General features: G+C 43.7%; 1 protein-coding gene across 1 annotated transcript; it reads right to left on the reverse strand.

The window, feature by feature from the left end:
• Positions 1-25,502: 25,502 nt before the first annotated feature.
• LOC147662718 (translocation protein SEC62-like) lies at positions 25,503-26,740 on the reverse strand. The gene has a single exon (XM_086950951.1). The coding sequence runs from the start codon at positions 26,727-26,729 to the stop codon at positions 25,503-25,505; it is 1,227 nt and encodes a 408-aa protein (XP_086807077.1). The 5' UTR covers positions 26,730-26,740.
• Positions 26,741-72,089: the final 45,349 nt, after the last annotated feature.

A 72,089-nucleotide genomic window follows, 5' to 3' on the forward strand; every position in this document is an offset into this window, starting at 1 on the left:
GACCTCTAGTGAGGTCCGATTCAGCTCACAGCGGCTCGCGGGGGCCAGGAGCAAACGGCCGGGAGAACTTTTGCCTTCCTGACGTGAGCCAGGCGGGAGGCAGGCAGGCAGGGATGGAGGGAGGCGGGAATGCTGCTAGAACCCCCGAGGGACCCCCGAGGGACTCCAGGAGGCTTCAGTGGGGCTCAATGACACTTGCCCCGCTGCTCGCTGTCTCGCTGTCCGCCGCTGTCTGCCGCGGGAGGAATGGCGACTGGTGTCTGGCGTTCTGACTCGCCGTGGTCCTCTGCTGCTCTCTGCTGGTCACTAGTGAGACGCCTCTTGCAATCGAAAAGCAAATGGAAAACTCGGTTATCGAACATTTCTTGTGGACAGCGGAGTTTGCCCATAATAATGCTCTAAACGTGTCCACAGGTTACTCTCCCTTCTTCCTGAATTATGGTAGGTACCCTGATTCCCTGATAGAATTTGGACAGATAGAGGTACTTGCAGTAAAAGAACTACCTCAGCACGTAGCTAAAATTCAACAGACAGCAACCCAGAATTTAACACTAGCTAAAAGTCGCTATAAGCACTTCGCTGATCGGAAGAGAAGAAAAATACCCAGTCTTCAAATAGGAGACAGAGTCTGGCTCAGTACCTAAAACCTAAAGTTAAAAGGTGACCAAAAGTTTCAACCACGCTTTGTAGGACCCTATCCTATAAGAAAGATTATTCACCCAGTGACTTACCTCTTAACACTCCCTGGGGCTACCAAAATCCATCCAGTTTTTCACATATCCATACTACAGAAGTTCCAACCAGTTTTAAGACACAAAACCCCTACGATGCCTCTAGTTGTTGATGGTGAGATGGAGAAGTGTGGCTCAATGATTAGAGCGGCAGACCCTGATGCAGAGGTCTAGGCCGGGACCAGGGTTCAATTCCCCGCCTCGGCAGGTCTTGGACTCAAAAATTCCACAGACCTGATAATTCTCGCCTCGGTGCCTATTCCAACCATGGAGTCCCACTCTGCAACTCTGGGCAATAGCTTGCTTAATCTCTACAACGGCCCCCACAACGCTAAGGGTGCCTGGCCTCCACCTTGGGGGTGCCCAGGAGTGGACACCTCACAGGGAAAGCCAGGATGGGTTCCACAGCGGTATCCGTACAAGCGCCTTGAGACCCTTGCGGGTGAGTAGTGCACAATACAAGTATCAATTTACATTTACATTTAATACGAAGGTAAAGGAATCTTAGATTCCAAATGGGGTAACAATGACTCATATTACTTAATTGACGGGAAAAGTTATGGACCTGATGAAAGATCATGGAAAAAATTTAATGACGTCCATGCTCCGCATTTGATCAGAGCCTGTCATAAAAATTTTCCTGCTAAACCACGATTGGAGGAAACCTCATTGAGAGGGGGTACTTCCAGGGTTCAAAGGAGTTTTCCTCCTTGCGAACCCTTGGTAGCCTGTACATTATCCACAAGACGCTTTAGGTTATGTTCTGCGTCCTGTTACACATTTAGCTGGAGTGCGAGTTGGCAGCCCTGGAACTCCAAGAGTGCCACCAACCTGTTTACTGATTAGTGTTTCATGCTCTTTGGAATTCTCCCGTCTGGTGAAGCAAGCGCCAATGTTCCACTGCGCACTTCACCGGAGAACTTCCAGAGAAAAGAGCTTACCAGATTATCTCTGTTGTGTCACCTTAGAGAGGGTGGAGATGCCGGGCGTCGTTTAATTTTTCCTATTCCCTAAGACGCTACATTCACCCCTTTCTTCTCCGAGGTCAGAATATTTAGATATGCGCATGCCTGCATTCTGAGCATTTTCGATACACGCATTTTCATCTTAGTTACGCACATGTTCACCGCAGAACAGCGTTCTGGGCTTGAGCATGGTGTTTAGGAGTTGAGGAAACTTACGGATGTTCTCTTTGGTTACGTCGCAACTCCTCAACTCGAAGTTAAGAAACATTTAACTAAGTTAAGAAACATTTAACTGAGTCAAGGCATTCAAATCCCAGGCAGTTATAGTGAAGCTATCCTCAGAATATCTAGTAGGGAAAAGCCTTCCTTGGAGTTAATAAAAATAATTAGCAGTAATTCAGCTCCTATACTCGTCTCTCAACTGGAGTTGCTCCATTCTCTAATTATATAGAAGGAGTACTTGCACTTACCTGAGTTCTCCTGGTTGAAGCTTATCGTAGAGGGGCTTCAGTTTCTAGCTCTTCCTGCAAAAGACAAAAGTTGTTAAATTCATTCTCTCTTGCGACTAGACATTCCAAATTCACAATAACACTACAAGAGAAGAATTCAGAAGAGAAGCAAAGGCCAAAGGTATTTCTGGTAGGACAATTATCTTGTATGCAACGTAAAATGTTTTCTGAGTGTTTAAGGTGTATTGAGAACTGTAAATTGTTTTTAGCTTTTCACTAGAAGAAAGAAGAAGGTGAAACAGAACAGGCAGAATACAGAATATTTGGCAGTCTCTTCTTACTCCCCATTCCCTTCCCCCCTTGGTACTTACCCATGATGGACAATAAAAACCTAACAGGAAAGTTCCGAAAGGGGCATTGGGAACTAGGCATCGTTCTGCTCCTGTGCAGTTGAGAACTTAGGAGACCTTGGTTCTGACAGATGTTCAGATGGGTGTTGTCGGAGTAGTAGATGATGTGGAGTCTGTGGCTTCTGACTATGGCTGCAAGAAGAGCCAAGTAGATATTGAAAAGGGTGGGGCTCAGGGAGGAGCCATGGGGCACTCCGCAGCTGATCTCTGCAGGTTCTGAGGGGAAAGGGGGTAGTCTAACTTGCTGTGCTCGCCCAGTCAGGAAGGAGTGGATCCAGTCCAGTGCCTTGCTGTGGATGGCAGCGTTGTTGGAGTCTAGTGATTAGAGTGCTGTGGGAGACAGGGTTGAAGGCAGTCAAGAGTTCCAGTAGGATGAGGGCTGCAGTGTCTCCCCGGTCAAGGAGGGAGCGGATATCATGGGTGGCAGCGAGGAGTGCGGTCTCTGTGGTGTAGTTGCTTCGAAATCCTGATTGGGAGGAGTCCAGGAGGTGGTTCTCTTCAATGAATTCAGAGAGTTGGGCCTGCTCATTGACCTTGGCTGGGAAGGGGAGGAGGGGAGGAGGGAGATGGGTCTGAAGATCTTGAGGTCTGTCGGGTCGGTGGGCAGTTTCTTTAGCAGGGGGGTTGATCTCGGCATGTTTATAGTTGGCTGGGTAGGTGGTGGCTTTGATGGAACAGTTGATGGCGTGGCGAAGCTGGGGGGCAATGGAGGCAGTTGCTCTGCTCAAGATGTGGTACTGATAAGGATCCTATGGTGCTCTGATTCGATGAACTTCATGGTCTTGAGTGTATCATCTGTGGTGAGCAGAGTCCAGTTGTGCATGATCTTTTGGGGTTGCAGCGTGGCTGCGAGCGGTGGTGGTGGGAAACGTGGTGGGGTCTTGGGTGTCTAAGCCATCGTAGATCTGCCTGATCTTCTGGTGGAAGAAGGTTCTGAGTTTGTTGCAGAGGTCTTGGGAGGGTGGGACATTGTGGTCTGACGATGGTGAAGAGTTCTTTGCTGTTGTGTGCATTGGGGTTTATCGTGTCTTGGAAGGGTATTTTCTTTATGATTCTGAGGAGAAGGTGGTGTGCGCTGATGGCGGATATGAAGGTTACGTGGGTTTCTGAGATTTTGTTGCTCCTCCATCTCTTCTCGAGTCATCAACAGGTGCATTTTGGCTCGTGAACAGAGGGAGTGAATCAGCTGGCTTTCTTGTAATGTTGCTTGGCTGGTGTCTTCTTGAGGGGTGCCAGACTGTCGGTGCAGTTGGAGATCCATCGGTGAAGGACGCGAGCTGTGGTTTTGGCGTCTGTTGGTGTTGGCAGGGGGTTGTGCCAAGGAGGTCGATGAGACATTCTTCAGTTGCCTTGTTCCAGCTGTAACAGGGAGGGCGAAGAGTGGTGTATAGTGAATGTGGCAAAGTCAAAATGTATGCAGTGGTGGTCAGTCCAGAGGAGCTCGGTGGTGTGTCTTTAGGTGATGTTCCCGCTGGTGGAGAAAACGGGGTCAAGCGTGTGCCCAGCCATGTGGGTTGGTGCGGTCACTAGCTGCTTGAGTCCAATGTTGGCGAGGTTCTTAAGTAGAGAGGCGGTGTTTTGGTCACTGAGGTTGTTTAGATGGAAGTTGAGGTCCCCGAGTAGGATGTTCTCGGTGAATGCAAGAGCCTGGGGTGCAATGAGATGTACAATGGTGTCAGTGAACTGCGGGCGGGGGGCCTGGAGGGAGGTTTTGGTGTTGGTATGGATCTCGAAGTGGAGGTGTTCCATGGTTGAGGTTGGATCGTTTGAGTGCTTGGTCAGGAGGAGAGTTTTCTTGTGGACAATGGTAATGCCTCCTCCTGGTCAGTGCTGTCCTTCTGGGTGATGTTGTAGCCATCGGGGATGGCGATTGCGATGTCCAGTCCAGAATTGAGGTTGATCCAGGTTTCCTTCAAGAAGATGATGTCGGGAGAGGCGTCGTCGAGGAGGTCCTAGATACATGATCACATGTTGAGAAGAATGCAGTTGAGGCGGTTGGGTGCGCTGTTGGTCAGCTGGGCAGGGAGAGGAGCTGGTGTGTTGTCATGGGTGAAGGCGTGGATGCAGTTCCGGCAGGCGAAGGGTCCATGGGTCTCCTTCAGTGACGCTAGGTGGCATGCCATTGCAACGCATACCTTTACACCGCAAGTCGGAACAACGACTTGCTGTAGGAGGCGCTGGATGTTGGAAGAGTATAATTTACTATTCTAACTCCAGTCTGTGCGCCAAGTTGCGTCATATTTACTAACCCTGGGCAAAGTACTACGCTACGCTCGAGTAGTTTGCAAAGTTTGCGATACTTCGCTCTACGCGAATTGCACGAAGCACAGTGCACACACGCGTAGTGTAGCGTAGCAGTCCTTTTTTGCTTGCTCGCGGCCCTCAACATCAAGTTGGCGAACGCGAGCGAACAAAATGACATGCCGGCGAGACTTTTTCCTCGTTCGCGATCAGCAACATCAAGTTGGCGATCGCGAGCATGGAAAATAAACCTCCCGGCGAGATTCTCAACGCAGGGAGGTCAGGTTTCTCATTGCGAGTGGTCGCAAATGCTCGCGATGAGAAACTACCAGTCCGCGTTGAGAAAGCTACCGCTCGAGTAGAAATCTACTTGAGTGGTAGAAAATGACTGCTTGCACTGTGCAAGATGAGGTTTTCACTGATTGCACAGTACGGACAAGCATCCGGCACTGTGCAATCAGTGCGAACAGCATTTTGCACAGTGCACTACGCAGTTTACATAGCTACGCGTAGCTCACTTAGTGCGAAGTGCACTTCGCGTAGCTATGCGTAGCGCAACTAGGTAGATGCATCACTTTGTAAACCCCTGCACCATATTATACCTGCGCCAGGTATAATGTATGCAGTGTGGGCGTTCTAACGCAAGTAAGCCTCGTAGAAGTGACGCAGTGAAATCTATGAGATTTCACTGCATCTCTTCTAGGATGCAAATGCGTCAATATCTTACGCCTGCATTACAGCAGGCATAAGACTGACGCAGACACATTTGAAATGGGACTTGCCATTGTGAAATGACCCATTGATGGAGTTGCGTCACTCCAGCAATGCGTCATTTTTGCGCCTACAGATACGTCAGAGAATCTGACGTATCTGTAACTCCTTACGGCATGATGTGTCATACTGTAAATGTGACGCATCCAGCATGTCGCAAGGAGAGCGCAATGAAAAGTGACGCATCACTGTTTTCAAGCAGCAATGCGTCACTTTTAATAAATGAGGCCATTTGACTTTATCACCCAAACATTCAGGCGAGAGGCTGCCCATACACCTGCAGCACTCCATATTTGCCCTCTTTGCACACTGGGAGCTGGCCAGCGAGTGTTTGCTGACTTTGCAGGACTGTACATTTAAATCTAGCCAGAAAAGGGAGCATCTTGATTGGCGGACCAGTTTCCAAGTTCTACTCAAAGCAACAAAGAAAATATAACTAATAAAATCAAATGCACCAATACATTTAGCTAAACAGCATGTCTTTAAGTAGCAGGACATTATGGCCTAAAAGGGGCAGCACAACAAAACAGTGCAATGTGATGTCTTTCAACAGGATGACAAAGTACACACCTTGACTCACAGAACACAAACTAATAAAGTTTAGTTTAAGGCATTCACAATTGTCACCCTTACTGATGAGGCAATGAATCAGGCTTGTTAGCTGATGAAAGTGGAAGCGGTACTCAGACTCCTGCACAATTTATTTTAAATACTATGATCGATGCCTCCCCTTCACAATCTTTCGAATTCATTGGGTTTCCAAAACCGAGTAATGCACTCAAACCATAAATCAGCCTAAACAATGAGAAAGCCTGGAGCTACTCATTTCCCTGAATTATTTAAGTTCCAAAGCCTTGAACAGCTATTGCTTTGTGCTGTTACAGCACACTACATTTTGTTATTAAGCTGGATTTGAAAACAAAAACTTGCCTGAATGTGTTCCTCTATTTAAGAAACTAAGGCGTATTACTCACGAAAGAAGTGCTGTGTTAGAAGTTGCTGCACTGAACTGAGCAGAAAATACAAAACTTTGCACTGCCAGATCTACAAATTTACATACATTGATGATGTCATTAATGGTGCTTCCATAGAAATATGTTTTTCTGAATGTTTAGCCTTGTGCTGTGGTACACAGGGCAGCCAGTGGTGTTGAGCATTTGAATTATACTCATGCTGTACCCGGTAGTACAATTTCTGGTTGATTCACAGATGCCCACATATGGGTAAGTCGTACACGAAGTGTGATTTCCCGTAAATCACAGATTATGTGCTAAATGTAACATGCGGTATACCATCTCCCTCTTGTTTGCTTCTAATTTCAGATGGTGTAAGTATTCGATGCAATGCCAGGTCAGGCCAATTATTTGATTTGGCCTTGCATCTGATCCAAGGGTAATTTGCTCTGCTGCACCCACACAATCCCTTTTGCATAAATTAACAGAATATATCAGTTCTTTTAGGCGAAAACTGATTTTTGATGCATGTAAGGGTCACATTTTGATGCTAAAAACTTTAGCAAAGGGACCTTGATAGAAACTTGAGTTTGCCCTGCTTTGCTTCATTCAAGTACCTGTGCAAACCTCTAGAAACCTGGGGCCTCATTTATGAAAAGTGACGCATCGCTGCGTGAAAACAGCGATGCGTCACTTTTCACTGCGCACTCCTTGCGACACCAATGATGCGTCATATTTAATGTATGACGCATCATGTCGCAAGGACTTACAGATACGTCAGTATTTCTGACGCATCTGTAAGCGCAAAAGTGACGCATTGCTGGAGTGTGTCACAAAAGTGACGCAACTCCAGCAATGCGTCCTTTCACATGGGGAAAGCCCCATGTGAAAGGGCTTGCGTCAGTCTTACGCCTGCTGTGAGGCAGGCGCAAGATTTTGACGCAACCGCATCCTAAAAGTGACGCAGTGAAATCTCATAGATTTCACTGCGTCACTATTACGAGGCTTTTTGCGGGGGAACGCCCCCTCTGCATACATTATACCTGACGCAGGTATAATGTGGCGCAGGGGTTTAAAAAGTGACGCATCTACCTAGATGCGTCACTTTTTAAATATGGCGCAACAAGGCGCATGTTTTACGCCGCCGATGCGTTACAAAAAGTGACGCATCCGCAGCGCAAAACTGACGCAAGGCCTCATAAATGAGGCCCCTGGACTTAAGGATCTTCAGTCAATGTGTAAATTTGAGATCATGGCTAATTCTGTGCTCAAGCAAGTACCTTGAATTTGATGCATGGCTTACACAGATGACTAGGCGGACATTTAACGAGCATGTTATCTACATTAGGTCTGAACACAACCTTTTCTGCTAATCTAAGCAGAGTGTAGGTGAATGAGGGAGCATTTCCGTATTCCCAAATCCAGCTACAGATTTGTGTATCTGCCTCACAGGAAGATTTTTGTTGTGCCCACCGTTCTGCTACATGGTACTCCGAGCACTGTGCTGAGAAAAATAAAACCAAATGGGCAAACATTTGCCCCATGTAATGGGGCCCCAAAGGGACCCCCTTGGAATGCAAATAAATATCACACACGTGCATATAATTATAAGATTCACTAATCCTGTGACTCTACATAGGTTCCTCTGACCAGCCTGGTGTCTCAGAATTAAGAAACACAACTCAGAATTTGTGATTTCTGAAGAAAACGATAAAAAATGAATTGAAGACACTACAGCTGCGTTTGAGCAACACCTCATGCATGGGTTGGCACAAATCCCTGCTTGGCATGACCTATGGCTGTGTGCAGCGATGGTTACCTGTGACCAATGTGGGCTGGTAGCAGGAACTCACCTTAGGCAAGGCCATGCAGCCAACTCTTTCTGTGAAGTCCTTAGGAGGTGCATAGCAGGGGTTTGCCATCTAGTGTGGGCTGGGCTTGCAATCCGGCCCTACAGCATGAGTAGTAGGGTTGGCTATCCAAAGCAGGTTGGCTACATGTGGCATGGTGGGTTGTGTGGAGGAGGGGTTGGCCACACACAGCAGACTGAGAGCAGTTAAATGTTGCTTGTGGTAGCAACACATTCAAAATATTTAAAGAAAAAAATGTTCAATTGAAGTTATCATTTGCGTTGGTTAAATGTCCGTAATATTTGTTTACAAAAAGCTTAAAAATTCACTTGGTAAACCACAATTAAATTAGAGTTATAGTTTCGAATTAAAACTGAAAAGACACTGAAATTCACTAGTTATGGTTAGGACTGCCATCCATAAGTCGCAAAATGGACATGCGAACCATAAATCACATACTTTATGCAATGCTCATGACATCACCCTTGATGTGATAGAAATGATTACAAATGTCCAAAGTAATTGTAATGAGAGGTTTACACAACGTATTATACTTCAACTATGAAGGAGATGAATACGAATATCCTATTATTAATTGATAGCAGAATGTGTTGTATTTAATTATGTTGTCCTAAAAAAGATATGTTCCATGTGTGGGGTCAGCAATCTCATCCCAGAGATTGTAGACCCGAACAGGCCCATATTCCTATTCTGTGGGACCTTTGATGTGGCTCGCAGACTATGTACAGGGTTCACAAAGTATGGAACTCATTTACCCATGTTGCCGTAGTTTGTGGGCTCTGTACTCAGTTCTATGAATCAAGAAAACTGCTGAACGATGTTGGGTCCCCTGCCTCCGTTTTTAACACTGTGAAGAGTTTGAGGAGTACACCCACCACCTGTGTGTGTCTTGATTTGGTGGACTTGATTTAAAGTCTGCAATCTATTGACATATGTGGTTGTCGCTTGCATCATAAAAACATTATTTTCTCACAAAAGTGTTGTTTTAGGATGGGCGTGTTTGAACCATCAGCCTTAGGATGGTCTTTTCCCAAACTTTTTGCCTTGACCCTCTTAATTTTCTGAATTTGTTTATGCTGGCCTTAGGACTCTTTACCACTGCTAATCAGTGCTAAAGTGCTTGTGCTCACTCGCTAAAACATTGTAAAATTGGCTTGAACCTGATTGACATTCTTACTTCACTTATAAGTCTCTGGTAAAGCAATAAACCATGCACTCGGGGCCTGTAAATGAAAGTCTACTAGTGGGCCTGCAGCACTAATTGTGCCACTCATTTAAGTAGTGCTTTACAACATGTCCCATGCCAGCCATTGCAGCCTGTATACCTTTTTAAACTCCCAATTCGACTTGGCAAAATAACACCCTTGCCAAGCCTGAAACTCCCTTTTTTACATACATGTCACCCCTAAGGTTGGCCCTGGGTAGCCCATAAGGCAGGATGCATTGTAATTGAAAGGTTAGATATGTACTGTTGAGTTTTACATGTCCTGGTAGCTAAAACCCCCTAAATTCCTTTTTCGCTACTGCAAGGCCTGCCTCTTCCCTAGGATAACATTGGGTTGCCTTGTTGCATTTAATAAATGCAAAATTTTGATTAGGAGCATGTAAGAAATTCATGTTTGGTCTCTGGTGAAATTGCAGTTTAAATTCTCTTAAATGGTAAAGCTATGTTGTGCCTCCAGTCTGTTCCTGAGTCACATGACTGGGCGTAGCTGGCAGCTGGACTTTGTATATTGCTCCCAGACAGCCGCACAATAGAAGGATTCTGTCTGTCTCTATCGTACATCCCTGGCAGGATGGGGGGAACGGGGTGCTGGGCACATCCCACCATACAAGTCAATAGGCTGGGCCCACTATCACACAAAGGACTTCAAACCAGCCCATTTTGGGTAGGGAGGGCAGGACATTCCAAGCATTTTAAAGGGAATCTCTAGAAACGTATCCTACTTGAAAGAAGGCACCAGCTATAAAAATAGAACCCTCAGACTGACTCTTCAGTTCACTTTCTGTACTTGCCGAAAGACTCTCAGATGACTGCCTGCTGCTGTGTACTTCAGAAGACAGATCTGCTGAACCTGGAAAGATTGCTCTGTTGCCTGAAACCTGCCTTGAGCCCTCAGAGGCCTGACCTGCTGCTTGATCCCTGCTCCACTACCTGAACCAGAGTGACTCCAAGGGCTAGTTGGCTGGCCTCCTGATCAGAGCCTCAGGGACAGAAAAGGCTCCAACCATCTTGAACTCACACCTGGATCCAGCCTGAGTGAATACTAACCCTCCAAGTAATGCCCTATCCACTTTCGTATCCGACCTATGCGCTATCGTGGTCAGCCATATTTGTCTACTTTGACCCGATCTTGCACGACTAAGTGTCCGCAGTTGCTGCTTTGATCTTTTAGGCGCTAGTTTTTACCTTAAATTTTAAAATTCATCATTTTGGTTTCTGCTGATTGGATTTTTGTTATTTTGGTGTCAAATTATTTGTTAAACTGTACAATAGTTTTCGAAATTGGTGTGGGATTTTTCTTGTGTTGTGTTTTTACTTTATTTCTGTTTGTGTGCTGCATAAATACTTTACAAATTGCCTCTAAGTTAAGCCTGGTTGCTTTTCTGGTCGACCCCGACAGAGATTTGGTTGTTGTGGCTGGTGTTTGAGCAGGGTTAACATCCCACTCAACCAACAAACCAATTTCTCAGATTGGTGGCAGCAATGGGATCCATTACTTGTGTTTGTGTAGTGACATACAGTGACTTGTGTAGCAAAAAGATCCCACTTAAATAATTTGACAGCAGAGTTGACCTCTTTTTAATTATGCTTTTATTGGCTATTCTATTTATTCATTTTTCTAAATGTAAGTACTCTACCACTTTCTTTTTCTTTTACAATGGAGATGGAGCTGTTCAATTTTGACAACCTCATCAGAGCTGAGCTGCATAGGCTCGGCAAGGACAGAAACCTGAGTGCAGTCAGGAAGGCCACACATTTGGATCTCCAGATAACCCTCAGAACCTGCCAAGAGGTCAGACCACACCAAAGGAGGACAACCCTGAGGAGGAGGAAATTAATTTGAATGATGAAGAGCAGAAGGGCCCAGGCATGAGTCCTCAGCTGCAGGAAGAGCGCACCTCCCCACCAGGAGGGGTGTCCTATGAGAGGGCGGAAAACAGTACGTCTGCCTGGGTTCTATCCCCAGAGGAGCTGGAGGACAGAAAGTCAGAGAGAGAGAGCTCAAACTACAGCTGGCCAAGATGAAACTGGAAGCATGGGAGAGGAAGGCAGAGAAAGACTTGGCAAGAGAAAAGCCGGAAGCAGAGGAGAAAACGGCTGATGCAGAAAGAGTCCTGGCCAAAGAAAAAGCTGGGGTGGAGAGAGCCCTTGCCTGTGATAGGGCCTTGGCTGAGAGAAAACCACAGCTGGGGCATGTATTGTTTGTTTGATTTGGTTTTTATTGTACAATTATTTAATGCATTACAATATTTTAAAGCAATTCCCTAATTCTGCATATGTACAGATGAAAGTAGTGCAGTTAAAATTACATTTGTTTAGAAATGGAGTACACTCCTCATTGTTGCTCTGGAGCATACGGTGTGCAGCGAAACTGGAATATTGGCCCCAGTAGTTCAATATAAAGCTTTAAAACAACCCCAGTAATGATTATAAAATGCTACGCATATTACAGCTGAGATGCTGTAGATGCTGTTTGATACTTAAATCGAGTCTGGAGCATTGTCTCAACAATTCCATGCCATTAGAAGACCCCCTCAATAAAATAAAATTAAATTAAAGTGCCTTATGTAGACGGTCCAAAGTGCTTTGGATGTCCGCTAGTTCATATGATTTGAGGGTCCTCCCAAAATGGGGCATTGTACAACACGCGATGAATCCATTTTAAAGTGCATGTGCAGAAAGTCTAAAATGCTTTAGTTCTTGCCAGTTAAAATCTTCCACAAAGAGGCCAATTTAAAGTGCAATGTGCAAAAAATGTAAAGGCACTGTGTACGTCCTAGGGTTCTTAATAGGCTACTTCCACAGTCGCCAAAAGTAACACATCTACCACAATCACCTTACTAGTTCTCTGTCTGGGCTATTGAATGTGGCTGGTCTGTCTCAGCCATTTGCAAAGATGAAATCATGGATTTAAGAAATTTCAAGAAGCATGCAGTTGTGTGGATTTAGGTAACATTGCACAGCTCATTTTCATGTCTTAAAATGTAATACTTGAAGTTTGGGGCACAGCCAGAATCTTCTGAGAGGCGATAGCGGTCTACAAATGCAGACCATGTGCACCCAGGATTCTACACTCCTGGTGCACAGTCTGCATTGCCTATTGACATCAAGCTCCTTCCACCCATATCAATATACTTTTAGGAGGATCATTCCAAATCTGAGTCTCATCAGCTAGTTTTTCATTTTCTTACCCAATAGTTGAGAGTGATAGCTTGGAGTGAGCCCTGGTCATATAGTTTTGTTGCCCAGCTAAAATGGGCTTTCCGCTCCATTGTCTGCATATCCTAATTCACAGATACTAAGTTTGTTTGCTTTAAGAGGAGTATTGATATCTGGTTTTCTGGGAGTTTACTTGCCTATATGTACTGTCCTTCTAAGTTGGTCAATGTACTATTCAAATACTGATACCAATTAGACTGTTCATAATTTATCACTAACCATAAAGTATGTATTAAGGTATCAGTCAGTGCTTGAACCTGCCATTCAAAAGTCGAAGTCCTAGATTGTTAGGAATGATGCTAGGCTCCCTGTCATGCTTGTATGACCTTTGAAAATTGTTTCTGCACCTCTGGAATGCTCCAGGTATGGTTGTGAAGCTCCTGCCACATTTTGCTTATCTCCTGTGCTCATTAGATTAAGCATTGGAATTACCCATCATTAGCCATATTGTCTCTGGGTGTGATGTTTTTAAACCTCTCAGCACATGGAGAAGAACAGCTTTTCCTGTTAGTCATTTGCTGGATGAAGACAAATACTCCCTATGACAAACGGTGGTATCTTGCCACAACTGGGCTGATTCACTTGCCTTACTGTGATGATGATAAAATTGCCCTTTCCCTTCGGAGCTATTGCTGTCACTACTGTTAGCTCATTTTTCATGCATATTGAGACTCTACGTGACGAGTGTCTGCATGCTTGTGATCAGTCAAGGGTGATTCAACAACTGAAATTGGGCCAGGGGGCTGAGTCAAGGACCTATGTTCCTTGCAATGGAAAAATGTCTGCTGTTCTTAGTTACACTAATTGCTTCTTTTTGACCTTCGAATTAGTGAACCCTCTGACACTCCATGAACTGTTAAGGTGACCTGCTGCATTATGTTCTGGTGGTTAGAGTCAAGCACTGAGCACCGCTAGTAAATAGCCCCAGTCCCTCATTTTTGATTGCTGGGTAGTACATGTGCACCCTTTCCCAGGATGATCAGTTTTCTTGAAAGTACTGTTGGGAGTATGACTTTATTTTTGGCACCAATAAATATTGATTCATGCACATTATCGGTTCTGTGCAGGCTTTCAAGCGCACTCCTGGTTGTCATGCTGACAGCAGGACCATTGATCGTAAATATTGTTGTATATTTTGACTTCATTTTGCTCATAATTTTTGTTCTCCCAGTGATCCAGGTGGGCTTGATTCTCCACCGAAACGTTGACAGGTTTGCAGCGGATGAAAGTAATTTCTGAGAGTTTATTTGTTTACCCCCTCGCAGGAAGAAGGAAGTTGACTGATTCAATGTCCTTTAAATGGATCACTTCCAATCCAGTTTTAAGATGTTCCCTCTATTTAATAGGACTCATTTACTCCTTGAGGTGTATTCGGGCGGAGTATGATCCTGTTGCTAACCCTTGGCACGTTATAGCTCTTAATGCTCTGGTTCTAGCTAGTGTTGGATTCTTACGTCTTTCTGCCTCTTGAACTGGCACCATTGGGGAATTGTTCATTCTCTCCTACATCCTATAGTTGCTCATTTTCGCAACTTCCCAGGGACTGATGCTGCACATGTCGATTGGTGTCCCTAGTGGTCACCAATCGACACCAATCCTATAGTTGCTCATTTTCGCAACTTCCCAGGGACTGATGCTGCACATGTCGATTGGTGTCCCTAGTGGTCACCATATTTTCACTCATATGTGCCTGATTGTCATCCTTGATTGGTAAATTTTTCAAGCCAGGAGCAACATGATCATGAAATAGTGGAGCTGTTTGAACTAATTGGTCATGGGGAGCATAGGTGCTTTTTTGGTCATGGAGGAGCAGAGGTTATGTCTGGATCCCCACTGCTAGCTTCTTTTGAGAGTTGTTTTTATCTGCATACACCATGTTTTGCAGGTTTGCTGGGAAGTGGCTTGGTTTTGAACATTTGTGGTGGCCTTTGGCGGCAGCGGCTAGCTAGCTTTATAGCTAGTTAACCAACTGGTGGGCAATTAAGCTCCTCGGGCAAGCACAACCTGCACCGGCTTAACGACCGTGCCATGTTACCGAGCGCATGATGCCTAGTACACTTACTGCTCTGCCACTCTGGTGCTTACCGCTCCCTACACAGTCCCTTTTCGGCTCTGCTTTCCTGTTTGTGGGAGATTTTTTCAAGTTACGGATGTCAAACAGCCAGGCTGAGGGTTGTCGTCCTCCTGGCTTTCCCTCGAGCAGCAGTGAGCCGCGAGTGAGAAGCTGCACCACTGTCCTCGTGATACACACACACCAGCTGTGGATCCCAGGGGTATATGCCACACCTCACACTGGGCTGCAGGAGTAAGGATAGCGTGCGAAAAGCATGAATGAGCTCAAACTTCAGAACCGAGCAGTGATGGTGGCAGCAAACTTTTAGTGTCCCCTCGAGAGATGAGGATCTTTATACTACCAGACCTGATGCTCAATTATGTGGTGGAAGATGATATAGCCAAGTAGTTTGCTGCCTGTGAAGTAGCTGCGAGAATGCCCAGGATCCAGGAGCAGTATTGAAAGGGTAGCTTATGGAAGCACATTCCCACGGTCTGGAGGGACACACTACTTATAATTGAGGTGGGTGACTTAAGTATATTAACATGAAAGCCACTTGTCTTCAAATTTGGGTTGACCCCTGACAAGAACAGTCAGTGGAAGCACTACTTTGTCTGGGAAAGACATCATGTAGGGAGGCGTACAAGATAGCACCTGCAACTCACTCACACTCCGGGCATATGCTATCACCACTATAAAGTCTCTCTTCATCGTAAGCAAATGGAGGTGACAACTGTGCAGAGGCTCAAAAGAAGAACACGTTAGAAAAGTGAGGACCAAATTAAGGTCCCATTGCGCATAACAAAGGGCATGGACGGACACCAGTGAGCCACCGCTTCCGAAATCTATTTACAATTGGAGACCTAACGATAGGGAGTTGGTCTGGCAGCCACAAAAAAAGCAGATAGAGCAGAGGGATAAGCCTTAAGAGTACTTAAAGAAGAGCCCCACTGGACAAATTGTTAGAAAGTGGAAAGAGAAGCAGGAAGTGGGTCAATATACCTTTCTGTACAGTATAACACAAACTTCTGCCAATTGCGGGCCTATACGGTCTTAGTGGAGGGATGCCTGGCCGCCAAAATAAAGTTGCATACTTCAGGAGGAAGGTCAAAAGCCATCAACTGCTGCCGCTCAATCTCCGCGCATGGAGGTGATGATTTCACAGGTTCAGGTGGAGAGCACTCCCCTTCTGCTGCAAAAGAAAATCCTCACAAAGGGGCAGCCTGATCAGGAGATCGATGCTCGTTTTCAGAAGCTCTGGATACCAGACTCTCCTCGCCCAGTCCGGAGTCACAAGAATGACTTGGGCCTGTCGTTCCTGATCTTCTTCAGAACCGTGGGCAGGAGTGGTATGGGCAGAAAGGTGTACAGCAGACCTGGATTCAACTCGCGACAAAAGGCATTGCTTAGCAACAGCCACCTTGGAAACTCCAGCGCGCATTACGGCTGACACTGCACGTTCTCTTTGGAGGTGAACAGATCTCACCAAGGATCTCCTAGTGTTGAAAGAGACTTTGTGGCACCTCTGACTGGATGATTAAAGTCAGAGTATGCTACAAGGGACTTATTTAGAAAAAACTCAGTTTGATTGATGAGTTGTACAAATGTAACACACTCAATAGTATCCACAGGATAACAATCTTATTGCACAAAAGAAAATAAATTCATGGAAGGAAAAGAGAGAACACACACAGCAAAAATTATATTTTGACAAAAAATGTTTTACTGCAACAAAATTGGGGAGATAAATACAAACAAATGAATTGGAGCAAAAGTCATGAACAGAGGTAGACAATATTCTCTCTACAGTTCATAACTAAAAACATCAACTCCTAATAGGTAAAGCAAAAAACCTAAATTAATTAATAAAGAATGGTTGTGAGTTAGTGTCAAAACAGCATTTAAGGAGATGATGGAGTGTTGACGTTTCGGTCTAGGGGGCAGTCGTCAAATAGACCATCATCAGGACGATATTTTACAATGCTGAAAGAACTCCCTGGAATTTCTGACAAAATGCCGAGTAGAATGATAGAAGACGGCAATAAACGTGGGGCGTAATGTCAACCACGATTGAAATCTTGGATATAAGAGAATCGGGCCACATCCGTTGGCCTAATTACACTAGCTGTCAAGTCAAGTTGAAAAAGATAGCCAGACGCTTTGAAAATAGAAGCCCGAACGGCATTCAATGTATCCTAACAGGTTCGTCAGAGACCCTACAAGGGTTTATTGGGTTTCCCCTGCCTATAACACCTCTGACTGGAGACGCCATTTGTGATCCGCTAGGGATCGATGGCTGAGTTTGTCTTCCCTGGCGTTCAGAGAACCTAGCATGCGTTGAACCACCAGGGTTATGCCATGTCCAGAGATGCAGGGCCTCTCGAAAAAGGTTCCACAAACCCACCCTGTCCTGCTTGTTGCAATACCAGATGGTGGTGATGTTGTCCATGAACACCTGCACTAACTTCCCCTTCACAGAGGGAAGAAATGCTTTCAATGCAAACCAAATTGATTGATGCTCCAACAAATTGATGTTGAGCCCTAACTCCACTGGAGGCCAGTATCCCCTGATCTCCACCTCTCGCAGATGTCTGCTCATCCCAGAAGTGATGCATCTGTCACGACTGTGAGATCTGGTTGGGGAAGGGAGCGGGGTCTGCCGTTGACCCAATCGCTGTTCATCAACCACCATGGCAGCTCTCTTGGAGTTCCTTCTGAGATCTGGACCACCATGTTGAGATTTCCCCGATGCTGCACCCGCTGGAATTCCAGGTCCCATTGCCGAGCCAGCATACATCATCTGGCATGCTTTACTAACAGTATGCAGGAGGTCATGAGTCTCAGGAACCTAAGAGTCAGTATCACTGAAACATCAGAATAGCAACCTGAATATCATGGATTCCCTGCTCAAAAGGATAGGCCCAGAATTGCACCGTGTCCAGAACAGCCCCGGTGAAAGGGAGCATCTGAGAAGGAGTCAGGTGTGACTTTGGCACATTTATAGAGAACCCCAGCGAATGTAGGAGGTTTGCCTTAGTCTGAAGGTGGAAGACGACAGCCTGGGGTGAAGACGCCTTCAACATTCAGTCGTCGAGGAAGGGGAAGACTGACACCCTAACCTGCGCAGATGAGCAGTGTCCACCGCCATTACCTTGGTGAACACTCAAGGGACACTTGTAAGGCCGGAAGGGAGCACGTAAACTTAAAGTGCTTATGGCCTACCTTGAACCGCAGGTAACACCTGTGGCTTGGCAGGATGGGGGATGTAAAAATATGCATCCTGCAGGTGCAATGCTTCGATCCAGTATGCTTGGTCTGGGGCAGACAAGGTCTGAGCTAAAGTAAGCATGTTGAACTTCTCCTTCTTGAGGAAGAGATTGACAGTCCAAATATTTAAAAAGGGCCGCAACCCTTTGTTCTTTTTCTAAATCAAAGTAGCGGGAATAACAGTCACTGTCTGCTTCTGAATCCGGGACCCTCTCTACAGTTCCCTCGGCCAGGAGAGCTATAACTTCCTCTTGGAGCAATTTTAAATGATCCTCTGCCAGCCGTTCTTGATTTGGCAAAAAGAGAAAAGAAGAATAAAGGAAAGTCAGAGAATAGCACTCCTGAATGGTCTGCAAGACCCACTTGTCCGATATTATGGACCTCCAGTAAGGCAGATGATGATGGGTTCTCCCACCAACCGGAGTGGTGTGGTGTTACAGAGTCAGACTAGGAGTGCTTGGAGGCTGCGGCTGCCCAAGTACCTGGCCGTAGCTCGAGAGTCCTTGAACCGCTCCAGGGCTGAGAATGCCTTGTCCCCAAAAAGATGGGATCCATCAAACGGCATGTCCATCAAGATTGCCTGAACATCGCCGAGAAGCCATATGTTCTAACGCAGGAGTGTCACCACAAGGCCACTGTCAATGAAATAGCTCTGCCCAGTGAATCAGTTGTGTCAAGGCCACACCTTATGTTGAATTTTGCTGCACCTCTCCCATCCATAACCGCCTGAGAGAGCACAGCCCGGGCCTCCACCGAAACTTATGGCAGCACTTGCGCAACCATCTCCCAAAGGGAGTGGGAGAAACGGCCCAGTAAGCACGCAGTATTCATCGACCGCAATGTCAGGCTGGAGGAACAAAACACCTTCTTCCAAAATGATTCCAGCCTTTTGTATTCCCTATCCAGAGGGGTGGAAGGGAACGTGCCCTGGGAGGTAGAAGCCTGCACCAACAAACTTTCAGGGATAGGGTGTTGGCTGAGGAACTTTAAGTCGCCCGGAGTTGGGCGATGGCGGCATGCAATTGCCCTATTCACAGGAGCCCCTGTGCTAGGCTTGGACCACGTGCCTAGAATGACATCAATAAGTGCCTCCTTGAAGTTCAAGAGGGGTTCAGAGGTGGAAGCCCCAGGTTGAAGTAATTCCATCAGGAGATTAGTCCAGACCTGCTCAGAGAGCAACTCCAGTCCGAGGACCTCTGTTGCTCTCTTGACCACCATGGCATAAGATGCCCCGTTCTCCATAACCACATTTGGCAGAGAGAGCATACCAGTATCTGTGGAAGTGTCCACTCCACTGGCATCCCCAAGTTCCCCATACAAGTCCATCTTCTCTGCAGAAACATCCTGGTGTTCTCAAGGGTCCATACATCCCTCTCAATCCTCTCTTGTGCCTAAAACATCATCAAAATGTTCAGGCGACAACATAGAACTCCTGGGTTATATCGACGTCGGAATTGGTGTTGAGCGATGCTGTTATGGCTCCGTGTCATCGGGGATAACGATGAGGCTGACTTTGGGTCCGACACCGGAGAAGGTCTTACTGGCACAACCGGTGCCATCCCAGATTGGGGCTCGATCCTCAAGGCTCCACAGGCGCATGGTAGGATCCAATGGTGTTGAATCTGATGGAGCCCAATCTGACCCTGCGGGGCCCATGAGCTCACCTGGAGGGGTTGGGCCACTTAAATACATGGCATGTGACCTTGGAAAACTCTTTAATTTGAGCGGGGGTTGCTCCGGCTCCAGGAAAGGGAGGGAGGCCTGAAGTCAACGCTGGCTCTGGCTCCTTACCTCGTTTGCCAATGGATGACAGTCAAGGCAAAGATGAAGTCCGCTTGGATTCTTCTTCTTCTTGTGTCTCTTCCCCGAGTGTCCCAATGACCTTAAGTGGGACAGTGAGGACTTGGGGCTCTGGAAGCAGACCCGTGACCTCCTCTTCTTCGATCTGTACCTGGACCTCCTCAGAGTCTCGCTGGACGGTTTCGACTGCCGGCCCGCAAGGAGCTTCATAGCCCACTCCTACAAGGTCTTCGGAGCCATGGCCTGACAGTCTGAGCAGGACTTTGAGTTGTGGTTGCACTTGAAACACCAAAGACAGACGAGGTGGAGGTTGGTTACTGACATGGCGCGGTGACAAGCACCACATTGTTTAAACCCTGTCTTCCTCGAGGATATCCTTGCACACAAGGAAAAATTTACGGAGTCAACAAAAAGTTAAAAAAGGCCTGCCAAAAAGCAACAGAGGGGTATCTCTTCCCGGATTGGTGCTTAATTGGCACAGAAAGAAAAGAACTGACGTCCACGTGTCTGGGTGACACCCATACAGGTGACCGTGACATCATAACCGATGTTAGCGACGCTGATGATGTTACGCTGAGCCGAATGGAGCCACCCGACGGTACGCACAAGTGGTATTACTCAAGCAAAAGTTTCTGGATCCAGCCTGATGCCTGGTCAATTCAAATGTAAGGAATCTGTAACTAGAAGTCTCTATCAGATAATGTTGGACACTTATCCCCAAAATTGCCCTGGGCAACTAGTTTATCCAAGTTTTGGTGCATCTTGCCACTAGCTACCCAGAGACAATACAATTGAGGACTGTAACTACATCTACACTGGCCAGGGCCCTCATGGGAATTTTTACCTGAGTAGGGTTCCCCAAAGAAGTGATGTCTTACAGGAATGCCAACATCATGTCTGGCTATATGAAGTCCATGTGGGAAGCGTATGGAGTAACCTACAAGAGTTCCACACTGTGTACTTCTCAAACCAACAGACTTTTGAAAGGTTCCAAAATGTTGGAATTAGGAGTGATTGAGGACTTCAGTAGTTGCCTGTCCCGCCAAGTGGCGCAAGTACCCAAAGCTGCACTGCCGGGCACCAACCCAGTACTCAGGTTCTCTGTGGACTACACAGGGTCTCAACTCAGTCACCAAGACTGATGCACACCCCATCTCCAGAGCTGATGAGCTCATAGATAGGTTGGAGGCTGCACGTTCCTGAGTACTTTTGAACCAGTGTCTGCTTCCCTAGTGACTACCCAAAATGATTTCCAAAGGGGAGCTGTTCCAGAGGAGGCTCCCCCATGGTGACAGCTTCCACCTTCATGAATCAGTTACCATTGCAACTCAAGGGTGCCAATTAATCAACGATTTAATCTCTAACTTTAGTTACAAACTACTGATGCAGACCTATCCGAATCGCAAATAGAGGAACACAGGTTGCACTTTCCCTCCTATTACCTATCAGAACCAGGAATCAAAAGCCCCTTTAAGAGTGAGAAAGACTTACTTAACTCATAAAAGATCAGCTGTTGAGTAGACTGTGATTCCAGAATTTACTCTGCTTTTGATTCTAGAAAAGGGCAATTTAGCATTAGCCACTGATTAGCGCGGGGACACACTGGTTAGTGTAACCAGGCGCTGTATAAACTCAGAAATAATAATAATAATAATTAGGGGGCTAAATGCACAAAGCCCTTTTAGTAGTTGCAAACCCTGAGATTTTTGAATTGCTTGGTGTACAACCACAAAAAGTTTTTTTAAACAAAATACTAAAGCCCTTTTACAACTTGATCATATTTAGCTTTTCAGAAATTTAATGGGGAATTTCCCCTCTGTTGTAATCATATTTTCATACAAAAACAGTCGCTCCAGAGCTGACGCGTTTCTAGAAAGCACGCATCTATTGAGTGGTTCCTTTATTGGCAATTTAATGTTGTGTGCTGAAAGCACTGAGACACCCTGTACAGTGATCTAAGAGTAGTATTTCTTGTCAAATCGTGAAAACGATATTTCATTGCCCTCAGCCTAGAGCTCATCACTGCATAGACCTTGAAATGCAGACTTGTGAAAGCTTAACAAACTGTTAGCTAAATATAATGAAAATGTCCAAATGTCAGGTAAAATAGTTTATTTTGATGTACCATGTTCCTGTAAACTCACTGTTAATCACTCTAGACGAGGCAAATTAATATCAACCGACAACAGTTCAGGCAGGTAATAGAGCAAGCGACATAGAGAGAGCGAGAGACCTACCTGCAGAGAAGGGAAAACAGAAAGTGCCACAATGGAACACCGTCTCTTCTCCAGGTGGAACTGAAACCCCCATGCAAGAAAACGAAGGCACACATACCAAAGAAATAAAAAAATCCCTCCTACAAGCAGTACCTAGTGTCTGTATTTGACATCCAAAGAGAACAAACAAAATACACAGCGTTTCAAACTCCAAAACGAAATGCGCTGCCAGCGCCACACATCTTGGCATTTGTGTAGTGGAGCTTGTCCAAAGCTTGAGTAACAAACGCACAACATAAGCACAGCATAGGTAGTAGCAGTGCATGCTTTTCTAACAGAGAGCAGGTAGAAGGCCAGCAGTGCAAGCTTTCATCACATGCACACAGCAGTAATATCGCACACGATATCAGTATGTTAGTCACTTATACAATAGTTACAGTACAGGCAGCAGAAGGGAAAACCCCCAACACACAAATCACTTACAGCATCAAACCGATGCCACTATACCAAATGTAATCAGAAGAGCAGAAATCCGGACTTGATTCAATGAGAAGCTAATGGGTCATCATAAAGCTAGACTTCTGCCAGCTACTTGCTCTATCATGTGTCATTTAAAAGTTGGGTTTGTGTCAGATCAATGGCACTGTACTGTTTTGCATCAGTGCTAGGGCTTGTATTATGTAGACATCCCTTTTTTTTTTTACTTATTCTTTCTTTATTTACTGTGGCAGCCCAAACATAGAACCTTGCTGAATTACTACATTTGCATGACATGACAAAAGCAGTGCATACTACGCTTTCCTAATCACACTAACAAAGAAGAATGAGTTGTTACATTGTGGGCACTTTCATTGCTTAAACATGTGAATTTATATATATATATTTTTCTGTAACGCAAAAATACGCATCGGCTATTTCTAGGAATGATTCATGTTTCAGATAAGGAATCCTTTGTTCATATAATATTATAGATTATCAGATGCGAGAACAATCAAGCCTTGATTTCATGTTTTCTTTTGTAAGAGGCCAAAGAAGGTAAAGGTTTATAATCCTAGGCATGTTCAAATTCAAAGAGAACAGTGACAAATAGTTTTATATAAAGGCATTCAAAGTCCAAGTGGAAAGAGTACATTGTTGATTTTGTGCTTTCAAAGCATTTGTAATTGTTGCTTAATGCACAAATAATGATGGTGAGAGAGCTAGACAGTGACCTCTATGGCAGACGACAAGCAATGCTCTTATTTCTATACAAAAAGTGATGAAGGAAAGGGGCTGTACATGATCGGTCCTTTACGAAGCTGTTTTGCCTTTAAAGAAACGTTTCCATCAAAAATGGTTCCTATCATACAGATGTCAGACCACAACAGTGAACAACAGTACTCGCCAGCACGTAAAGCCGAAGGAGCCCAATTTTCAGATTTAACAAGAAAGTTTTGAATCCGAAACAGATTCCTACAATTACTTAAAAGTGTGCAAAACATAACTGTCATTTGTAACTAACAAACAATAAATATTCTGAAAAGCTCTGGCAAATAATTTTCTATTTTTAGAGATTTTATTAAATGTATTCAACCACACATAAAACATACAAGTCCGCAAAGTTAAGAAAACGAACGTCTTCCTAGACAATTTTTGAGGCAGATTAAGCAAATCATAGATTTTGTTATTAACTATCTGTAAAACAGTATTCACTGTTACTGATTACTGCTACAGATTGAGGACATTTAATTAGAGTTCCCAATTAGACAACATCGATGGAATTCGAAATAAACGGTTTCAAACTAAGCATTGTCTTTACAGTGACAGTTTTATCAAATTGCATTATATTTATCTACAATACAGTAAATGTATTGATAATTTGAGCTAGTTAAAAAAAGCTTATTTTAGATCCCCCACATTATTTTTAAATGAGCCAATGACCCCTTCCAGGGAAACATATTTTTGTGTTATCTGTGTTTGACAAAAGTCCTAGATTTCCGATTTGGGTGCCACAAACACACACATTTCTTCAACTTCTGACAGAAGAAAATGAGGGACGCTCAAGCCTACCACTCATTCACATTTTTCTTAACTACATGGAATGTTGGCACAAAACAACAGCTGAGGTAAAAAAATGTTCATGTTACACACAGATGCTTTCTGGGGTTCGAGACTAGACACTCTAGCATGTATTCAATTATACAAATTTAGATTTTGATAAACAGGCTTCTAAATAATAACTAATAAAATAAAATGTTTGTTTTATTTGTAAATTATGTACACAATACATCTGTAATATGGTAAAACATCCATAATTTGAAACTTAGGCTGTTGACTATATATTTTGTGGATGACACATTTTCTTTGCCCATGATGTGCAAACTAGCTTGGATTTAATAGGTTGGAATAAATGGGCTTACATCATGAACTGTCAAAGCCAACTTGTCACCAGCATGAACGTCTTCAGCAAAATATCCGTTATTTTTGGGAGCATCTCACAATATTGGCCTAAAAACACTGCTAATAGAATTTTATTCATACGTAAAGGTTGCAGCATAAAACTGAAGAAAGTGCTTATGTTCAAAATTATAGTTTTGGTCAAAGATACAAACTTAAATGTTTTACAAGTCCATCAGCAAAACTATATAAGTATTTTGAGATTACAAAATACTATCTGCTTTCAAAGCAGATCTAACAATCATCACACATTTTTAGGATGTACTACTAATTTAATGTTAAATAGTAAAAGATAATCCTTTTAAATTGGTTTAAGAAGTGAGATTTACAGACACTATGGCTAAAAAAGCAACGTTGGTAATTAGAAACTTAGGCGACAGCTTGAATGTGTACACTTAAATACAAAGGCTGATCATCTGATCCTAATACACAGATATTTCAACAGGAATAGAAAAAAAGGTTCCTCATGAGCACAAAGCTAAGGGCCTTCACAAGGACGATGGTAAAAGAAAAAGAAAAAAAAAGACACTATCTTTCTGTTAAGCGGGCCTATCTGAATTTGTATTTTATAATGACTCAGGGAGAACAGGCAAATCAGAACTCTCAAAATAATCAATAGCATAGGAGGGGGATATATGGTGACCAATAAAAATATATCTGGACAATCTCAATAACACTGAAAATATATTTTATGTTACTATGTTGCCTCATTTTAAAATTACTGTAAACTTGCATAAATTATTGGGCGCTTGGTCGACAATGAAAAGGTTTATACTTCTTAAATTTACTGAATTTTAAAGAAACATAACAATTCACAAATGTTGTGTTTACAAGTACATTTCCAAGATCAGCCAACATAGAAAATCCAACCATTGCACATATTAAGGTCCCAAACCTATAGTGTAGGATTTTCATCAGGAGGTTTAGTTTCTTGTTCATCCTCCTCCTCCTCATCATCATCACAGTCCTCCTCGTCTGTTGGCTGATCAAGTTCATCTTTTGTTATCATTTCAAAATCATTTCCATTTCCGCTACTGTGCTGGGAACCCTCATCCTCCCGCCTGTCACTATCCGTGTCTGACTGCCTCTCTCCAGCTGAGCCATCTGTCCCGGGTCCTTCTTCTGCTGCGTCTAACCTTTTCTCCTCCTCCTCCTCTCTTTTCTCGGTGTCAGACTTTTCTTCACCATCAGGTTCCTGTTGGTTTTTGGTCTCTTGTTTCTCTTCTTTCTTTAGGTCGGTTTTTGGTCCTTTGCATTCATGTGTGTACAGGGGTCTGAATGAGTCGATGAATCCCACATCTGCAGTCAGATTTGGCAAGAACCAGAAGTGATGCCGTCCTCCAGTTATGAGCCAAATTATGAGGAAGAGTATACATCGAGCAACAGCAAGGAGGAGAATGCTGGCTACAAAACAGCCAGCACCAACACTAAGGTAGTAAACACCGACTCGCATTTCAGGAGGCCAGAGTGGGAAGAGGGTTGCAGCTATCTCAGCAATCACAAGTGTAAGTTCCATCGCAAATGTCTTGAAATGGACTGGGTCATAAATCCACACATATACCTCAATGCCATCCAAGAAAATCTGTTCTTCATGTGGTTCAAGTTTACATTTTCGCTTAGTCTCCTTTTCCTTGGGCGTTCCTGGGGTTTCATCCTGAGACTTTTTACTTTCTTCTTTTTCAGTGTCCTTTTTCTTCTCTTTATCCTTCTTTGGCTTGTCATCCTTCACAACTTCTTTTTTACTTTTCTTTTCATCTTCTTTGCCACCGTCATTCTTTCCTTTCTCTTTCTCCTTTTCCTTCTTTGTGTCCTTTTCATGCTTCGTCTTCATCACTTTCAGAGCAGGGTGAAAGAACTGCTTCTTCAAAAGCCTGTTGCAGTAGTCAACAACCGACTCTCTTGTCGTAAATAAGGCTTCTTCACCTTTTTTAGCTTTTGCCCATTTGGAGTCCATCAGGCATTCCACTGCTTTCGAGGCTATAAAATAATCCACTCTGTGGCCCATCATGTTGGTAGACTTGGTTGGGCAGTTGAATCGCAGGTATTTAGCTACAGCTTTCTCATCTTTGGTTGGTTCCCCAACTTCCTGGCTCCGTTTCTTCTGTCTTCGCCGCCCCGCCATCTTTCTCAACGTTTGTCTCTTAGACATCCCTTTAATCCCTGTAATTGGAAGTTTGTGCCTCAGCTGATATTCACTGCAAGATACTGAAAAGCGATGGACACACAACCACGCTTATCAAAATGCAAATACATCATCAGGCCATGAAGAATGATCAGATACACAGGGCTAGATGCAAATGACTACTTAATAGTGGTTAATAATAATGGAATTGTACTGTTTATGAATGTTCCTACATTCAACAGATAAGAGAGCCCAAGGCACAGGAAGATTCATGATTTGACAGGGCCACAAAATGTGGTCAAGTGGGTGAGTCAGGATTTGAGCCCTTATTTTCTCGTTCCACATCTGACAACTACCACTGACTTCAATTTTGCTGCCGACACACAAAGATCCGGAATGGGTCACGCAGAGAGGGTCCACCAGCAACAGGCTACAGGTGAGCGGAGAGCTTTTCATTCATGGTGGGGAATATGAGTAGCATCTCCAGGATGTCGAGTGGGACATAAGCGGGAGGGTTGGGGCGCAGGAAGGAAGGGGTCTGGGCAGATTTGAGTAACACAAGGGTCCCATAGAGATGGGTGATGTGTTGGCATGGGATTTATCAAAATGTCGAATGTGACATTGGTGTCAGAAGTGAGGGTGGCCAAGGAGAGTGTCAAACTGGACACTAGAAGGTGCTGATAGAATGTGACCTATGAGAATGTTGCACAGGGCACTGGCAGGAGGGTCTGGCATATACAGCAATTAAAAATGAGTCACTGGTACGGCAAAGGAGGCACTGATGTGCGGAAGCGACCAAAGTCGAGTGGGGGTTAGTTGAGCGCCAGGTGGTAAGTGACAGTGGTTTATGAGATTGTCAAATATGACACTAGTGGGTGACAGAGGGCAGGGGGCTGATTGGGAAGCAGCAGTGGGGGAGATTAGTAGCAAGCTCCATGGGGGTGGAAATAAGAATGAAAGCCTTGGGAATTAGATGCCTCCCAGGATGGTTTGGAAATTCCAGCAACCTCTACCCATCCCTGAGATACTTGGAGCAAGACTTCCACCACATTAAGTGGAAGCTATTTTTTTGCAGAATCTATGAGTTACTTAAAGTCAAAAATATTTGCGGAAAATGCACTCCCTTGGTTTTATCCAAATGGCGCTTGGATACAGCAATGCCAAAAAATAGTAAAAATTTAACTTTTTTACAACTGTCGCAGTGCAAGCAAGACCTTATCATGACCTTGTACCCAAAGTCTGATGCCACGTTTCCAGAAGGATAAAAGTAGAGTGTAGACATGCCAGAGAGAAAAGAAAAATGTGAATAATATAGGGGCAAAGGAGTAAACTAAGAGAGGGGAACTATAGAAGGAAAGAAAGCAAGAAAGAGCAGAAGAAAGAAAATAAATAAGTAGGTTTGGGTAAGAGTACAGCTAATGGGGTAAACATGTACACCTTTCTTTGTTGTTTTGCTCAACCTTTGCCCTTCTCTTTATATGTGGAGATCCTTACCTAATCAAGCTGATGGGCTCCTTTCTACTGCAAATATGTGTTTACACTTGTGGATGTAAGGCAATCATGCCCTAATACTGCGGCACAAGCTATATACAAATTATAGCCATTCATCAATCAATGATCTCCAATAGGTATGTCATATTAATTGTGTGTATTAATCACACGCATCTCAAAATCAATTCAGTTGAACAAATATAAATGCTTAAAAGTTTGTGTCATTTTAATATATTGCTTGTAGAGAATCTCTGGAGTTTCGTTTTATTGTATGTCTAAAACAAGCATTTGCAATGCAAAAGGTCTCGCACTTGTGACATTTAGAGCTATTGGCATTGTAAATGATAATGTTTTTAACTTTGTTTGCATTGCAGTAACATTACAGGTAAAGCAGCTGACTGTGGAATTGAATTGAAAACCTAACAGAGAGCATGTCATGGCTCTGCAGTTGTGATCTCTTTAGCACAGTGTTTTTGAGCTTATAACATTGCATTTTCCTCAGGCAAAGCATTTACATGGTAGTGAGATAAGCAGCCACTGGGGGTTTGATAGCTGTGTAAAACAGGACTGGTGTGATAATGACTGAGACCCGGGGACGAAAACTATGGTGTACACACACAAAGTTATAATAATTTGCAAATTTAACAAAAACGTAGAGCGAACAGGGCTTAAAAACCAGCAGTGTGCGGCGTAGACAGATTGCCGCCTTGATTATGTGTTCTCTGTAAAGCTGAGGTCTAGCTGAAACACAACGAGAGTTAGAGCTATTGGCACGACCCTGAATGGCAACATTTTATAGTGTTGGATGTGTGAAGCTGCCTAAGCTAATTCTCGGAACACCACACAGGGGCTAACAGGGTGAGTGGGGGGAGGTAGCACATAGCAAATCCCAGATGCGTACTCTATGCAAACAGAGGTGGGGTGGCAGACTGGTCTGCGGGGTGTGTGGAAGTCAGGGTGCCCAGCACTTACCAGTAGCTGGGGAAGGCGGCAGTAGCCCAGCTCCAGTCCCTGTGCCGGGCACAGAGCAGAGCCCCGGGCTGCAGCTCTTTTGGATGGGATACTGGCGAGGGTGATGACACCCTTTGAATGTTAACAATATGTCAAAAACAATTGATGAGTGGATGGAAGTCAGCAGCCACAGATACCGGGGAAGCGAGAGCTACAGGGAAAGCAACCAACAACAGGGGAGGAGTTGCATGTTGCTGGGGAGAAATAAAGCTGAGTGTGTTGAAGCGCAGCTCTCAGCTCTGTCCCTTAAATTTAAAGTAAAAGTGGCGTGGTTGATGAATAAATAAATATAGGCTATGATGTGTTGGGAGGTGGGAAGGGCCAGCTTTGGAGGAAATCCCATAAACAACATGCCAAGCAGATGAGCCTAAAGTGAAAGCTTTATTAAATAAATAAAGGCGTGCAGCCATGCTGTGTGGGAGGTGTGGGGGTCTGCTTTGGAGGAAAGAGCAAAACATATTTTGAAGTACACGGCCATCGTTAATAAATAAATGAAAGCACACAGCCTTGCTGTGTGATGATGTGGGAGGGCTCTGAATTAACAACATTTCAAGCACACGAGGCCAATGTGAAAGCAACACTGTAATTAAAAGAAGGCGTGCAGCCATGCTGTGACGGGAGTTGTCTGCTTGAGAGGAAAGCCATCAACAAATTTCAAAGCACACAAACCCAAAGTGACTGAGGTGCCGTTAATAAATAAATAAAGGTGCATGGCCATGCTGTGTCGAGATGTGGGAGGGGTATGAACAAACAATATTCCAAGCACATGAGCCCAGGCAATATAAACGAGAAAGAAAAGGCAGCCATCAGCTGAGCACAAGTGCTGCTCGAGTCCAGCTAAACAAAATTGCGCTTACAAGTCTAATATATAACACGCAGGATAAGTGCCCATGTGCTACTTCTTGCCTCAGCCCCTCTTCTGTCCACTGCAATCGACCTGCAAAAGATAAAGAGGTCAAGGTTAGACTGATCAGTATCCCTTTTCAGCAACCTGAAAGAACTTTATCGGCAATTTCTGGATTCAGGTAAAGACAATTTGGAACAAGATATCTCCCACGAACTTTGAGGTTCAAACCCTTTGTTACAAGAATACTTTGTGGAACTTTGTGAAATAAACATTGTTTTACTTAGAACTTTTTTAAGAATCGAACAGAGGAAACCATTGACAGCAAGGCAAACAGTAAATCAAATTACCTGCTGTATTTTGATGCAAAAGTACAGTATTTGATTTATAAAAAGTCTGGAAATGTGCGAAAAGTGAGTTTGCTATTAAGAATTTAGGCTTTAGTTATATTTAGGTGAATGTTAGACGTTGGTAATTCTGATAATGATATTCGTTTGATTTTACAGAAGTGTTACAGTAATAGAAAGCACATCCCAGAACAGTAACACATTCCAAACCTGGAAGCTTGAGACCAGGATCCAAGAGGTACTTTTAGAAGAGAATTTCTAATAAGATTACGGTTTAGTCAGGAACACATTTAGGGATAGGTTGCACTTATCTGTTCTTTGTTTATGTTTCATTAGGCACCAGTTTCTACAGAAGTGAGAGAGGGCCGCAGATTTTAGCAGCTCTTCTACAGTGGAAACGCAAGACGGTGTTGTCTCTCTTTTTTTATTTTATCCACTTCCCCCCTTCCCTTGAGCTTCTGGTTCTTAGTGCACTGTTTTAACACTAGTGTGCTGGAACAAGCAGTTTCAGGGTGGGGTCGGACTGTCTTCAACCTCCATCAGAACTGAACAGAAACTCAGGTGAGCTGGGCCTTGACAGAAGCACAAGCCTTTAAAATATTCAGTTCTGTTGGACGATGAATGCCGGGGGAGAAACAGAGGGCATTGACGCCACGGATATGGCGCAGGCCCTAAACGAGGACTTGGCCCATAATGAATCAGTGTCTAACATCTTAAAACATATGCAAGACCACTGTCCCTCTGGGCAGGTCACCCCACCGTGCACACTCCCCGTGAGTGAGCCCGTTCCCAAGTGCCACCTCTGCTCTCAGCTGTGCCCCCGACCGCCGGAACCTCTTGGATTGCGGTTCTCCTGTGCCTCCTGTTACCAGCTTGCTCTCCCCTGCTTTCGCCGCTTTTTTGGCTCTTGTAACCTGCTTTGCCTCCTTGTACCTGCTTGCTCCCCTCTGTTGTGTGCAGCGCTTTTTCGCCATTTTTTCTCTAGCCCCCTGTGTTTCCCTCGGCCGCTGCTCCCCCTCTTTGGACGCCCAGCCCCTGCCACGTTTCCCGCCACCTCCCCGCCGCTGCCCCCCTGCGGCCCCGCCCCCTTCCCTCGCTCGCCCTCCCCATTCGCCACCCCGCTCCCAGCTGACCCGCCCTCTCACGAGACCATAAATAGACAGTGTGGCCAGTGAGGTGCAGTGACCACTGTCCCTCTGGGCAGGTCACCCCACCGTGCACACTCCCCATGAGTGAGCCCGTTCCCAAGTGCCACCTCTGCTCTCAGCTGTTCCCCCGACTGCCGGAACCTCTTGGATTGTGGTTCTCCTGTGCCTCCTGTTACCAGCTTGCTCTCCCCTGCTTTTGCCGCTTTTTTTGGCTCTTGTAACCTGCTTTGCCTCCTTGTACCTGCTTGCTCTCCCCTGTTGTGTGCAGCGCTTTTTCGCCATTTTTTCTCTAGCCCCCTGTGTTTCCCTCGGCCGCTGCTCCCCCTCTTTGGACGCCCAGCCCCTGCCGCGTTTCCCACCACCTCCCCGCCGCTGCCCCCCTGCGGCCCTGCCCCCTTCCCTCGCTCGCCCTCCCCATTCGCCACCCCGCTCCCGCCTCCCAGCTGACCCGCCCTCGCTCCGCCCCCCCACTCTCCACATATGGCAGAGTGGCAAACGCGCAGCATTGACGCGCAGCGGGCGCGACCCAAGCGCGCCGAAGGTGCGCCAAAGGTAAGCCCGTCTGCGCCCGTCCGCGCCTGGACCGCGCCCAGTGCCAGGACCCCTGGCCCCCGCCGTCACCAGCCCACCCGCCGGACCTACGACGCCACCGAACTCAACGCCCTCAATGCCGGCCGACTCCCGGGCTGTTACCGAGCCAACCCGAGACTCACCCACGGACCCTTCTGCAGCAACGCCTGCAAGTTCACCTGCATCCGGACCTGCACCACTCCAGCAGTGCTCAAGACCTCGATGAGCAACAGCAGCAACCATCTGAAGTGCATCCTGCTCAACACCCGCTCCGTCCACAGACACGCTGTCGAGCTCTGGAACCTGCTCGACACCACAGCCCCAGACGTCGCCTTCCTCACAGAAACCTGGATGAACGCCTCTTCAGCGCCTGCCATCGCCATCCCAGACGGCTACAAGATCATCCGGAGGGACCGCATCAACCACACCGGAGGAGGCATCGCCATCGTCCACAGGAACACCATCCGCATCACGACCAACACCGACGACACCCTCGCAACCGCCGAGCACCTGCACTTTCAGGTCCACATCAACCCCAAGACCACCCTCAGAGGCACCCTCATCTACAGACCCCCGGGACAACGCACACAATTCAGCGAAGACATCGCCGACTTCATCAGCCCGCACGCTCTCTGCTCCGCTGGCTACATCCTCCTCGGGGACCTCAACTTCCACATGGAGAACAACAACGACCGCAACACCACCACCCTGCTGGACAACCTCGCCAACCTGGGACTCAAGCAACTGGTGACTACCCCCACCCACTACGCCGGACACACACTCGACCCCGTCTTCTCATCCAGCAAGGACATCGCCTTCAGCCACGTCACCGGACTCCACTGGATGGGCCACAGCTGCGTTCACTTCAGCTTCGCAAGGACCACGATCCACCACCACCAGCAACAGGCTGCACGCAGGAGCTGGACAAGATCACAGCTGACCAGCTCGCGTCCTCCCTGAGCATGAACCCTCCCACCAGCACAACGAACCCTAGCCAGGCGGCCACCAACCTCACGAAGTGGATCAGCGACTGCGCAAACGAGCTTGCCCCCCTGAGGACCCCGCCCAGCAGACCGGGTAGCAAGAAAGCCCCATGGTTCACCGACGAACTCAAGAGCTCCAAGAAGGACTGCCGAGCCCGTGAGAGAACCTGGCGCAGAGACCCAACACCGGACAACATGACTGCCCTCAAGCTCGCCACCCGAAAACACCACCAACTCATCCACGCCACCAAGAAAACTGCATTAAAGGAACGACTGGACAACAACGCACACAACAGCAAAGAACTCTTCAACATCGTCAAAGAGCTCTCCAACCCCAACGCCGGAAACAACGACATTACCCCTTCGCAAGAACTCTGCAACTCCCTCGCCTCCTACTTCCACAACAAGATCGCGGACATACACAACAGCTTCAGCACTCAACCGACGAACACCACGACCGAACCACCGCCCCCCACCACCACCCTCCGCGCCTGGACTCCGATCAGCACCGAAGACACCGTCCGCACGATGAACTCCATCCACTCCGGATCTCCGACCGACCCCTGCACTCACCACGTCTTCAACAAGGACGATGCTGTCATCGCACCCCACCGGCGGGACATCATCAACACCTCCTTCGACACCGCTACCTTCCCGGAGAGCTGGAAGCACGCCGAACTCAGCGCTCTACTCAATAAACCATCGGCTGACCCCACCGACCTCAAAAAATACCGCCCCATCTCGCTGCTCCCGTTTCCTGTAAAAGTCATCGAGAAGACCGTCAACAAGCAGCTGGCCGCCTTCCTCGAGACGAACGGATCCCTCGACCCCTCGCAGTCTGGCTTCTGGGCCAATCACAGCACAGAGACCGCCCTGATCGCAGTCACCGATGACATCCGAGCGCTGCTCGACAACGGAGAAACAGTGGCCCTCATCCTCCTCGACCTCTCCGCGGCCTTCGACACTGTCTGCCATCGTACCCTAGTACAACGCCTCAGCAACGTCGGAGTCCAGGAGATGGCACTGGAGTGGATCATCTCCTTCCTCGCCGGAAGGACACAGAGAGTCCGCCTCCCTCCGTTCAGATCTGAAGCCACCGTCATCTGCGGCATCCCTCAAGGCTCCTCGCTCAGTCCAACCCTCTTCAACATCTACATGAGCCCCCTCGCAGACATCGCACGCCAGCACAACCTCAACATCATCTCCTATGCTGACGACACCCAGCTGATCCTCTCCCTTACCAACGACCCCGCCACCGCCAGAGCCAACCTTCACGAAGGGATGAAAGAGGTAGCCGAATGGATGAAGAACAGCCGCCTGAAACTGAACTCAGATAAGACGGAAGTCCTCATCCTGGGATCCTCACCCGCTGCTTGGGACAACTCCTGGTGGCCCCCCGCCCTAGGCAGCGCACCCAAACCAACAGACCACGCACGCAACCAGGCTTCATCCTGGACTCCTCCCTCTCCATGACCAGACAAGTCAACGCCGTCTCCTCGTCGTGCTTCAACATCCTACGCATGCTACGTAAGATCTTCCGGTGGATCCCCACCGAGACCAGGAAGACGGTCACCCAGGCCCTCGTCACCAGCCGTCTGGACGACGGCAACACCCTCTACGCCGGAACCACCGCCAAACTCCAAAAGAGACTCCAGTGGATCCAGAACGCCTCAGCACGACTCATCCTGGACATCCCCCGTCGCAGCCACATCTCCGGACACCTGAGAGACCTGCACTGGCTCCCGGTCAACAAGAGAATCACCTTCCGTCTCCTCACCCACGCACACAAAGCCCTACACAGCCAAGGCCCAGGATACCTCAACAGGCGCCTCAACTTCTACGCTCCCAAACGCCAGCTTTGATCGACCAGCCACGCCCTCGCCACCGTCCCCCGCATCCGTAGAGCCACCACAGGAGGACGGTCCTTCTCCTACCTCGCCGCCAAGACATGGAACTCCCTCCCCACCCACCTCCGCCTGACCCAGGACCACCTCGCCTTCAGGAAGCAACTCAAGACCTGGTTGTTCGAGCAGTAGCAGATCCCCCTCCCCCAGCGCCTTGAGACCCTCTGGGTAAGTAGTGCGCTATATAAATGCGATGATTGATTGATTGATTGATTGATTGAAAGTTGGGAAACACCTTTTTAAAACAGGATTTAAGCAGGTATAAACCTAGGGAATCTCAGTGGAACACAGCTTTTTCACCTTTGTTTAAAACCTCCTCAGAGACAGGGGCGCGAGCAAAACATGCAACTCCCCCCCCCCCCAGTTGAGGTTACTGTTAATGTTCCTAATGCTGTGCCTTTAGAAGCACCTGAACGTTTTCATGCAGATAGTAAAAAATTCCATGTTTTTATCAATCAATGTCAATTATACTTCATTTGTAAACCACAACAGTTCCCTACTGATGCTACGAAAGTGGCATTCGTCTTGTCTTATTTGGGCGGTACAGCAGCCAATTGGTCAATTTCCTTTCATGTATAGAGATGATCCCATCCTCTATAATTGGAATCAATTTAAACGTACTATGACCAGCCTTTTTGCAAAACACACTTTTATGCAGGCAAGCGATAATGAGTTTTTAAATCTTAAACAAGGTAACAAGGATTTATTGGCCTATCTCACTAGTTTTAATCGTTTACTCACCGAGACACGTTGGCCAGAAGAAAAGCGTGTCTCCCTTTTTTATAAAGGTTTGAGAGACGAGTTAAAAGACGCGCTGGCTCATATCGTTGATTTGCCAGAAGACTATTCTGACTTTGTAGATTTAGTCGTGAAATTGGAACACAGAGTAGGAGAAAGAAAGGGTGATAGATCCGAACTGTAATCGCGGTTAACTTTTATTAGACATGAAAAGAAAGACACAGATAATAAACTACCTGAGCCTATGCAAATAGGGACACTCAGAGGTCCACTCACGTCAGAGGAAAAAGAAAGAAGGAGAAAACTTCAATTATGTTTATATTGTGGCAAGGCAGGACATTTTGCCAGAGAATGTCCAGTAAAACCTAAAACTTCACGAAAGGGTACTGTTTCTTCTATCTCCTCAACTGAGTCAGGAAACGATTAAGCTCGACAAGGGGGGAGGTTACTTGTTCGAGAAAACATCTTAATCAAACCTCTAATTCTGCAGCCTTCATGGTACCGCACATACCTAGACATTTCATAATTCAGATCCTTTTAATTGTTACTACCCAAGTTAGACATTCTCGCCCTGTCCTACTGGACTCAGGTGCAACAGGAAATTTTGTGGATAATAAGTTAGCTAACACATTAGGTCTTCCTATTTGCCTAAAGCCTTGTCCGGAAGCAGTATGTGCAGTGGATGGGTCAGAATTGACCTCTGGATTAATCACAAAACAAACAAGTCCCCTTGTCATGGTCTGTCAAAACGGGCACACAGAGATGATTAGCTTTTATCTGATAGATAGTTAGATACCCCTAATTTTGGATTGATTCTCGGGGTACCCTGGTTAACAACTCATAACCCAAAAATTGATTGGGTGAACAGAACACTTACTTTGGATTCCTCATTCTGTAGAACCAATTGCTATCAAGAAGCAGGTACAGAACAGAGCTCAGTAATACACTGTGCTAGGCCTCAAATGACCTCCTACTTGAGTTCCCTTCTATCTCGTATGAGGCCTTCGTTAAAACTAGCCAGCAAGATCTCCTCTGGGTCTCCTTTAGACCCTGTCCCTCACAAAGTTTGGAAAGAATTTGAGCTGGAACTCCTTCCCTCTTTGCACGTTATTTGCAACCAATCTCTTGCAACCGGAATAGTTCCTGCTCAGTGGAAGCGGGCATTAGTTTCCCCTATGTTAAAAAAGCCCTCTCTTGACCCAGACTGTTCTAAGAACTACCGTCCCATATCTCTGCTGCCCTTCCCAGCCAAAATTGTCGAAAGCTGGGTTAGTAACACCCTCTCTACCCATCTGGAACGTCATCATCTTCTTGACGCGGATCAATTTGGTTTCAGGCCCACCCACGGAACTGAGACCGCCTTGATCACCGCGATGGACGAGCTTCAGAGGCGTGCAGACAGAAGGCAGGCAGCGTTCCTTATCCTGCTTGACATGTCTGCCGCCTTTGACACCGTGAACCATGATATTCTGTTGCAACGACTGTTTGAGGCAGGAATAAGACGTTCGGCCGTACAGTGGTTCCACTCGTTCCTCCAGGATAGACAGCAAGCGGTATCCATCCCCCCTTTTCAGTCGGTGTTCACTTTGGTCCCAAATGTGGTCCCCCAGGGCTCTGCAATCAATCCAATTCTTTTTAATCTGTACCTAAGACCTCTGATCTCGCTCATCAAAAGCTACAACATCAAAATTATCAACTACGCTGACGATATGCAGTTGATACTCTCCTTGGAGGGAGAAGATTCTATCTCTATTGAGACTTTTCACAACTGTCTACATGACACCTCTCACTGGCTAAAAAACAACTCCCTCCAATTCAACGCAGGGAAAATGGAGGTACTTTTTAGCACTAGTACTAAGATTCCTCGGCCCTTCCCAGACAACTTCTGGCCACCTGAATCCGGGACCATAGTGCGTCCAGTAGCCACAATCCGCAACCTCGGGGTCATGCTGAATCAGGAACTCAGCATGGAGACGCACATCCAAAAGACCTCTGCTTGTTGCTTTGCTATCCTCCGCTCCCTAAGGAAGATATTGCCTCTCCTCCCTACTCATGCACGGGCCCAAGTGGTACGCTGTACCATCCTTAGTCGTCTAGACTATTGCAACGCCTTGTTGCTGGAATCCCCTGGGTTCTTGTTAGACAGACTCCAAAGAGTCCAATCAGCAGCGGCAACATTGGCACTGGGGCTTCCTAGAAGAGCAAGTGGAGCCTCCTCATTGAGCAAACTCCACTGGCTTCCGGTGAGGCAGAGGGTCCAATTTAAAGCCCTCTGTATAGTGTTTAGGGCATTACATGCAATAGGCCCTGCCTCCCTCCAATCTAAGTTTGCTTGGTATACCCCAGCTAGGCAGCTTTGCTCTTCTGAAGCCAAGCTGGCAATGGTTCCAAAATTAAAAAAAATCAGATCCGGAGGCAGATCCTTAAACGTGGCGGCTGCCATGCTTTGGAACTCGCTCCCAGCGGAAATTAGACATATTTCTAAATTTCTACCCTTTAGGAAAAGAATCAAAACCTGGCTTTTCCCCAAGACTTCTGTCCACTAATCTTGTCCCCTGTTGTTTCTGACCTTTCCCCACCCCATTAGTTTCAGTCAGCGCCAGGATGCCTGCCATGGTGACAGCGCGCTTAACAAATGATTAAATAATAATAATTAAATAATAAACAAGAGGAACCAAGTCTCCGTCCTGAATATTCTGACTTTAAAGACGTTTTTGATCCAGTGAAGGCTAGTGTGTTACCCCCACATCGGTCATATGACTGCCATATAGATCTCATCCCAGGAGCCCCTTTACCTAATAACAGAGTATATGCTTTGACTGATGAAGAGACCAAATATTTAAGAACCTACCTAGGCGACCTACTACAGTCTGGGTTCATCCGACATTCCACATCTCCGGTGTCATCTCCACTTTTTTTTTATACCGAAGCCGGATAAATCTCTGCGTGCGTGTATCGACTATAGAGTACTAAATAAGGCTACAAGAAAAAATAAATATCCTCTTCCTCTAATACCTGTGTTGTTGGATCAATTAAGACATTCTACTGTATACACTAAACTAGATCTGCGGGGAGATTACCACCTGGTCCGAATAATAGAGGGGGATGAGTGGAAGACAGCATTCAAGACAAAGTTTGGTCTATTTGAGTGCACAGTATTGCCCTTTGGTTTGTGTAATGCCCCTGTGGCCTTTCAATTCTTTATAAATGAGGTCCTACACGAATTCCTGGACGTTTGTGTCATAGTATACATAGACAAAATCCTCATTTACTCTAAGAACCCGGAAGAACATACCCAACATGTTCGTGCAATATTATCAAAGTTAAAAGAAAATCTTCTCTTTGCTAAATTAGAAAAATTTACTTTTAATGTCAGCAAAGTGGACTTTTTAGGATACTGCCTGTCACCTCAAGGAATAATTATGGATGAAAAGAAAATTAGTGATATTACTGATTGGCCAGAACCATCATCTGTGAAGGATGTTCAGAAATTTCTGGGTTTTGCCAATTTTTATAGGTTTATTTTTCATTTTGCAGACATTGCGGCCCCAATACCCACCTTGTTACGGAAAGGGCAACGATTTCTTTGGTCTGATGAGGCGGCTCACGCCTTTCAACTCCTGAAACAAAAGTTCACTTCAGCCCCAATTCTGAAACATCCTGATCCTGACTTGCCATTTTTTTCGAAGCGGATGCTTCACAAGTAGCTTTAGGAGGAGTTCTCTCTCAACGAGATGCAATAGATGGCCAATTACATCCTATAGCCTGCTATTCCAAAAAGTTATTACCAGCTGAACAAAATTACACTGTGGCTGAAAGAGAACTATTAGCTATCAAAGTAGCCTTTTCTGAATGGAGGCACCATTTAATGGGAGCCAAGTACCCTGTTACAATCTTTTTTGACCATAAGAACCTACAGTTCTTTGGATCACTAAAAGCATTAACTCCACGTCAGATGCGTTGGTTGAATTTTTTTTTAGTACATTTGACTTTGTATAACCTATAGACCAGGTGCACAACAAATTCAATCTGATGTGTTATCTAGATACAGACATACCTCAGACATGAAACAAGACAAAATAGGAGAACCCATTATTCCTCCCCAAAAACATTTGGCACCAGTACAACAGAAGGATTTCATCACAGATCTATATAATGCACACATGCAAATGGCACCTCAAGATTGGTTAAAGGATTCCCGTAACTCAATACAACAAGGTTTATTGTATCACGACAACATGCTGTTAGTGCCCACCACAGAATTACAAACACAGGTAATAATTTGGCATCACGCCTCACCGTTGGCAGGTCATCCTGGCTGGGTAAAAACCCTGGAAAATGTGCGAAAACACTTTTGGTGGGACAATATGAGTAAGGACATTAAGCAATTTGTCACTACCTGTCCAGTTTCTGCAAGACATAAATCTTCTCATAAGGCCCCGGGCGGTTTGTTAATACCAATGCCATCACCCAAACAACCTTGGCACACTGTGAGTATAGACTTTATTGTAGGTTTACCACCAGTAGAATCCTTCACAACAGTATTAGTGATAGTGGATTTTTTGTCTAAAATGGCACATTTTGTACCATTACGGAAATTGCCAACTGCGGCAGAATTTGCCGATATTTTTATAAGAGAAATTGTGCATTTACAAGGTTTGCCAAGTAAAGTGGTGTCAGACCGAGGTAGCAAGTTCAACTCTAGATTTTGGAAAAAATTATGCGAAAAACTGAAAATAGATGTGACATTATCCACTGCTTTCCATCCAGAAACAGATGGACAAACTGAACGACTGAACCAAACCTTACTTCAAACGCTACGTTGTTTATTGGCTGATTATTCTAGTGAATGGTTGGAAGCTCTCCCTGTAGCGGAGTTTGTTTATAATAATACTGAACATGCAGCTCTACTTTGCTCACCATTCTATTTCATGCAGGGGTATCATCCGAGAGCTATGCCTATTTTTTTTAGAAGATTCCCTGTTGCCTACAGTAACAGATAGACTAATGAGATTAGGTGACATACAAGACAAGGCCAGGAAACATTTATTAAAGCACAAAGAAAGCATGAAAAGACAAGCAGACAAACACAGATCTGAGGCCCCAATGTATAAAATCGGTGACAAAGTATGGCTCTCCACAAAGAACCTAAATATAGAGGGATCCCGAAAGCTGCAACCACGTTTCATTGGACCCTTTAGTATAACTGCCATAGTAAACCCGGTAACAGTAAAAATGGAATTACCCAAAGAATACCCAGTATATGCTACATTCCATGTGTTCTTGTTTAAGCCGTACAACCCAAATACCCGACCCGAACCACCACCTCCACCCATACCAATTAAGGGAAATCTAGAATATGAACTGAAATGCATAAAAGACACAAAAAGAATTCATGGACGTCTGTTTTATTTAGTAGAATGGAAAGGATATGACGAAACTGAGAATTCATGGGAACCAGCGTCCTATGTACATGCCCCACGGTTGTTTAGACAGTTTTATCTAAAAAATCCAGGGAAACCCCGTCCAGTAGGAGGACCTTTGAGGGGGGCGACTGTTAGGGTTTTTGCACTGCAAAGAGCATGTCCCCTCTCATTGCACTAGTGGTCTCTGTAATAGCTCTCTTTAAACATACTACTGAAAGCCTTTCTTGTTATCTCAGCCCCTCACTAAGACTTCTGTGTATGTTGCTCAAAGTATTCACAAGTTTGGACATTGCTGTCTTGTTTGCACATTGGACCTTGCTTTTACCAAGGCTTATTTAGAAAACATTGGAACTTGCTTTTACCAAGGCTTATTTAGAACACTCCTCCCTAGGCCATGTGTTACTTCAACTCATTACCATAACAAGTGAAGCTCTGCACACCTGCTTGTGAGAACCACACCCAGTTCTTCGAACCACACCCAGTTCTTCGAACCACACCCAGCTCTTCGAACCACACCCAGCCCTGTCTATAAAAGGCAGCCCTTGAGCCTCACCCAGTGCTTGTGCTCGTCTACCTCCCACTTACCTGAGAACAGATCCTTCGGCGCTGGCAATCCTGCTCTCTCCAGACCTTCATTGACTTCAACGGGCGCGGCTTCTGGCTCTTCCTTCTTCTGGTTTCCGGCTACTTCTTGCCTCAGCCCCTCTTCTGTCCACTGCAATCGACCTGCAAAAGATAAAGAGGTCAAGGTTAGACTGATCAGTATCCCTTTTCAGCAAAAATTAAGTGCAAAACCTTTTATTACCTGAAAGAACTTTATCGGCAATTTCTGGATTCATGTAAAGACAATTTGGAACAAGATATCTCCCACGAACTTTGTGGTTCAAACCCTTTGTTACAAGAATACTTTGTGGAACTTTGTGAAATAAACATTGTTTTACTTGGAACTTTTTTAAGAATCGAACAGAGGAAACCATTGACAGCAAGGCAAACAGTAAATCAAGGACTTGCACAAATTACCTGCTGTATTTTGATGTAAAAGTACAGTATTTGTTTTATAAAAAGTCTGGAAATGTGTGAAAAGTGAGTTTGCTATTAAGAATTTAGGCTTTAGTTATATTAAGGTGAATGTTAGACGTTGGTAATTCTGATAATGATATTCGTTTGATTTTACAGAAGTTTTACAGTAATAGAAAGCACATCCCAGAACAGTAACACATTCCAAACCTGGAAGCTTGAGACCAGGATCCAAGAGGTACTTTTAGAAGATAATTTCTAATAAGATTAAGGTTTAGTCAGGAACACATTTAGGGATAGGTTGCACTTATCTGTTCTAGAAGTCCGAGAGGGCCGCAGATTTTAGCAGCTCTTCTACAGTGGAAACGCAAGAACGGTGTTGTCTCTCTTTTTTTATTTTATCCACTTCCCCCCTTCCCTTGAGCTTCTGGTTCTTAGTGCACTGTTTTAAAACTAGTGTGCTGGAACAAGCAGTTTCAGGGTGGGGTCGGACTGTCTTCAACCTCCATCAGAACTGAACAGAAACTCAGGTGAGCTGGGCCTTGACAGAGCCCTGGTCATATAGTTTTGTTGCCCAGCTAAAATGGGCTTTTCGCTCCATTGTCTGCATATCCTAATTCACAGATATTAATTTTGCTTGCTTTAAGAGGAGTATTGATATCTGTTTTTCTGGGAATTTACTTGCCTATATGTACTGTCCTTCAAAGTTGGTCAATGAACTATTCAAATACTGATACCAATTAGACTGTTCACAATTTATCACTAACCATAAAGTATGTATTAAGGTATCAGTCAGTGCTTGAACCTGCCATTCAAAAGTCGAAGCCCTAGATTGTTAAGAATGATGCTAGGCTCCCTATCATGCTTGTGTGATCTTTGAAAATTGATTCTGCACCTCTGGAATGCTCCAGGTATGGTTGTGAAGCTCCTGCCACATTTTGCTTACATCCTGTGGTCATTAGATTAAGCATTGGAATTACCCATCATTAGCCATATTGTCTCTGGGTGTGATGTTTTTAAACCTCTCAGCACATGGAGAAGAACAGCTTTTCCCATTAGTCATTTTCTGGGTGAAGACAAATACTCCCTATGATAAACGGTGGTATCTTGCCACAGCTGGGCTGATTCACTTGCCTTACTGTGATGATGATAAAATTGCCCTTCCCCTTCGGAGCTATTGCTTTCACTACTGTTAGCTCATTTTTCATGCATATTGAGACATGCATGCTTGTGATCAGTCAAGGGTGATTCAACAACTGAAATTGGGCCAGGGGGCTGAGTCAAGGACCCATGTTCCTTGCAATGGTAAGATGTCTGCTTTTCTTAGTTACACTATTGCATCTTTTTTACCTTCGAATTAGTAAACCCTCTGACACTCCATGAACTTTTAAGGTGACCTGCTGCATTATGTTCTGGTGGTTAGAGTCAAGCACTTAGCACCGCTAGTAAATAGCCCCAGTCCCTCATTTTTGATTGCTGGATGGTACATGTGCCCCCATTCCCAGGATGATCTGTTTTCCTGAAAGTACTGTTGGGAGTATGACTTTATTTTTGGCACCAATTAATATTGATTCATGCACATTATCGTTTCTGTGCAGGCTTTCAAGCGCACTCCTGGTTGTCATGCTGACAGCAGGACCATTGATCGTAAATATTGTTGTATATTTTGACTTCATTTTGCTCATGGTTTTTGTTCTCCCAGTGATCCAGGTGGGCTTGATTCCCCCACGAAACGATGACAGGTTTGCAGCTGATGAAAGTGATTTCTGAGAGTTCATTTACGTACCCCCTCGCAGGAAGAAGGAAGTTGACTGATTCAATGTCCTTTAAATGGATCACTTCCAATCCAGTTTTAAGATGTTCCCTCTATTTAATAGGACTCATGTACGCCTTGAGGTGTATTCGGGGCGGAGTATGATCCTGTTGCTAACCCTTGGCACGTTGTAGCTCTTAATGCTCTGGTTCTAGCTAGTGTTGGATTCTTACGTCTTTCTGCCTCTTGAACTGGCACCATTGGGGAATTGTTCATTCTCTCCTACATCCTACAGTTGCTCATTTTCGCAACTTCCCAGGGACTGATGCTGCACATGTCGATTGGTGTCCCTAGTGGTCACCATATTTTCACTCATATGTGCCTGATTGTCATCCTTGATTGGTAAATTTTTCAAGCCAGGAGCAACATGATCATGAAGAAATAGTGGAGCTGTTTGAACTAATTGGTCATGGGGAGCATAAGTGCTTTTTTGGTCATGGAGGAGCAGAGGTTATGTCTGGATCCCCACTGCTAGCTTCTTTTGAGAGTTTTTTTTTATCTGCATACACCAGGTTTTGCAGGTTTGCTGGGAAGTGGCTTGGTTGTGAAAATTTGTGGTGGCCTGTGGCGGCAGCGGCTAGCTAGCTTTATTGCTAGTTAACCAACTGGTGGGCAATTAGGCTCCTCGGGCAAGCACAACCTGCACCGGCTTAACGACCGTGCCATGTTACCGAGCGCATGATGCCTAGTACACTTACTGCTCTGCCACTCTGGTGCCTACCGCTCCCTACACAGTCCCTTTTCGGCCCTGCTCTCCTGTTTGTGGGAGATTTTTTTCAAGTTCCGGATGTCAAACAGCCAGGCTGAGGGTTGTCGTCCTCCTGGCTTTCCCTCGAGCAGCAGTGAGCCACGAGTGAGAAGCTGCACCACTGTCCTTGTGATACACACACACTAGCTGTGGATCCCAGGGGTATATGCCACACCTCACACTGGGCTGCAGGAGTAAGGCTAGCATGCGAAAAGCATGAATGAGCTCAAACTTCAGAACCGAGCAGTGATGGTGGCAGCAAACTTTCAGTGTCCCCTGAGAGATGAGGATCTTTATACTACCAGACCTGATGCTCAATTATGTGGTGGAAGATGATATAGCCAAGACGTTTTCTGCCTGTGAAGTAGCCGCGAGAATGCACAAGATCCAGGAGCAGTATTGAAAGGGTAGCTTATGGAAACACATTCCCACGGTCTGGGAGGACACACTACTTATACTTGAGGTGGGTGACTTAAGTGCATCAACATGAAAGCCACTTGTTTCCAAATTTGGGTTGACCCCTGACAAGAACCGTCAGTGGAAGCACCACTTTGTCTGGGAAAGACACCATGTAGGGAGGCGTACAAGATAGCACCTGCAACTCACTCACACTCCGGGCATATGCTATCACCACTATAAAGTCTCTCTTCATCGTAAGCAGATGGAGGTGACAACTGTGCAGAGGCTCGAAAGAAGGCCACGTTAGAAAAGTGAGGACCAAATTAAGGTCCTATTGCGCATAACAAAGGGCATGGACGCACACCAGTGAGCCACCGCTTCAGAAATCTATTTACAATTGGAGACCTAACGATAGAGAGTTGGTCTGGCAGCCACAAAAAAAGCAGATAGAGGGATAAGCCTTAAGAGTACTTAAAGAAGAGCCCCACTGGACAAATGGTTAGAAAGTGGAAAGAGAAGCAGGAAGAGGGTCAATAGACCTTTCTTTACAGTATAACACAAGCTTCTGCCAACTGCGGGCCTGTACGGTCTTAGTGGAGGGATGCCTGGCTGCCAAAATAAAGTTGCATACTTCAGGAAGAAGGTCAAAAGCCATCAACTGCTGCCACTCAATCTCCACGCATGGAGGTGATGATTTCACAGGTTCAGGTGGAGAGCGCTCCTGTTCTGCTGCAAAAGAAAATCCTAACAAAGGGGCAGCCTGATCAGGAGATCGATGCTCGTTTTCAGAAGCTCTGGATACCAGACTCTCCTCGCCCAGTCCGGAGTCACAAGAATGACTTGGGCCTGGTCGTTCCTGATCTTCTTCAGAACCGTGGGCAGGAGTGGTATGGGCAGAAAGGTGTACAGCAGACCTGAGTTCCACTCGTGACAAAAGGCATTACTTAGCAATAGCCACCTTGGAAATTCCAGCACGTATTACTGCTGACACTGCACATTCTCTTTGGAGGTGAACAGATCTCACCAAGGATCTGCTAGTGTTGAAAGAGACTTTGTGCCACCTCTGACTGGAGACGCCATTTGTGATCAGCTAGGGATCGATGGCTGAGTTCGTCTTCCTTGGCGTTCAGAGAACCTGCCATGCGGTTGACCACCAGGGTTATGCCATGTCCAGAGATGCAGGGCCTCTCGAAAAAGGTTCCACAAACCCACCCTGTCCTGCTTGTTGCAATACCGGATGGTGGTGATGTTGTCCATGAACACCTGCACTAACTTCCCCTTCACAGAGGGAAGAAATGCCTTCAATGCAAACCAAATTGATTGATGCTCCAACAAATTGATGTTGAGCCCTGACTCCACCAGAGGCCAGTATCCCCTATTCTCCACCTCTTGCAGATGTCTGCCCATCCCAGAAGTGATGCATCTGTCACGACTGTGAGATCAGTTGGGGAAGGGAGCAGGGTCTGCCGTTGACCCAATCGCTGTTCATCAACCACCATGGCAGCTCTCTTGGAGTTCCTTCTGAGATCTGGACCACAATGTTGAGATTTCCCCGATGCTGCACCCACTGGAATTCCAGGTCCCATTGCAGAGCCCGCATACATCATCTGTCATGCTTTACTAACAGAATGCAGGAGGCCATGAGTCCCAGCAACCTAAGAGTCAGTATCACTGAAATCCAGGATAGAGGCTAAAACATCGGAATAGCAACCTGAATATCATGGACTCCCTGCTCAAAAGGATAGGCCCAGAATTGCACTGTGTCCAGAACAGCCCCGGTGAAAGGGAGCATTTGAGAAGGAGTCAGGTGTGACTTTGGCACATTTATAGAGAACCCCAGCGAATGCAGGAGGTTTGCCTTAGTCTGAAGGTGGAAGACGACAGCCTGGGGTGAAGACGCCTTCAACATTCAGTCGTCGAGGAAGAGGAAGACTGACACCCTAACCTGCGCAGATGAGCAGTGACCACCGCCATTACCTTGGTGAGCACCCAAGGGACACTTGTAAGGCCGAAAGGGAGCACGTAAACTTAAAGTGCTCATGGCCTACCTTGAACCGCAGGTAACGCTTGTGGCTTGGCAGGATGGGGGGATGTGAAAATATGCATCCTGCAGGTCCAATGCTTCGATCCAGTATTCTTGGTCTAGGGCGAACAAGGCCTGAGCTAAAGTAAGCATGTTGAACTTCTCCTTCTTGAGGAAGAGATTGACAGTCCAAAAATTTAAAAAGGGCCGCAACCCTTTGTTCTTTTTTTAAATCAAAGTAGCGGGAATAACAGTCACTGCCTGCTTCTGAATCCGGGACCCTCTCTATAGTTCCCTTGGCCAGGAGAGCTATAACTTCCTCTTGGAGCAATTTTAAATGATCCTCTGCCAGCCATTCTTAATTTGGCAGAAAGGGAAAAGAAGAATAAAGGAAAGGCAGAGAATAGCCCTCCTGAATGGTCTGCAAGACCCATTTGTCCGATATTATGGACCTCCAGTAAGGCAGATGATAATGGGTTCTCCCACCAACCGGAGTGGTGTGGTGTTACAGAGTCAGACTAGGAGTGCTTGGAGGCTGCGGCTGCCCAAGTACCTGGCCATAGCTCGAGAGTCCTTGAACCACTCTAGGGCTGAGTCTGCCTTGTCCCCCAAAAGATGGGATCCATCAAACGGCATGTCCATCAAGATTGCCTGAACATCGCCCGAGAAGCCGTTTGTTCTAACGCATGAGTGTCACCGCAAGGCCACTGTCAATGAAATAGCTCTGCCCAGTGAATAAGTTGTGTCAAGGCCACACCTTATGTTGAATTTTGCTCCACCTCTCCCATCCTTAACCGCCTGAGAGAGCACAGTCCGGGCCTCCTCCGAAACTTGTGGCAGCACTTGCGCAACCATCTCCCAAAGGGAGTGGGAGAAACGGCCCAGTAAGCACGCGATATTCATCAACCGCAATGTCAGGCTGGAGGAACAAAACATCTTCTTCCAAAGTGATTCCAGCCTTTTGGATTCCCTATCCAGAGGGGTGGAAGGGAACGTGCCCTGGGAGGTAGAAACCTGCACCAACAAACTTTCAGGGATAGGGTGTTGGCTGAGAAACTTTAGGTCGTCGGAGTTGGGCGATGGCGGCATGCAATTGCCCTATTCACAGGAGCCCCTGTGCTAGGCTTGGACCACGTGCCTAGAATGACATCAATAAGTGCCTCCTTGAAGTTCAAGAGGAGTTCAGAGGTGGAAGCCCCAGGTTAAAGTAATTCTATCAGGAGATTAGTCCTGACCTGCTCAGCGAGCAACTCCAGTCCGAGGACCTCCGTGGCTCTCTTGACCACCATGGCATAAGATGCCCCCTTCTCCATAACCACATTTGGCAGAGAGAGCATACCAGTGTCTGTGGAAGTGTCCAGTCCACTGGCATCCCCAAGTTCCCCATACAAGTCCATCTGCTCTGCAGAAATATCCTGGTGTTCTCAAGGGTCCATACATCCCTCTCAATCCTCTCCTGTGCCTAAAACATCATCAAAATGTTCAGGCGACAACATAGAACCCCTGGGTTATATCGACGTCGGAATTGGTGTCGAGGGATGCTGTTCCGGCTCCGTGTCATCGGGGATAAGGATGGGGCTGATCTGCCCGTGGACTCCGGCAGCCCCAAAGGCACCAACTTTTGGTCTGACACCGGAGAAGGTCTTACTGGCACAACCGGTGCCATCCCAGATTGGGGCTCGATCCTCAAGGCTCCACCGGCGCCGTGGTCGGATCCAATGGCGTCGAATCTGATGGAGCCCAATCTGACCCTGCGGGCCCACGAGCTCACCAGGAGGGGTTGGGCCACTTAAATACATGGCACATGACCTTGGAAAACTTTTTAATTTAAGCGGGGGTTGCTATGGCTCCAGGAAAGGGAGGGAGGCATGAAGTCAACGCTGGCTCTGGCTCCTTACCTCGTTTGCCAATGGATGACAGTCGAGGCAAAGATGAAGTCCGCTTGGATTCTTCTTCTTCTTGTGTCTCTTCCCCGAGTGTCCCAATGACCTTAAGTGGGACAAAGAGGACTTGGGACTCTGGAAGCAGACCCGTGACCTCCTCTTCTTTGATCTGGACCTGGACCTCCTCAGAGTCTCGCTGGACAGTTTCGCCCGCAAGGAGCTTCATAGCCCACTCCTACAAGGTCTTCGGAGCCATGGCCTGACAGTCTGAGCAGGACTTTGAGTTGTGGTTGCACTTGAAACACCAATGACAGACGAGGTGGGGGTTGGTTACTGACATGGCGCGGTGACAAGCACCACATGGTTTAAACCCTGTCTTCCTCGAGGATATCCTTGAACACAAAGAAAAATTGACTGAGTCAACAAAAAGTCAAAACAGGCCTGCCAAAAAGCAATCGAGGGGTAGCTCTTCCCGGATTGGTGCTTAATTGGCACAGAAAGAAAAGAAATGACATCCACGTGCCTGGGTGACACCCATGCAGTTGACCGTGACATCATAACCAATTTTAGCGACGCTGATGACGTTACGCTGAGCCGACTGGAGCCACCCGACGGCACGCACAAGTGGTATTGCTCAAGCAAAAGTTTCTGGATCCAGCCTGATGCCTGGGCAATTCAAATGTAAGGAATCTGTAACTAGAAGTCTCTATCAGATAATGTTGGACCCTTATCCCCAAAATTGCCCTGGGCAACTTTTTTATCCAAGTTTTGGTGCATCTTGCCACTAGCTACCCAGAGACAATACAACTGAGGACTGTAACTACATCCACACTGGGCAGGGCCCTCATCGGAATTTTTACCTGAGTAGGGTTCCCCAAGGAAGTGATGTCTTACAGGAATGCCAACATCATGTCTGGCTATATGAAGTCCATGTGGGAAGCGTGTGGAGTAACCTACAAGAGTTCCACACTGTGTACTTCCCAAACCAACAGACTTTTGAAAGGTTCCAAAATGTTGGAATTAGGAGTGATTGAGGACTTCAGTAGTGGCCTGTCCCGCCAAGTGGCGCAAGTACCCAAAGCCGCACTGCCGGGCACCAACCCAGTACTCAGGTTCTCTGTGGACTACAGGGGTCTCAACTCGGTCACCAAGACTGATGCACACCCCATCCCCAGAGCTGATGAGCTCATAGATAGGTTGGAGGCTGCACGTTCCTGAGTACTTTTGAAGTAGTGTCTGCTTCCCTAGTAACTACCCAAAATGATTTCCAAAGGGGAGCTTTTCCAGAGGAGGCTCCCCCATGGTGACAGCTTCCACCTTCATGAATCAGTTACTATTGCAACTCGAGGGTGCCAATTAATCAACGATTTTAATCTCTAACTTTAGTTACAAACTACTGATGCAGACCTATCCGAATCGCAAATAGAGGAACACAGCTTGCACTTTCCCTCCTATTACCTATCAGAACCAGGAATCAAAAGCCCCTTTAAGAGTGAGAAAGACTTACTTAACTCATAAAAGATCAGCTGTTGAGTAGACTGTGATTCCAGAATTTACTCTGCTTTTGATTCTAGAAAAGGGCAATTTAGCATTAGCCACTGATTAGCGCGGGGACACACTGGTTAGTGTAACCAGGCGCTGTATGAGCTCAGAAATAATAATAATAATAATTAGGGGGCTAAATGCAAAAAGCCCTCTTAGTAGTTGCAAACCCTGCAATTTTTTAATTGCTTGGTGTGCAACCACAAAAAGTTTTTTTAAACAACATACTAAAGCCCTTTTACAAGTTGATCATATTTAACTTTTTTGAAATTTAATGGGGAATTTCCCCTCTGTTGTAATCATATTTTCATACAAAAACAGTCGCTCCAGAGCTGACGAGTTTCTAGAAAACACGCATCTATTGAGTGGTTCCTTTATTGGCAATTTAATGTTGTGTGCTGAAAGCACTGAGACGCCCTGTACAGTGATCTAAGAGTAGTATTTCTTGTCAAATCCTGAAAAAGATATTTCATTGCCCTCAGCCCAGAGCTCATCACTGCATAGACCTTGAAATGCAGACTTGTGAAAGCTTAACAAACTGTTAGCCAAATATAATGAAAATGTCCAAATGTCAGGTAAAATAGTTTATTTTGATGTACCATGTTCCTGTAAACTCACTGTTAATCACTCTAGACGAGGCAAATTAATATCAACCGACAACAGTTCAGGCAGGTAATAGAGCAAGCGACATAGAGAGAGCGAGAGACCTACCTGCAGAGAAGGGAAAACAGAAAGTGCCACAATGGAACACCGTCTCTTCTCCAGGTGGAACTGAAACCCCCATGCAAGAAAACGAAGGCACACATACCAAAGAAATAAAGAAAATCCCTCCTACAAGCAGTACCTAGTGTCTGTATTTGACATCCAAAGAGAACAAACAAAATACACAACGTTTCAAACTCCAAAACGAAATGCGCTGCCAGCGCCACACATCTTGGCATTTGTGTAGTGGAGCTTGTCCAAAGCTTGAGTAACAAACGCACAACATAAGCACAGCATAGGTAGTAGCAGTGCATGCTTTTCTAACAGAGAGCAGGTAGAAGGTCAGCAGTGCAAGCTTTCATCACATGCACACAGCAGTAATATCGCACACGATATCAGTATGTTAGTCACTTATACAATAGTTACAGTACAGGCAGCAGAAGGGAAAACCCCCAACACACAAATCACTTACAGCATCAAACCGATGCCACTATACCAAATGTAATCAGAAGAGCAGAAATCCGGACTTGATTCAATGAGAAGCTAATGGGTCATCATAAAGCTAGACTTCTGCCAGCTACTTGCTCTATCATGTGTCATTTAAAAGTTGGGTTTGTGTCAGATCAATGGCACTGTACTGTTTTGCATCAGTGCTAGGGCTTGTATTATGTAGACATCCCTTTACTCCCTGTAATTGGAAGTATGTGCCTCAGCTGATAATCACTGCAAGATACTGAAAAGCGATGGATATACAACCACGCTTACTCAAAATGCAAATAAATCACCAGGCCATGAAGAATGATCAGATACACAGGGCTGAATGCAAATGACTACTTTATAGTGGTTAATAATGGAATTGTACTGTTTATGAATGTTCCTGCATTCAACAAATAAGGGAACCCAAGGCACAGGAAGATACATGATTTGACAGGGCCACACAATGTGGTCAAGTGGGTGAATCAGAATTTGAGCCCTTATTTTCTCGTTCCACAGCCGACAACCACCACTGGCTTCAATTTTGCTGCAGACACACAAAGATCCGGAATGGGTCACGCAGAGAGGGTCCACCAGCAACAGGCTACAGGTGAGAGGAGAGCTTTTCATTCATGGTGGGGAATATGAGTAGCATCTCCAGGATGTCGAGTGGGACGTAAGCGGGAGGGTTGGGGCGCAGGAAGGAAGGGGTCTGGGCAGATTTGAGTAACACAAGGGTCCCATAGAGATGGGTGATGTGTGGGCATGGGATTTATCAAAATGTCGAGTGACATTGGTGTCGGAAGTGAGGGTGACCAAGGAGAGTGTCAAACTGGACACTAGAAGGTGCTGATAGAATGTGACTTATGAGGATGTTGCACAGGGCACTGGCAGGAGCGTCTGGCCATATAGCACTTAAAAATGAGACACTGGTACGGAAAAGGAGGCACTGATGTGCAGAAGCGACAGAAGCCGAGTGGGGGTTAGTTGAGCGCCAGGTGGTAAGTGACAATGGTTTATGAGATTGTCAAATATGACACTAGTGGGTGGCGGAGGGCAGGGGGCTGATTGGGAAGCAGCAGTGAGGGAGATTAGTAGCAAACTCCATGGGGGTGGAAATATAATGAAAGCCTTGGGAGTTAGCTGCCTCCCAGGATGGTTTGGAAATTCCAGCAAGCTCTACCCATCCCTGAGATACTTGGAGCAAGACTTCCATCACATTAAGTGGAAGCTATTTTTTGCAGAATCTATGAGTTACGTAAAGTCAAAAAAAATGGGGAAAATACACTCCCTTGGTTTTATCCAAATGGCGCTTGGATACAGCAATGCCAAAAAATAGTAAAAATGTAACTTTATTACAACTGTTCGCAGTGCAAGCAAGACCTTATCATGACCTTGTACCCAAGTCTGATGCCACGTTTCCAGAAGATTAAAAGTAGAGTGTAGACATGCCAGAGAGAAAAGAAAAATGTGAATAATATAGGAGCAAAGGAGTAAACTAAGAGAGGGGAACTATAGAAGGAAAGAAAGCAAGAAAGAGCAGAAGAAAGAAAATAAATATTTAAGTAGGTTGGGGTAAGAGTACAGCAAATGGGGCAAACATGTACACCTTTCTTTGTTGTTTTGCTCAACCTTTGCCCATCTCTTTATATGTGGAGATCCTTACCTAATCAAACTGATGGGCTCCTTTCTACTGCAAATATGCGTTTACACTTGTGGATGTAAGGCAATCATGCCCTAATACTGCTACATAAGTTATATAAAAAGTATAGCCATTCATCAATCAATGATCTCCAATAGGTATGTCATATTAATTGTGTGTATTAATCACACGCATCTCAAAATCAATTCAGTTGAACCAATATAAATGCTTAAAGGTTTGTGTCATTTTAATATATTGCTTGTAGAGAATATCTGGAGTTTCGTTTTATTGTATGTCTAAAACAAGCATTTGCAATGCAAAAGGTCTCGCACTTGTGACATTTAGAGCTATTGGCATTGTAAATGATAATGTTTTTACCTTTGTTTGCATTGCAGTAACATAACAAACCAGCAGTGTGCGGCGTAGACAGATTGCCGCCTTGATTATGTGTTCTCTGTAAAGCTGAGGTCTAGCTGAAACACAACGAGAGTTAGAGCTATTGGCGCCACCCTGAATGGCAACATTTGATAGTGTTGGATGTGCGAAACTGCCTAAGCTAATTCTCAGAACACCACACAGGGGCAAACAGGGTGAGTGGTGGGAGGTAGCACACAGCAAATCCCAGATGTGTACTCTATGCAAACAGAGGTGGGGTGGCAGACTGGTCTGCGGGTTGTGTGGAAGTCAGGGTGCCCTGCACTTACCAGTAGCTGTGGAAGGCGGCAGTAGCCCAACTCCAGTCCCTGTGCCGGGCACAGAGCAGAGCCCCGGGCGGCAGCTCTTTTGGATGGGATGCTGGAGAGGGTGATGACACCCTTTGAATGTTAACAATATGTCAAAAACAATTGATGAGTGGATGGAAGTCAGCAGCCACAGATACAGGGGAAGCGAGAGCTACAGGGAAAGCAACCAACAACAGGGAAGGAGTTGCATGGTGCTGGGGAGAAATAAAGCTAAGTGTGTTGAAGCGCAGCCCTCAGCTCTGTCCCTTAAATTTAAAGTAAAATCGGCGTGGTGGATAAATAAATAAATATAGGCTATGATGTGTTGGGAGGTGGGAAGGGCCTGCTTTGGAGGAAATCCCATAAACAATACGCCAAGCAGATGAGCCTAAAACGAAAGCTTTATTAAATAAATAAAGGCGTGCAGCCATGCTGTGTGGGAGGTGTGGGGGTCTGCTTTGGAGGAAAGAGCAAAACATATTTTGAAGTACACGGCCATCGTTAATAAATAAATGAAAGCACACAGCCTTGCTGTGTGATGACGTGGGAGGGCTCTGAATTAACAACATTTCAAGCACAGGAGGCCAAAGTGAAAGCAGCACTGTAATTAAAAGAAGAAGGCGCGTAGCCATGCTGTGACAGGAGTTGTCTGCTTGAGAGGAAAGCCAACAAAAAATTTCAAAGCACACAAACCCAAAGTGACTGAGGTGCCGTTAATAAATAAATAAAGGTGCATGGCCATGCTGTGTCGAGATGTGGGAGGGGTATGAACAAACAATATTCCAAGCACATGAGCCCAGGCAATATAAACGAGAAAGAAAAGGCAGCCATCAGCTGAGCACGAGCGCTGCTAGAGTCCAGCTAAACAAAATTGTGCTTACAAGTCTAATATATAACATGCAGCATAAGAGCCCATGTAACAGGGCCTATCCATATGGGAGGTTAGAAAATTTGAAAAGGAGGAACTAGTAAGCTATTTCACCAATGAAAAGCCAGTATTTACATAGGACAGTAAGAGGAGCCAATAGAAAAGATGGGGGGGCTTCAAGCCTATATTCTGAACACAACACGTATCGAAGACACAGTCAAGCACTGCCTAGGCGAGACCTAAACGGGCCTGGTAATTATATTTTCACTGATAACACTTCAATAAAGTTGTAGAGCTTTCAAAATAGTAACATTGCACAATCATGCACGTTTTGGGATAAACAAGAAAACTAATCAGGCAAATACTAAGAGAACTTAGAATGTTTTATTTAATGTTGAAAAACAATTAGTACATTAAAATAAATCTTTTTATTGTTAACCAGTATTTCTCACGCAGGAGAAATCCATTACACATTAAGAAGAAAATTACACTTTAAAGGTCTTGTAACCTCCTTTTCCATCACTTGCCTTGAACTGTGTCTAATATTCCTTCAACTGCAGCACCAATTACAACTCTGACTTTAAGAAACAAGGACCTGATGTACTAAGACATGTGATCTCAAAGCCTACGATTCACAAATTCACAGTGTCTGGGACCACAACATGTCTATTTGTTATATAGTAAATCCATTATCCAATTTGGTAACATATTACCAAATCTCAAAATGGGTTTAGAAATCCACAATGAATCGCTATTTGGAAGGGATGTGTTTAGGGAGTCTCTTTTGAAAAGCGATTCATTGAGGCATGTATCAATGTTTTATGACCGAAATATAGTCACAAAACTTTTAAATTGGCAATGGTACGCAGGATGAATGCAAACTGTCAAACAAATCCCCAAAACCTTTCTTTTTATAAGCAGCCCCTTTTCCTTGAAGGAAAACATGCTGCATCAAAAAATGCAATCATAGACATGGCTGTCTGCTGAACCCAGCAGGCCACCATCCCTGTGATGGTGTCCAATCACAGTCGTAATTTACAACTTAACTCATCCATATTGATGAGGTAGGTCGGATGCGACCCACTATGATTCTGAATTCTGTGTAAAGACCTATTACTATAGAGGTCGCTTGGCAATATTCCTTTTCGTGCCCTAAACCTGCTGCACAAACTATGCCTAAATTATTGCCCTTCTTCATTCAATGATCTGATATAAGTAAGTCATATTATGCCTATTTATTAATCACACACACCTTGTCTCAGTGGTGTAATGATACCTGAGGACCCCCCTGCAAATTATGATGAGGGGGCCATCATCCCACTGTAGTCCCGTTACATTGAATACACTGTCACACCACCCCAAATGTATCCTGCACCGCACTGTCTTTAGAAAATATTAGACTTTTCCAAAACCATGCCTTAAGGTCAGTTTATGTAAAGCCACCCTAGTACTTCCGAAAAAGCATTCCATCTAAGTCAGTTTTTTATTACATACTCTTTCTCCATGTCATCTTTGCACTGCTTTAGAAATCTGGCTATACAAAGAGGGCACATATAAAAAGCATCATCACCCTGAGAACTGCATAGATGTCCACCCATAATGACTGGATAAAAGCTGTACATAAATAATGGAAGTCATGTAAACAGGCAAAACATTGACCCTCCTAAAGGATAGATAGTTTTACCTCTAAAGTGCCAAGATGGTGTGAGGCACCAGGGGACCCTGTAGGGCCCCCTTTGTTTCCTCTCCACCACAGTTTTCATGGCAGTTGACTAGGTGGGACTGCGCCAGTCCCGCCAAGCACATTACTGCCTCCTGAATGCTGCACACCAACAGGGAACGGCGGTTCCCTAGTGGCTCTGACAGGGCAATGGCAGTCCAACCGCCTGAATTGTATTAGGGCAGTCGGGAGATCGCCACTACCGTGCCACCATGAGTTTGGCAGTCCTTGGACCGCTAGCCTCTTAATCGGCCCCATACAAAGGTCTAACCCCAAAAAGTCATTAGTGGTATAGTGAGTATCCCGTAGAATATAGAGATGTATTGTATACATAGCAATCTGCTATAGAAGGCTTGTGGGATACTGCAAGTTACATATATCAACCTATTGTAAAGTATTCTTGCATTTGTATAGTGCAATATAGACTTTCTGTGTCCTTGAAGCGCTTTTGGATGGTTGCAATATTAATATCAGAGGAACATAATCTGATTTATGTTTAAAGAGGTTTATTGAATTCATATAAGGGATACAGTCATTGAAATACATATGAATACAACATTAGAAAATAAAAAAAGAACAAGATAAATGAGAGTAGAAATAAGGGGAAAGGGAAAGAAAAGAAGAGGGGGATATAAGTTTAAAATAAAATAAGAATGTCTAATTGTAATAAACAGGAAAGTATTAAAATATGAATCAAACAACAATAATTAGATAAAAGAACATTGCAAGCAGAAATGGAAGTCAGGGAGAACGTGAAATCATAAGGACAAGTAAAAACTAAATGTTTGAGGTTAGCATGTGGTGCAGACCATGTCCAACAAGTGTCAGGGGTATGTGAATGAATCTTATGAAACTACGTGTTGAAGTTTTATTTTAAAATGAATGTATGATTTTCTGTAAACTTTTATGATTCATTTGAATCGAATAAAGTTATTTGACTTAACTTGACTTGAATCTTATGAAGAACAGGTGTTGTAAAAAGTCTATTATAAATACAAAAAAATGTTTTTGTAGTATTTACTGTTCGAGTGGAATTCTTAATTTTGATCCAGATTTGGACTTGAAAGTAATTTTCCCAAGCAAGTTCTGTTGGTTATTTAGGACGAATATTAATTGTATGTTGTAGAATTGAATAAATAGAAGAGGCTTTTGGATTTGTATATAAAAGATTAGTTAGGTTGATAGAGGATGATGGACTAGTGAGGTCAACTGACTGAAAATAAGTATATGATTGAGGTGCAATATCTTGTAGGATCTTAAATTTATGACGGGCAGAGATGATAAACTAAATATTGTTGAAGCTTCTGAGACAGTCAGAAATACATCATTATTATATGATTGTTTGACCCAAAGCAGGCCTTTAGTTCTCCAAGATGGCCAGTAGATAGGTCTATTATTTAGTTGTATAAAACGATTATGCCAGATGGTAGACTCCCAAAAAGTTTCCAGATTTGTAGGATGACCTGGAATAACAGAAATCAGCAATTTACATGTGTGTCGAGAGATTGGGATACACATTTTCTGAGGTTTGTGCTTAAATTTGATGATTTCAAGAAATAAAGATGGAGCGAGGCTCTCATTCTAAGTCTACCCATAATGGAGTAAATAAAGAAGAAGATGAATTCCAATAAAATGCTTTGTTGTAGTTCGCAAAATCTGAGAAATTTACACCTACCTTTGCTTTTGGACATTTCCATTTGGAAAGTGTATTGGAGATTTCCTATTATTCCAAAGAAAAGAGGATAGGATAGAATACATTATTTTGTATGATTTAAGCGAGATATTTAATGGGACCTAGAAATAGTAAATAAAGTAATAGAGACTAACATCATTTTAATTATATCTGACCTGCCCCACAATGATAAGTGTGAATGATGCCATCTAGAAGTTAAGGATGTAATCTTATGCATACACACATCTAAATTGGTGGAAATAGAAGTATTGAATGATTGAGTGAATTGACCAAGATATTTAATTTGATTAGGTTGCCATTTAAAATTGGAAGAAGAAATATTATGTTTAAAAGTAAATTTATTTAAAGGTAATACTTCACATTTGCCAGTATTTAATTAATAACTAGATATCAGACTATAAGACGCAACGTCTGATTAAAATGCGGGTGTGACATGAATAATAAAATATCATCTGCATATACAGCTAGTTTGATATGTTGAGCATTGGTGAGAAGCCGTTAATAAGGGGTTTTTGTCTAATTCTAGATAAAAAAGGTTCAAGTTGAAATGAAGAAAGACGTAATCCCTTCCTTACTCCTCTACTCAGAAGAAAGAAAGCAGAAGTAAGGCCATGAGCACAAATGGCAACTTGTGCTGATGAGTTTCAGTAGGAATAATAAATTAATGATTTTAGGACCAAACCAACAAAGGGTATGAAATAAAAAAGACCAATTAATCCTATCAAAAGCCTTCTCCACATCTAGAGCAATGGCTGCCAGAGGTTCAGTGGATCAACCAACTTAGATATAATATCAAAGAACAAACATGTGTTATTTGAAATATATCTACCAGAAACAAAACCTGATTGCTTCTTTTTTAGAAGATTTTATCATCTAAATTGAGCAAAGAAACTGTACTTTTTGCAGTAGTGCAAATCTTTACCGTGTTTTGGGATAAGTCAAATACGTGCTTCGAGAAAAGAACCTGAAGACGTGGACGAATCAGAAAAAGATTGGACTAAAGTAAGTAGTTTGGGTAAAAGGATATGAGAAATATTAATGATAAATTGAGCAGTAAAAATGTTAGGACCAAGGGCTTTATCTTTTTAAAAGGGAAAGCATAGCAAGATGTTGTTCCGAAAGAGACATTTCTTTTTTTCCTAAAAATGACAATTTATTTAGGAAAATTCTGGTTTTTGAATAGAGTAAAGATATTGTATAATGTCTTGTTAGGAAGGTAAATATCAGTTGCTATAAAAGTGTTGAAATTGATCCAGAATATTTGAGTCAATGGAGTAAGTGTGATCTGTATCATCTGTAATTGATTCAATATATAGTCTGTTTTCTTTAATTTTAGGACAATTTGCTGCCAACTTACCAGATTTGTTTCAACCTCTGTAATATTTGGCACTAGTCCTGAGAAGATAAGAAGAGGTAGAATCAGTAGATACTTTGGAAAAGGATAACTTAGCTTTAATAAGTTGTTACAAAGACTGCTGTGTACAAGAAGTATAATATGTATGTTCAAGATGTTTGATATTGTGGATTAATGTTTTGTAGTGAGTCTGGTGTGTTTTCCTTTTTTTGGAGACAAAATGTATAATAAAATCTCTAGCTGAAGCTTCAAAAGCACTCCCTATGGTATAGAAGGAAATAGTATCTGAAAGATTAAAATGAAGGTATTCATGAAAAAAGGATGTGTAAAAGAACTAAAATTGGTATCCATCAGTAAGGAGTTGTTGAATCTCTACCATTTAGGAGATTTATGTTTATATAAAAGGTATAATTGAATTGAAACTGGGTTACGATCAGAAATTAGAATGAGGCCTATATCCGCACTAGGGAGATATTGGGTAAGATGATGTGAAAGAAAAATGTGTCAATCCTATATTGTGTATGTTGAATTGGAGGAAAGCATATGTATTCACTCAAAGAGGGATTGCATAAGTGCTGGGCATCTGTCAAGGGACGTTGTGTAATAGCATGTACAAATGCTTTTTGTGATTTGTTGGGAAAGTACTGAGCTGAAGAGTGTCTGTCTACAATGGGCTCAACACAATGATGACAATCTCCTGCTAATATTAAATTATTGTCTGAGTGCTGTGATAGTTTCTGAGAAATAGTGTACCAAAACTGACATTCGGTGGCAATAGGGCTGTACATATTAAACAAAACAATAGGAACTTTGTTGAGAGATTATGTAAGCAATAACCATCTTTCTCTTGAATCGGATTCTTGTGATCTTGTGTCTCTTGTAAAAATGCAATATGAACATTAAGGGTTGCTAAACCCTTGATAGGGGAGTTTAAACCTCTGACATTCCAGGAAACTACTATCAAGAACATTTGAAAGAAATAATGTAATTAACACAATCAGACTTATCTTTGGAAAGATTAAAAAGCCTTATGTACCTAATTAGCAATGAGAAATTTAATAATAGTAAGAACATGGAAGAACATTTTCATAGAAGATATACATAGTGTTAAAGAAATAAAAGAAAAAACAAAAGAGTTAAAAAGAGAGATAGGAGGAATAAAGAAGGATAACATGTCTGAAAAGGAAAGAATGAAAGGAGAAGAATGCAGCAATAAAAAGAAACATACCTACAAAAACTGTTGATGACGATTGGGGGGGGGAGACCACAGGAGAGGACGGGACGGCATTACCCCAACGGAAAGAGAGGCACATGAAAGACTATAATACACCTGACTGGAGGCAGGACCAAGAAACAAGACTAAATCCCTCCTGTAAGGAAAAAAGTGTAATAATTAGTAAAAGGCAGTAAATAATAACCAAAGAACACATCCAACCTTGTAACAAAGTTCAAACAAGAAGTCAACCATGAGAACACATCTTATCTGACATATCTGCGTATATCAAGCAAAATATCAAAGCATCATTTTAACAAATGAGGTGCTGCAGTAAAATCCATACTCTCTGTTTTTTGACTTGCAAGAAATTCTTTCAGGTGGGATGGATCTTCATAAAGTTGGAAAAGCCCAAATCGAGCTCATAGGGAGCGCAGCATCGGTCTCATGTTCAAGAACTCTTTTCGTCGGTCTGCACTAATCTTGGCCTAGTCCTGAGAGAAGAATAAATCTTGTCCAAACCATGATATACATTTAAGTTGTCTGGCAGCTGAAATGACCTGCATTAGCTCCATGTATTCTAGAAAATGCAAGGTGACTACTTGAGGCTTCCTAGAAGAGGTCAGAACATTAGGAGAATGCCCAATTCTGTGAGCTTTTTGGATGTTAAAAGATGGACCTCTATGAAGATTTGAAATCTGTGGTAGGAAATTCTTGAAAAATATATTGGTTTAGTACATTCTGTGCCTTCAGGTAATCCGTAAATGTGAATGGTCTGTCTCTTTTACGATTTTCCAAATCTTCAACCTGTCTGCGTAAGCTAGTTACTTTTCCCTGAAGAAGCTATAAATTATCGGCAGCCCTTGAAGGGAAGACACATCCCTGACAGGAGGTGATTTATGGGCTTCCAGGCAATAAAATAGATAAGAGGGGTGAGATGATGTGATGTGGAGCACCATTATGATGTCACATGGACATGGTAAGGATCGTAAGAACCTCAACTGAGAAGTAAAACTGAAATTACCGTAAAGAGAGCTGACCGTCTTCTGATCTGTGCTGCCTTGCTTAGTGTGCTGATATTGCGGAGGAGAAACTGAAAGGAGCCGTGAGTGAGATGCGTACACTGGTCAGTGCTGTCGAGACCGTTCCAATATTGCCCCACTGAGATGAACGGTGAGTAAACGTGAATGCTTATGCTGGCATTGTTGATCGCTGCTGAAGAGTAAAGAAGCAGCTGCATACTGTGCACATGTGTGGAACACGGAACAGCTATTTTAGAATCAGGCACCGATTAACAAACAGGAGCAAACGTGTGCATTGACGGTGAATAATAATAAAGAAAAAAAGACAGAATATACAAGAAAGAGTGGATCAAAAGACTTCATTTTGATATACTTAATCTAAACTTATATTTTATAAAGTGTCCACAAAAATCACCCCATGAAAAGAATGTAAAGAAAAATGGTTTAGAGTGAAAGAAAGAAAAAAAATTGACGTGAAAATACAAAAAAAAGGAAAACAGCAGTCATGTCAGTTGAAAATGCAGGTAGTGAAGTAACAGTCAACATGAATACAGATATACACAATGAAGAAGATGTTGTTGAAAAAATATCAAGTACAATTTTTAGGAGATAATTACCTTTTGATTTTTCAGAACAACAGAGTGTTGCTCACAGGTGGGAGAAATGGACAAGGAGGTTTGAAGGAGGTTTGAACTTTTTATAAGGGGCAACATGCACAAATTACACTGAGAAGCAAGCTACTTAATCTTGTTGGAGACGATGTAGAAGACTTAATAATTACATTTCCAGAACAAAAGCTAAGTACGTATAGAGGACTTATGAAAAGTTTGAACTATTTTTTAAAAACTTGACTTATGTAAAGGATATCATCAATTAGAAATCGATAGCCAATCAAGATATACCAAAACGTTCTCTACGCACATGGGACTCTTTAGATACAAAAGATTACATTTTGGGATATGTTCAGCTTCTGACATTTTTCAAGCGAGCATAAGGAATATTATAAGGCCAGTACAAAATAGTGTGAACTATAATGATGATATTTTATTTTTTGGCAGTACTCAAGAGGAACATGACCAGGCACTAGATGGAGTATGTCAACAACTTCAGAAGGCTGGTTTTATCCTAAAGAAATAAAACTAAATTAACATGTTATGGACATATATTTTCTCATGCTGGAATGAAGCTGGACCTCGTGAATGTAACAACTCTTAATGCAATACAAAGACCACAGGATGTGACAGACTTGTGTTCATTTTTGAAATTGCTAGTTTTTGTGCAAGATATGTTAATAATTTTGAGCTCGCCCTTCAGGGAGTTTACAAAGAAGGGACAAAGATTTTATTGGAGTGATGATTGTGAACATGCATTCAAGGAGATAAAATTGCAAATATCTATGGCAGCAAAGCAGCAAATCTAAAATATTTTGAACCAAATGTGTGTACAGAGCTAGTGGTGGATGCTAGCCCTGTAGGTTTAGGGGCAATTTTAGCCTGGGAGAGAGAAACTCCTAGGTACGTGGTTTCTCATGCAAGTAAAAGTCTCTCTGATGTTGAATAAAGATACTCCCAGCATGAAAAGGAAAGTTTGGTGGTTTTACAATGTACAATACCATGATTTTATATATGGAAAGCTGTTTGTAATCATAACAGATCACCAAACCCTTATTTCTATTTTTGCGAATCCGAAAAGAAAAATGCTGCCTAGGATTGAAAGATAGGGAATGAAGTTGATGGATTATGATTTTAGAATTATTCATAAACCTGGAAAAGAGTATAATCCAGCAGATTATTTATCTAGACCCCCATTCAAGTCAGAGATAGATCAATGGTTAGAGGCAGAGGAATATATTTGTTTTATAATCAAATCAGCAGTACTAGGAATTATTACAGAGAAATAACTAATTGAGGCCACACGATTCAAGAAATAACGAAAATTATACATGAGAACAATTGGCAATTAGTAAATAGTACAAGTTGTTTCAAATCAAACATAAGGAAACACGTTATATTAGCATTCAAAAACAGTGTAGCACGTTGCCAAAATTCATGAATTACTTAGGAGTTGTGCATCGAAGAATAACTCCTGTGTGGCCTCAAGCTAATGGAATGGTGGAAAGATTGATGAACACCATTAAAAAGGCTGTGCAAAGAGCAAGCATTTCACAGATACCAATAAATCAGGCATTGTGTCAAGTTTTACAATATTACAGCAATACTCCACGTATGTCAACTGGAAAGTGTCCTTCGGAGCTAATGTTTGGTCAAACAAGACAAACTTGTCTACCACCCTTACCTGTGGATCCACCAAAAAATCATAAAGATATATCACAAAAAGACAAAGAGGCAAAGGATAAAATAAAACATTATGCAGGGAATGGAAGACAATGTCAAAACCAGGAATATCAAATAGGTAGTTTGTCAACAGCAGGTAAAGAAATCCCAAAGTAGATTTCACCCAATGCCAATGGAGATAACAAAGATTCATGAAAGAGCATTAACAGCAGAGAATGATAACAGAATATTAACAAGGAATAAGATATTTTTAGAAAAAGTCAATCCAAGTGTTGAACGTGAAAATGTGTAAGCAAGCATTCAACACGATAAACAGATATCCAGGAAATCTGAAAGGGTTTTAAGGAAACCTTAACAGTTGATTGAACATTGCTGAGTTTGTTTTCGCTCTATCTCTCATTATTTTGTTTTTGTATTCTTGGGTGTTCATTTCTTTTCTTTTATTTAAAAAATGAGGGGGGAGAAATGTGATGTGTGGTAACAATATGATGTGGAAGGTTAATGGAAGAATGTTCTGGGATGGAAGTAAGGGGGTCCTTCAAGGAAGTACAGTTCAGTTAGGATTAGAGACTATGAAGGTTATAAAGCACAGTATCATAAACTCTACTAACAACATTTTGGCTCCTTTATCAGAAATGAGATAAGTGGTCTGCTTATTGCTCCTAATGCTATACTAACAGCCCTGTATGGAGGAAAGAACAAAGGTATCGGATATTGGTACAAGATGCTTCATCGCTCAGGTCAAAATGTATTAGTAGATAAACATCTGGAGAAAATAAGTCTCTCTACACAATGCAATTTTTCCACAAAGGATTGGGAGGTCCTATGTCAGCTTTACGTGCTGCCAACTATAAAAGGATGTCCTTTCTATCTCGCTGGTTAGCATATTATACACCGGAGGCTTTGGAAAAGATGTATCCTGAAGTTGAGAACAAACGCTTCAGATGTATGGCTAGTAGCCAGGGAGGATGGCATCATATTTTCTTCACTTGCCCGCAGTTAGAAAATTTCTGGTAGGGAATATTTGCTGATATCGAACAGGCTATCGGGAAATCTTTTTTACCAGCAGCAGAAATAGCCTTGTTCGGTATATGCAAAGACAGGAGCGGGTTTAATAAAGCAAAAGAAGTATTTATATTTATATCTCGTGCAGTTGCTCGTTCTTTAATACTTCAAAATTGGAAGTCCAGTGAGACTCCATCTCATATAAAATGGTTTAATAAAATGAGGAGAACATGTTTCTTTGAAAAAGCTTATGCTGGCAGAGTGGGAGCCATTGGGAGATTTGAGAGGAACTGGAAATACTTTGGGAATCTACAAGAAATAAAGGGAGGATGATTGGTGAAGAAAATCTAGATTTGATGATTTTTAATAACAGTCTTTTCATCTATGAATGCGATAGCTTTCTTTATCTCTTTCTAGGACATCTGCATTTCATTAGCACTTTCTTTCTACATTAGCTTGCACTAGGCACTTTTTAAGATTGTACTTTTGTATACTCTTTGCACTTTTAGCAGTAGCACTTTATCGCAGTTGCTGCACGTTTTTGCAGATGCACTTTATAAATTGCATATTTTGTACATAATGTCTGGGAAAAATTGTAATGATGTTATTGGCTGTTTTTTCTATCTCGATGAATCTCCCTTTTATCTTTTTATCTTTTTATCTCTTGTCTGTTATTTGAGAAATCTATTGGAAATGTATTGATATTGAAATCTAAAGTGTAACATGTTTCGTACCTTTTTTTTTGTTACCCATTGCCCTATTCAATAAAAATAATTTTTTTTTAAAAAACATTTTGGCTACTGACTGACTCTGTTACAAGCAGCATCCTCAGAGCTTCCTGGATAGATACCAGACAGGAAAGCTCAATTTATAAATTAAAGAGCTGCTCTACAGAGAACTTTTCATGCGCCCCCGCACAGAGCCTCAGTGGCGCATGGCCATCTTCATTCGGTGTCACACCACGCCCCCCCTCCCCCCCAGAGGAACAGAATCTGATGAGAGCAAGAAGTCACATGTATAGGGTAAAATTAGCAAAATGGATGGAAAGGGAAGTTTAACTGAGGAAAAACACCCAATCACCTAACAGGACATGTCACAGGAGAATTTACATAAATAAATAGTGTATAGGTGTGCATATGAGAGCCATACTTTTTATTAATCATAAACAATGGATGACGCCTGGCTGAATATTCCCCTTAACATTGAAATTAAGGTATTCATGGAATGTATCAAACATGTTTGTGATGAAAAGTGACTGCTCAATCAAACAACTATTATCAAGTAGGAATAGCAAAGCTAGAGGTTTGCTTTATATTACTGTTTACCTGTAACTCGTCACTAATTCATAATGATTTAATTACATTATTTATTTTCCATTTTTTAGTGTGAGCCAGGATACAGAGAGACATTGTAAGTATCCAAAGGCAAGCACAGTACCATCACTGGCAAATCTTTCAGATTGCTTGGCAATCACTTATTCACAATCAACATTCTACTAGTGTTCCTGAACCAAATACACTGCAAATTATTGTAGCACCTTAACTCTGGTTTATTTAATCTGAATAATTAAATTCATACTTTGGTTGTTGGACAATGGGTTTTACTTTCTTTGTGATTGCAGCACCACAGTTGACCAATGAGTGATCTAGCACTACAAACATCACACACGTGTGACAGTGTGTATTCCATCAAGGGCAGGCAGCCATCCAAGGGAAATAAATGCCCTTTAAGAAAAGCGGCCCAGAGCAGAGACATAGAACTCAACCGGCCTCGCTCACTGCAACCTTGATGTTTTTTATTTTTAGCAGCTGGCATGCCTGAGCTGTGGGGTTTCTATTTAAACTGTGAAGTTGAGGGTCCCTCTGAACTGTGGGCCCTATGTCACACTCCTGCTTTGTCTGTGTGCCATCTGAAACCTATTATTGCAAATGGAATTTTCGTACATCAGGCCCTTAATCTCCACATGCTAGCATTACAATTAACACTTTGCCCATAAAAATTCACACAATCCACATTTGTAGCATTTAATAGGTGTAGTAGATAACCAAACAGTTACTTTATTTGGATTCATGTGTGACACTGATGTCCTGATTTAGAGTTTGGTTTGCCCTGTTACTCCATCACAAACCCGACGAATATCCTGTCCACTGTATTACAAGTGTCATTGGATATAATTCACATGCAATATGGCAGATGGGATGTCCTTCACGTTTGTGACGGTTTAACATGGCTGTCAAATTAAAAATTAGGACCTGAGTCACTTTTTGAAATAGTGCTTTGTCATATACACTATTTGGGTAGATTACCAATATACTTTTCAAGTATCTTTAGCTAATGTTAGAATGTGTCAATTTCTCTTTAACATACTGAAGAGTTTGTTATTTTCTGGATTTCATGATTACTTTTGTAATGTGTCGAATTACAAGAAGTCAGGTTGACTATAAACGCAACACTATTAGAAAAATGTTATTGTTCTTGTTCCATAGTTGCTTCAATGAGCTGTAGGTATTACAATATGAGTAGAACACTGCATTTCTAATATTCTTTAAAAAAGTCTCATTTTAATTAACTATTCTAGAGGTATTCAGACAAAGAAATTAGGGGCATATTATCAAGGGGGTTTATCTCCGCTTTTTTGGCTTTAAAAGCCAAGAAAGCGGAGATAAAATTATCTCCCTATTACCAAGCTGTCGCTAACACCAGTTAGCGACAGCTAGTAGGAGATAGCGACCATCTTGGGCCCCACTTTGCATGTCAGTGATATTTATCACTAATGAGATGCAAAGTGGGCGTGCCAAGATGTTAGAGACTGAAAACAGTCGCTAACATCGCTATCTCCTATTACCAACTTTTGGAGATATTCGCGCTAAGCGGGAATATCTCCAAAAGCTAACACCTGCCCTGAGCAGTTCTTAGCCATGTTATCCAATGGGAGGTGGATAACATGGCTAAGAGCATTTGCTCGATAATGCATGAATATCGCTGACTTTTCAGAGATATTCATGCATTTCGGCCGTTTTTTATCGCATTTGCGATAAACCTTGTTAATAGCAAGGTTTATCTGCGATAAAAATCGCCGATGTGCGGCGATAATTTTTGTCTCTAAACAAGTTAGAGACAAAAATTATCGCTAGTTGTTGGTAATATGCCCCTTAATTCCTTTCAAAATGAATTTGTTCTCCTAAAAGGAGTAGTCCCTTTCACCCCAATTATTTAAGTTAAGTTGAATGCTACAAAAGTTTCCATAGTAAATATCAATGAATTATTGATGAGAATAAAAAATTACAACTCTTAATAGCCAGAAATAGCATTTAGACTCCACACAGAATTAAGTGTTTTAGGTTTTACATACATTTCCAGTCTGAGTATTGCGTTATGTTGTCAGTTTTAATATTTTATTTCCATTTTTGATATTTACAGCCCAACTGAAGCAAGTTTGCGAAATACGTGTTGACTGTGGAAATACTGCTATACTTTCATGAATCAAATGTTATTGGTTGACTAGATCAAATTAATAAATTGCTTTAATGAAGAGTATCGTAGGATTTGGTAATTTTGCTTGAAACTGCAAGGGATTTTAAAGGTTGCACGCAAATATCAGAATCAGGTTTCATTTTGAATGGGACATGGTGGGGTGAACAGTGTCCAAATTGGGTTGGTCAAATTTGCACTAGGCAGTTTCCTTTTCCACTTCCACTGATACGCACACCCTAATATGCTGCCCTCTGTCCTTAGCTGCCATTTATGTTTGCACAAGTAACTTGTATGACTCAATTGTCTCAATCATTCTTGACTCAACAATTCATGAAATTCATATTTTAGTGGTTGCAAAATTGGGACTCTTCTGACCTTATAAACACAAGGCTTAGTGTTATTCTTCAACACAATCTTATACTTAAAGACCTTTAACAAATTCAGTTCTCCTCTAACCACACCTGGTATCTAATCCCAGTGGTTCTTTCCATCACCCACAATCCCCACCATTATAACTTGTTCCAGAGAATTGAATTAAGAATTATATCCATGTTCCTTTGATGCTTCCATCCTAAATCGTTGTCCCCTTAGGCTGCAACATAGATTTTGCCAACCATTTCCCTGTGAAGGAATAGTTTCCTCATGACTGCAAAACCACATCCAAAACTGGGCAACAACATATTTTACAGGGCTAATGTCAGGAGGTCACAGCAAAATACCATCATCACGAAAATGTTTCTTCAAGTTTATGTCCACCACCATAGTGTGCACCGAACCAGCCACTGCTAAAACCATCAAAGCTGGCCCAAAGAAATCAACTTCACACTCCGACATGATCACAGTCTCCTAGTCCTCCTGTTCATCATCCTCCATTGGGCTCAAAACAAATCTTTTTAAACATCTTACACACTGAATATTCTCATTTTTGCAAACACAAGTTAAATGGCCCTTTCTGCCAAACCATCTGCACACAGCATTTCTAGCAAACCAATTTGCGCTAGTAGATAAATATCATTAGGTTACCACATACGTAGCATATTCCGTTAGGTTCCTTGCTCTACTTCTTGGTTTCTAACTGTCTTGCTTCACAGATATTCCTACATGATACTGTTGTTTTACTTCTAATAAGTTCCTTTACTACTAACTACTTTATGCACTGTACTCTTGCTCTCATCATGAGCACTTTGCAGCTCATGTATCGATCTTGTAGTATTTTCCATTCCATCAACAATTTCCAGTGCTACTTCAAGACTGGTATTTTTCTTCAAGTTTCTCCTTGACCCTTGGATTATTCGTGCACCTCACTAACTAGCCATTATCAAAGTGTCCATGAGAGTATTAAGCTCACAAATGCGCACCCTAGTTTTATGGTATGCCACATATTTGTCCAATTTTTCAGTTTTACTTTGTGCACTTGCAAATAATCTATGGTGCTACAATAATACATTAATATGAGTGTCCAAATATCCTTCCAGCATACTATCATCTTATACACTTTTCATGTTTCCCCCTCCCCATTCCCAATAGTTAGTTGATCGACGCTTTCATATATATTCCTTCCTTCAATGCCTAGATTGTGCAGGATTACCCCATACTTCCTAACAGGAGAGAATTTTTTTCACCTATGGCAATATGTTAGCAGTTGAAACGTTTCTTCCATTGTTTCCATGGAAGGAGAGGATCACTTTTCTGCAAAGGAAAAGAGGAGGATGAGACATGCTCACTGCTGCCATGTCCCCTGATGTCCATCTTTTATACTCTCCCTTGGTGCTCACTGGATCAGGATCTAGAATTATTAGATACATTCAAACTATGACATAGGTAAATATGCGAAAATGGACTCCCACAGTGTGCAACTGAAAAGTGGAAGCGATGGCCCAGTTTCCAATAATGCTTTTGCAGGTGAAGAACACAGCTGCTTTCATAAAAAGGAGAACATTCTGCAGAGTTAGTAGTATAAAGTCTTGTTGGTTGGAATGAATCCAAGCATGAACTCTAATTGTGTGAAAAGAACAAAAGCAAATGGTTCCTTTAGTTCCAAGCAAATGTTGATCACACAAGATGCCTTACAGTTTGAACACTAGTAGTGCTCAAAGTACAATTTGAGAAAGATTTCTTAGTTCTCAGCAACCGTTAGTCATTTAAAATGACACACGGTTTCCATGATGTTCGAATAGTGCTGCCAAAAGTTGTTGTTAATTCGTCACCCTGCATGATTACTCTACATTAGCCATTTGGAAAGCCTCAGGCAGCACATGCTACCAAAATGGCTTCCATACAGCCTTATCTTAACAGCACACAGGAAACACTGAAATCCATTAGGAGCAGGGTAAATTAGCAATTTATAAAGCACAATGGCCCCTAAGATAATACCAAACCTTGTATAGTGAACCAGAGACTCAGTTTACACAACATTTTGTGGTGGAACATGATACCGCTCATTTATATGTTACAATTGTTAGACCCATTGGTGTGTTTTGTGATAACATTTATTACACAAATACATCTAGTACATATAACAGTGTGAGGTAGAGGCAGTTCACTAACCTGAATGCCGTGATAGCGAGATTACCACACATCCTCATCATGGAGCCAACCAGCTTGAAAAAGTCAACAAAACTCAGTCAGAAAATGGGGAGTTAGAAAATGAGGTAACACACAGGTGGAATTGGATACAAAAACAGAGGAAGAACTAGGAAGAAGAAAGGAGGGAAAGAATAATTAAGTAAAAAATGCTATTTTACCTGCTCTATTAGGACAAGGAAAACACCAAGGATAGTGAGTCATATTGAATTCTTCTCAGCTGCACCGAGAACTTTCCTAAGTACGGTGGAGGCGAGATTATCAAGTGCCCTCATCACTGAGCTGACCAGCATGAAAAAGAAAAAAAAACTCAGTTAGGAAAGGGTAAGGCAGGAAATGAGATAAAGTTCAGATGGAATTGGATTAAAAATAAAGTGAAGAAGGACTATCAAGAAGAAGAATGCAGAGGAAGAATAAATAAGGAATAAAAACTATGGTACATGCCCTATCAGGACCAGTAAGATGCAAAGGATACTGAGTCTGGAGAAGTTCCAAACAGCTGCAGGAGGACTATCTTGAAGACATCTGGTGAAGAAGTGGATCCAAAGCCGACCCAACGAGATGTGGGAGGCCTAGGACACAACACGCTGCCTGAAAAGGAGGACACTCCAATGGCTCAGCAGAGAGGCGAGCAACCTCGAGGGAGCTGCCCCAGCCCTTCCGAGAAGGAGTACCCGTCCTGCCACAACCATGGAGGATCAATGCAT

Source organism: Lissotriton vulgaris, unplaced genomic scaffold (assembly GCF_964263255.1).
Source record: "Lissotriton vulgaris unplaced genomic scaffold, aLisVul1.2 SCAFFOLD_344, whole genome shotgun sequence".
NCBI lineage: Eukaryota > Metazoa > Chordata > Amphibia > Caudata > Salamandridae > Lissotriton > Lissotriton vulgaris.

Excerpts from the sequence above, each read along its gene's own strand:
- LOC147662718 (XM_086950951.1), bottom strand. The coding sequence starts at position 26,729 with ATGGCGGGGCGGCGAAGACAGAAGAAACGGAGCCAGGAAGTTGGGGAA.